This window comes from Bufo bufo, chromosome 2 (assembly GCF_905171765.1).
Source record: "Bufo bufo chromosome 2, aBufBuf1.1, whole genome shotgun sequence".
Lineage (NCBI taxonomy): Eukaryota > Metazoa > Chordata > Amphibia > Anura > Bufonidae > Bufo > Bufo bufo.
In genome coordinates this window covers 110321443-110393531 of record NC_053390.1, presented here as the reverse complement: position 1 = coordinate 110393531, position 72089 = coordinate 110321443, and the positions used below count along the sequence as shown (strand labels likewise).

Sequence of the window (72089 nt, the reverse complement as noted above, 5' to 3'; positions counted from 1 at the left end):
TTAGATTAAGTATCTCAGAAATCATAAGTTCTCACTTTCTCACTTTCTTAAATTCACTTTGACTTCTTACTTTTATTTAGAGTCACAGCAGGCACAGACTGGAGTGGCAGGACTGGAGACCAGTTGAGGAGGAGGCAGGAGCACCGAGCAGAGGACCGGTCCAGTACAGCGCAGGCAGGCACAGGCTGGCAGCAGTAGCAGTGCGAGACTGAGGTTCCTGTCTCTCACTCAATCTTAGTCAGAGAGCGCGAATCTGACTGGCGCCAGTGCGGCCGGTGGGACCACTCCCTCCCTAGTGCCTCCAGGCCTCCGGCTCCACAACAGGTACACCCCCGGCCCGGCCCCCTCCACAGCCTGAGTCCGCCTCCTCCCTCTAGTTACTAGGAGGAAATCTTTCCTTCCTGCGCTGGTGCCTGGCTCCGCCTCCGGGTGACATCACCACAGGTCCTCCACTCACTCACTCTTTAGTATCCCCTCCACACTAAACTCCGCTCCTATTGTAATTGATCACATGACTGTGACATCCTCGCAGGTCCTTCACACTACAGCAGACCTCACAGACTGGCCAACCCACAGGTACGCCCCCGTTCCGGCCTCCTCCACCGCCTACCTCACCTTCTGCTCGTGCGGCAGTGCGCCCCGGGCCCGCCTGCTCCAGTCCTGACCTGACTACTCCTTGGCTTCCCCCCAGCCAGGGCTGAGCCGCGGACCGCCCGCGCCCCGCCCACGCTCCGCCCACTACACTGGGCGGGCGGTCGGGCCTGGCTGCCTGTGTGTGTTAATTAAAAAAAATAATAAAAAAATAATAAAATAAATGAATGCGGTCCGGACGGGCCCCCAGTGGCGTAGGGCCTCATAGCCACTGCTATGGTTGCTATGGCGATCCCTACGCCACTGCTAAGAACTGTGTACATAACTGCCCCCTGCTGCCTGGCAGCACCCGATCTCTTACAGGGGGCTGTGATCTGCACAATTAACCCCTCAGGTACCGGTCTGGTGCTGCCAGGCAGCGGGGGCCAGACCCCCCTCCCTCCCCAGTATTAAAAGCATTGGTGGCAGTGGCCACAGGCTAACAACCCCCCCCCCCCCCATCATTGGTGGCAGCCTAGCGGCATTTCCGATCGGAGTCCCAGTTTAATCGCTGGGGCTACGATCGGTTACCATGGCAGCCAGGACGCTACTGCAGTCCTGGCTGCCATGGTTACTTAGCTTATACTTACATGCGCACTGGCCACCAATGCTTTTAATACTGGGGAGGGAGGGAGGGGGGGCTCACTGGCCACCAATGCTTTTAATACTGGGGAAGGAGGGGGGGTCTGGCCCCTGCTGCCTGGCAGCACCTGATCAGGGGGCTGAGATCCGCACAATTAACCCCTCAGGTGCGGCACCTGAGGGGTTAATTGTGCTGATCACAGCCCCCATGTAAGAGATCGGGTGCTGCCAGGCAGCAGGGGGCAGTTATGTACACAGTTCTTAGTGTATTCTAACTTGAAACGTCCCTATCACCATGGGAACGCCTCTGTGTTAGAATATACTGTCGGATCTGAGTTTTCACGATCGTGAAAACTTAGATCTGAAAAAGCTGTTATGCGGATCCACACTGAACGGATACCATCGTTTGCATTTATAGGTGCGGATCCGTCTGTGTAGATACCAGACGGATCCGCACATAGCGCAGGTGTGAAAGTAGCCTTGGAAGTTTAGAAGCAATTCTTAAAATTTTTAAGAAAATTGCCAAAACCCACTTTTTAAGGACCAGTTCAGGTCTGAAGTCACTTTGTAGGGCTTACATAGTGGATACCCCCATAAATGACCCCATTGTAGAAACTACACCCCTCAAGTTACTTAAAGAGGACCTTTCACTACTGTACAAACTAAAAACTAACTATATCAGTGGGCAGAGCGGCGCCCAGGGGTCCCCCTGCACTTAATAATATGTCTGGGCGCCGCTCCGTTCGCCCGGTATAGGCTCCGGTGTCTGTGCTCCCTCTGACTGATTTTTTGTATGAGGCGTGTCCCTTGCTGCAGCGCTGGCCAATCGCAGCGCACAGTTCATAGCCAGGCTATAGCTGTGCGCTGCGATTGGCCAGCGCTGCAGCAAGGGACACGCCTCATACAAAAAATCAGTCAGAGGGAGCGCAGACACCGGAGCCTATACCGGGCGAACGGAGCGGCGCCCAGACATACTAGTAAGTGCAGGGGGACCCCTGGGCGCCGCTCTGCCCACTGATATAGTTAGTTTTTAGTTTGTACAGTAGTGAAAGGTCCTCTTTAAGACTGATTTTATAAACTTTGTTAACCCTTTAGGCGTTCCACAAGAATTCAAGGAAAATGGAGATGAAATTTTAAAATTTCACTTTTATGGCAGATTTTTCATTTTAATCCATTTTTTTCTTTAACACATCGAGGGTTAATAGCCAAACAAAATTTTATATTTATTACCCAGATTCTGCGGTTTACAGAAACACCTCACATGTGGTCATAAACTGCTGTATGGGCACACGGCAGGGCGCAGAAGAAAAGTAGCGCCATATGGTTTTTGAAGGCAGATTTTGCTGAACTGGTTTTTAGATGCCATGTCCCATTTGAAGCCCCCCTGATGCACCCTTACAGTAGAAACTCCCAAAAAGTGACCCAATTTTGGGTACATATGATTTTTTGATCATTCATTATAACACGTTTTGGGGCAAGGTGACCAAAAAATTGGTTGTTTTAGCACAGTTTTTATTTATTTTTACAGTGTTCATCTGAGGGGTTAGGTCATGTGACATTTTTATAGAGCAGATGGTTACGGACGTGGCGATACCTAATATGTATACTTTTTCTTATTCTTTTTAAGTTTTACACAATAATAGCATTTTTGAAACATGTTTTAATGTTATGTTTTAATGTGTCCATGTTCTGAGAGCTATAGTTTTTTTTTTAAATTTTTTAAATGATTTTCTTATGTAGGGGCTCATTTTTTGCGCGATGAGGTGACAGTTTTATTGGTACCATTTTGTGGGACATACGCCTTTTTGATCTCTTGATGTTGCACTTTTTGTGATGTAAGGTGACAAAAATAGCTTTTTTTGACACAGTTTTTATTTATTTATTTTTTGTACGGTGTTCATCTGAGGGGTTAGGTCATGTGATATTTTTATAGGGCTGGTTGTTACGGACGCGGCGATACTTAATATGTATACTTTTTTTTATTTTATTTCACTTTAACACAATAATAGCATTTTCTAACCAAAAAATGATGTTTTAGTGTCTCCATGTTCTGAGAGCTATAGTTTTGTTTTGTTTTTTAGCGATTTTCTTACGTAGGGGCTAATTTTTTGCGGAATGAGTTGACGGTTTTATTGGTACCATTTTGTGGGACATACGCCTTTTTGATCACTTGGTGTTGCACATTTTGTGATGTAAGGTGACAAAAAGGGCTTTTTTTGCCACTTTTTTTTTATGGCGTTTATCGGACTGGGTGGATCATGTGATATATTTATAGAGCCGACCGTCACAGACGCAGCAATACCAAATATGTCTATTTTATTTATTTTTTAAAAACATTTTTTTAATTCCTTACTTACCTCTGGGGGACATTTAACTTCACTTTTTTTTTTTTTTTTCACTATTGATTTCTCCTGTAACTGGGGCTGACATAGTAGCCCCAGTTACAGGGGAAATACACCCCCCAGAGATGCTGTACATCGGTATACTGCGCTGTACAGCTTAAGTGCAGGGCTGATCGAGGTCTGTGAAAGACCCGACAGCTCCTGCACTCTCCAGCCCCCCCCCCCCCCCCCCTCGGTGAGCGCTGTGTATACAGAGATCTAGAAGGCAGGGACACCTGGGAACTGTCCCTGCCTTCTCTAAGGGTTGCCCTGCTGTCACTGACGTTTATAGTCACGTGCAGATGGGAGGTGGTTAAGCAGTTCAGTGTTTTATTCACACATAAGGAAAAACAAAAAGTAACATTTTGCAGTCTAGGGGCCAGATTTATCATTACTCTGACAGCTCACTCCACTTTCACATATGGCTAAAGTCAGTTTTAGCCAAGTCAGATTTATAATCGGCCCTTTAAGACTGTAATAAATGTGGTTTGACGGTAGCAGTTTATCCGTCAGTAAGCAGCTTTACAAAAGTCGCACATCTTTACGAAAAAGTCGCACGTTTTTATGAAAGAGTCGCATGTTCTATTAAAAAGTCTCATAAGATAAGCATGGTCCTCACTGGAGTGAAATTGCGACTTTTTTGCGACTTTTTAAATAGTCCCAATAGTAAATCTGTCTAGAGATTAATTTACATAAGAAAACACGCCCACTTTCAGAAAACTGGCGAGCATAGTGTAGAGCAGAAAAAAGTCGCAAATTTGTGCGCAGTTTTAGCGTTTGGGACTTTTTTTGGGACTTTTTCACTCCATTATTCTGACCTGAGCTAATGATAAATCTGGCCCTAGGTGTTTGTTCACACCATGAAAAGTCCACAGAACAAAAAACCTTCACCTGGTTTGCAGTTTCTCCACCTGTGGTCCACAGCAGGCTTTAGCAGTGCATGTGTCTACAATGGCGCACTATGAGGAGAATGTTTGAAGTCCGTTTTGCTTGAGTCTGTGTTTGAGTACTTAATTTCACATTTATCACATGTCACCGGTTGTTTGATAAATTTGTCTCGTTCTTAAACCCAACACTTCTGTCTAGAGAAGCTCCTTCAGTTTTCCTATTCCTCCCTCCCTTCTGGAGTGAGATTGCGAAAAAAGTCGCAATGATAAATCTGGAGTGAAACTCATTAACATAGCTAGCCACGCCCACCCATATTACAAAACTGGAGTGAGTGCTGTAACATAGTAACATAGTAACATAGTACATAAGGCCGAAAAAAGACATTTGTCCATCCAGTTCGGCCTGGCTTGCTGGCCTGGTAATGGTGGTAATGGCTGCGGGGCCCGGTGCACTCACTGTATTCTATTACACCGGGCCCCGCTCACTGTAATACTAATTTTCATATGTGAACAAGAACAAGAGAAATCCTCTGCGATCCTCTCCCTCTCTGTACACACAAACTCAGTAGCAGGCCGGGCGGCAGCGCAACTCACTGACGTCACGCGCCTGCTCCGCCTGCTTCATTCATAAAGTGGGAGGAGCAGGCGCGTGACATCAGTGAGATGCACTGCCGCCCGGCCTGCTACTGAGTTTGTGAGTACAGAGAGGGAGAGGATCGCAGAGGATTTCTCTTGTTCTTGTTCACATATGAAAATTAGTATTACAGTGAGCGGGGCCCGGTGCGATAGAATACAGTGACTGCACCGGGCCCCGCTGCCATTACAACACCAGATGCCGGCCCCCAGACCCTGTATTGGGGGTCATTTACTCGCAGGGACACTGTTATGGGGGGATCTGTGGATGACACATATATAGCATAAGGTGCTATATATGTGTCACCCACAGTGCCATCCACAGAGCCCCACAACAGTGCCATCCACAGAGCCCCCATAACAGTGCCATCCACAGAGCCCCCACAACAGTGCCATCCACAGACCACCATTAGTTCAAAACCCACCAAAAGCACACCTTTTGGTTCAAACTATTTTTTAATTTGGCTATTCCCCACCCCTCTTGTAATTGTTCCGCTACTTGTGGGCTGCGCAGGCATGAGTTCAGTCACTTCGGTGCGCAATCCCGTCCTGCAGCGCGTGATCCCGCGAGACCCGCCGCTGTAGGTCACGGGTCTCGCGGGATCACGCGCCGAAGTGACTGAACTCATGCCCACGTAGACCGCAAGTAGCAGATCAGTGGAACAAGTACAAGGTGGAGGGGACTGTTTCTAACAGAGGCTCACTAATGGACGCTGAGATTAGATCACCCCATATGAGAGCATTGAATCAATGCTTTCCTATGGGGAAAAATCTGACCCTGGAGGTCATCATGCAGAGTGTGAGGACGTCCAGCGTCAGATACCAGACCAAAGGTCTGTTTTACTCCAGGAAGCCCTCAGGTGGCTGCCAGCTACTAGAGGCCGACTTATTGCTGGGACGTAAACAATGCAGCTTCTCTAGAACATTGCAGCTCGATTTGCAAAAGGGACACTGTACCCAGACCACGTCAATGAGCTGAAGTGGTCTGGGTGCCTTTTGTGTCGCTTTAACTTTGAAATCTTATTAAAGATTGTGTAGGGTGTGGCTGGAGGCGGGGCAAGGGTGGGGCTTGCAGCAGAACATGGGTGGGGCCTGTAAGGGGGCCCTTGATTTATTTTGCCCGGGGGCCCTAAGGGTTCTCAGTCCGCCCCTGAGAGCCGGTATTTTCAAGTGTCAGCGGCAGCTAATGCTGGTTGACAATTTTTTTTAGCTAATGCTGGTTAACATGTTGCTATTTTAGTATGGCTGTAAGCTGATCCGGGCCGGCTCTTACTGGGAGTAGCCAAAGTGCTGGGTGGGAGGCTTCTCCCCACACTCCAGGCCGGGTCTTTACTGGCCTATATCAAACCCAGCCAGCAGTCTCAGCTGGGTGTGGATTACTCCTCTCTGACAGTGGAGCGCTGGCAGTCCCTGTGTGTTTTTGGATCTGAAAACTTGTGCCATGCAAAAGGGCTGAGAGCTGCATGCTGATAAACAGGCCCCTAAAGCCTGCTGTGGACCACAGGTGGAGAAACTGCAAACCAGGAGAAGGTTTTTTGTTCTGTGGACTTTTCATGGTGTGAACAAACACCTAGACTTCAAAATTTTACTTTTTGTTTTTCCTTATGTGTGAATAAAACACTGAACTGTTTAACCTCCTCCCATCCGCACGTTGACTATAAACGTCCGGGAGGTGGTTCTCTATCTCTGAATGAACGTTTCTGAACGTCCATTCAGAGATCGCAGCTGCACGCTAATCGTGCAGCTGCAGATCAGGTTGCCCACTGTCAGTGACAGCAGGGCAACCCTTAGAGAAGGCAGGGACAGTTCCCAGGTGTCCCTGCCTTCTAGATCTCTGTATACACAGCGCTCACCGAGGGGGGGGGGGGCTGGAGAGTGCAGGAGCTGTCGGGTCTTTCACAGACCTCGATCAGCCCTGCACTTAAGCTGTACAGTGTAGTATACCGATGTACAGCATCTCTGGGGGGTGTATTTCCCCTGTAACTGGGGCTACTATGTCAGCCCCAGTTACAGGAGAAATCAATAGTGAAAAAAAAAAAAAAAAGTGAAGTTAAATGTCCCCCAGAGGTAAGTTAAGGAATTAAAAAAATGTTTTTAAAAAATAAATAAAATAGACATATTTGGTATTGCTGCGTCTGTGACGGTCGGCTCTATAAATATATCACATGATCCACCCAGTCCGATAAACGCCATTAAAAAAAGTGTCAAAAAAAGCCATTTTTGTCACCTTACATCACAAAATGTGCAACACCAAGTGATCAAAAAGGCGTATGTCCCACAAAATGGTACCAATAAAACCGTCACCTCATTCCGCAAAAAATTAGCCCCTACGTAAGAAAATCGCTAAAAAACAAAACAAAACTATAGCTCTCAGAACATGGAGACACTAAAACATCATTTTTTGGTTTAAAAAATGCTATTATTGTGTTAAAGTGAAATAAAGAAAAAAAAGTATACATATTAAGTATCGCCGCGTCCGTAACAACCAGCCCTATAAAAATATCACATGACCTAACCCCTCAGATGAACACCGTACAAAAAATAAATAAATAAAAACTGTGTCAAAAAAAGCTATTTTTGTCACCTTACATCACAAAAAGTGCAACATCAAGAGATCAAAAAGGCGTATGTCCCACAAAATGGTACCAATAAAACTGTCACCTCATCGCGCAAAAAATGAGCCCCTACATAAGAAAATCATTTAAAAAAAATAAAAAAAACTATAGCTCTCAGAACATGGACACATTAAAACATAACATTAAAACATGTTTAAAAAATGCTATTATTGTGTAAAACTTTAAAAAATAAGAAAAAGTATACATATTAGGTATCGCCACGTCCGTAACCATCTGCTCTATAAAAATGTCACATGACCTAACCCCTCAGGTGAACACTGTAAAAATAAATAAAAACTGTGCTAAAACAACCAATTTTTTGGTCACCTTGCCCCAAAATTGTTATAATTAATGATCAAAAAATCATATGTACCCAAAATTGGGTCACTTTTTGGGAGTTTCTACTGTAAGGGTGCATCAGGGGGGCTTCAAATGGGACATGGCATCTAAAAACCAGTTCAGCAAAATCTGCCTTCAAAAACCATATGGCGCTACTTTTCTTCTGCGCCCTGCCGTGTGCCCATACAGCAGTTTATGACTACATGTGGGGTGTTTCTGTAAACGCAGAATCTGGGTAATAAATATAAAATTTTGTTTGGCTGTTAATCCAAAAATTGGATTAAAATTAAAAATCTGCCATAAAAGTGAAATTTTTAAATTTGTGGAACGCCTAAAGGGTTAACAAATTTTATAAAATCAGTCTTAAGTTAATTGAGGGGTGTAGTTTCTACAATGGGGTCATTTATGGGGGTATCCACTATGTAAGCCCTACAAAGTGACTTCAGACCTGAACTGGTCCTTAAAAAGTGGGTTTTGGCAATATTCTTAAAAATCTTAAGAATTGCTTCTAAACTTCTAAGGCTACTTTCACACCTGCGCTATGTGCGGATCCGTCTGGTATCTGCACAGACGGATCCGCACCTATAAATGCAAACAATGGTATACGTTCAGTGTGGATCCGCATAACAGCTTTTTCAGATCGACAGTATATTCTAACACAGAGGCGTTCCCATGGTGATAGGGACGTTTCAAGTTAGAATATACTAAGAACTGTGTACATAACTGCCCCCTGCTGCCTGGCAGCACCCGATCTCTTACAGGGGGCTGTGATCAGCACAATTAACCGCTCAGGTGCTGCACCTGAGGGGTTAATTGTGCGGATCTCAGCCCCCTGATCAGGTGCTGCCAGGCAGCAGGGGCCAGACCCCCCCTCCTTCCCCAGTATTAAAAGCATTGGTGGCCAGTGCGGCCCCCCCCCTCCCTCCCCAGTATTAAAAGCATTGGTGGCCAGTGCGCCCCCCCTCCCTCCCTCCCCAGTATTAAAAGTATTGGTGGCCAGTGCGGCCCCCACCTCCCTCTCCAGTATTAAAAGCATTGGTGGCCAGTGCGCCCCCCCTCCCTCCCTCCCCAGTATTAAAAGCCCCCAACTCGGGGGGCACACTGACACTCTAGTTCTGGGGTTTCTTTTCTTCCCTCCCCTGTCTGATGGTGGACACTACAGGGGTGTGTGCTGTAATTTGTGAGAGTCTGATGATCTGAAGTTAAAAAGAGATGCCAGCAGTAATAAGGAGGACGCCCCTTCCTTATTTTGGGGGGCACACTCTAGTTCTGGGGTTTCTTCCACCCCCCCCCCCCCCCCTTATATGACAGACTAAGGGTACTTTTACTGTTCAGCCTGTCGGATTCATCCTGCCGCTATTTCGCTGGACCGCTGCTCTGTCCTCATTGACTATAATGGGGATGGGCGCGGAGCTCCGGCGCAGCACGGCACTGCGCGGTGAGAGGCCACCGGACGAAACTGTCGGACTTGCAGTACTTTTCGGCCGCCAGCCTTTCACCGCACACTGCCGCGCTTCACCGGAGCTCTGTCCCCGTTCCCATTATAGTCAATGGGGATGGAGTGGCGACAAGGCGAAATAGCGGCAGGACGGATCCAAGTGTGAAACTACTTGCAAGTGTGAAACTGCTCATGGCGGTGGGAGATCTAGGATGGGTGTTTGGGTGGGAGCTCTGGAAGGGGTGGTGGGAGGCTTGATAGATATGTAGGGGCTGGGGGGGGCCCATAATTTTTTTTTGCTATGGGGCTACCACCCTGGTTCTTAGTATATTCTAAATTGAAGCGTCCCAACGCCAATGTGTTAGAATATACTGTTGGATCTGAGTTTTCACGATCTAACTCAAATCCGATGGTATATTCTAACATAGAGGCGTTCCCATGGTGATGGGGACGCTTCAAGTTAAAATATACCATCGGACTGGAGAAAACTCTGATCCAATGGTATATTAATAGGGACTCCTGACTTTACATTGAAAGTCAATGGGGGACTGATCCGTTTACAATTGCACCAATATTGTGTCAATGTAAACGGATCCGTCCCCATTGACTTAGGCTACTTTCACACTGGCGTTTCAGGGTCCGCCTGTGACATCCATTTCAAGGCTCTCACAAGCGGCCCCAAACGGATCAGTTTAGCCCCAATGCATTCTGAATGGATGCGGATCCATTCAGAATGCATCAGTTTGGCTCCGTTCCGCCTCCATTCCCCTCTGGAGGCGGACACCAAAACGCAGCTTGCAGCGTTTTGGTGTCCGCCTGGCGGTGCGGAGCCGAACGGATCCGTCCTGACTTACAATGTAGAGAACCAAGTGTCAGATGAGAGTAGCTTCTCTTCTGCAATTATTTTATTGCAGACACATTCATTAGAAATTTGTTTAATAAGTATGCTTAAAAACTTAATTGTAATGTTTTTTGGTCTGAGCGCTTTCAAGTTGCAATTTACAACTTCACCACTAGGCGTCACCACTATATAAGAAATAGTCAAGTATGTCTTCAAAAACCTTCCTTTAGAGCAGGCATGCTCAACCTGCGGCTCTCCAGTTGTTGCAAAACTACAACTCCCAGCGTGCCCAAACAGCCTACAGTTATCAGCCTACAGCAGGGCATTGTGGGAGTTGTAGTGTTACAACAGCTTGAGGGCCGCAGGTTGAGCATAACTGCTTTAGAGTATGGCTACACAGTGACATTTCACATAATGTTTGTCAATGGTGTCGCAGTGTGGCATGCAACATGCTGCGTGTCTGCATCCAGACATGCTGGATTTTGTGTCCATTGATTTTAATGATAGCCATTGGCTATTTGTTCTAAAATATGTCGCTGTGTAGCCGAATCCTTGTATTGTGTTTAGTGTTCCTGCCGTGCATTCCAGCAGGAGGGTATGGTTGGCAGTGGTTGGTAGGAACAGGGCTAACCACCCTGGTTCTATTTCCTGCCAGGAGGGAGAGTGTGGAGGAAGGAAGCATATGCTTGAGCTCCTTCAAGCCGATATCACACAGCAGACATCTATATCCTCTAGTGCCATTTAACTGCCACACAACCAGCCACCATACCTCCTTATCTGGTGCCAGAACCTGCACTTTATATTAAAGGGCATCTGTCAGCAGATTTGTACCTAAGGAACGGCTGAACTGTTGCAGCCATGATCATATGTGCCCACATTACTGAGAAAAATGTTTTAATATACACAAATAAGCCTCTATGAGCAATGGGGGCGTTTCCGTTACACCTAGAGGCCCTGCTCTCTCTGCAGCTGCCGTGCCCTCTCCACTTTGATTGACAGGGCCAGGCAATGAAAATGTCATCAGGCTCCGATGGACCAAGACTCTAATACCACAGTGAGCCCCAAAGGTCCAGGAGAAAGAAAAAACATTTGGAGCTGCATTCGAAGCTAATCATTTGCCACTAGGGTCTATTTCTTTGAATCAAAACATATTAGATGATATTGGCAGGGGCGGATTGGCCATAGACCCTACGGGGAAATTTCCCCGTGGGCCGATGCCTAGGAGGGCTACCCAAGCCCACCGGTAACTCACCGGCCAAGCCGTTATTTTAGTGGCCCTGCCGGTGCTGGTCATTTTTTCCGATAAGGACGGTAACTAATGAGCTATTCCATTATGGAGCGCTCATTAGTACAGCCTTTAATTTCCACCAACCCCACTTGTGTTAAGAAAAAAATAAAAAACTTACCTCATCCATTTGCTGCATCGCTGTGAACACTCGCTGCTCACTGGAAGCTCAGGACAGGACCTGCGAGAAGTCATCACTCTGAAGCGCTGTCCTGTCCCCAGCCAGTCAGCAGCGAGGGGCACTATTGGGGGCATTACTCTTCCTGGTGGGCACTAATGGAGAGCATTATTAATCTGCTAAACTAATACAAGGCACTGATTGGTACGTTTTTAGATGTATAAAATAAAGGTTATGTTTTAGTGGCGATGGTCTGTGACATTTGCTTTCTGAATCCCACTCTAAAGAATTATCCGACGGTACAATAAGCAGATGCTGCGAGAAGTTCCACACTGGTGGTTTCCAGAATTGTTCTTCGCTGTAAGATTTTGCTGAGCTATATGCTGTTTTAGGCGGGTGGGAGTCAAGATGTTCTTCATTGTGGGAGCTCTTCTATATGCGACAATTGGAAAGGAGGGTAGAATTTTGCTCAAATATGGATCATTAAGCAACAAGGGCCAATGTTTCTGTAGGATCTTCTTTACTCATGCATGGGAAGTAGATAAAAGGGGTAATAAAAGTCTTCTCTCAGGTGTGACTCTTTTATATTTGCCACTTTTATTTTCAGCTGTAGACACTGCGGTGGACTCAAGGTGGCCGCCTTCTTTAGAGAATCTTCTATTAAAGGGGTTGTCGGCTTTTTACTATTGATGACCTATCCTCAGTATAGGTCATCAATATCAGATCAGCGGTGGTCTGACTTCTATGGGAAGGCTCCTTCCTATGCGCTTGAACAGATAGAGCTCTTCCATAGAAGTGAATGGGGACGCCATACTTCTAATCACACTGCTCACCACTGCAATTTCTACGAAGAGCAGGTAAACAGAGCAGAGAAGGCAGCGTTGCTATCTCTTCAAACCGCTGACCTGTGGGAGTGCCAGGAATCGGACCCCCACCGATCTGATATTGATGACATATGCTGAGGATAGGTCATCAATAGTAAAAAGCAAACAACTCCTATGAGTTGTTAAATTAACTTCTAAGGTCTGCCTTAACAACTCCTTTGAGGTAGGCGTATATCATTTTTCAAGAAAACTCTTCTTCAGTAATTTTGCTTGTTTATCAAACTTTTCAGTGGTTTTTCATGTGCATTATTGCCTTTGTGCCACTTACACTTTGTGGTCCACAGGTGCCATTTAATTTACACCATGTTGGGCTCTCTCTCTCCCCTTTCAGATGGCACCTCACTCAGTCCATTGGTTCTGTACACAGGGGCTACTTTGGGCTTATTAGCGCTGCAGTGCTCACAGCAGGCCCCTCTATAGCATGCTCTCAATTCTGCACAGACTTTTTTTCCACTACATCTGGATGGTGTTTTTAGTTTTGCTCACATTGCATGCCAGGAAGGTATGTAGGTGACAACCATCATCCTCTTTACAGTAGGCACGCCGCACCAAACCTTTTAGTTAGTTTCGTTAGTGGTCAGCAGTAAGTTATTTTTACCTTGTGGTGTAGGCAGCAGTCTCCTCACTCTGTTGTATAGACAACATTAGAAGTTTCCTCTACATTTATTTACATCTGCAGTCAGTGTTGGACCAGGGGTGGACTGGGAACTTAAAGTGGCCCTGGAAAAAAAGCTAAAGTGGCCGTATGTTGTAGGCAAGTCCAAATTGACAGAAGGTGGGGCAAGACAAGTGGGCAGCACAAAATACTGCTGTCACGACCATGGTCATGACTCCTGGACCCGCATGCGGTTGCCTGCGGTTTGCTTTTCTTGTTCCACCACATGGTGAGGGCTGCTTGTATCTTGCCTCACGTGTGGTTGCCGCTGGCAACATGATTTTACTCGCAGTATAGCAGCCTGAGCTGTTGCTAGGCAGCTTGCTGTGAAGTGCATGTGGTTCCACCTGGCAACCTGTCTTTATAGGTGTGCCTTTTGTACGCATGGTGTGCACTTTCCCTGTTTGTTGTGCACGAGGTTTCTGTATGTGTGCACTTTCCCTTTAAGTGGCTTCACTACCCTGTCTGGTCTTGGAAGGGTTAATTCCCTTTCCAGTGTGTGTCTGTGTGGGTGTGGCCACTTGGGTTATTTAGCTCATGCTGGAAGCCAGAAGCTGAGGGGTACTCCAGGCATGTTGCTGGAGTCATCCTCCTGGTATCCTTATACCATTTCTCCAGTGAGGGCCTCCCTTGCGGTCATAAATACATGTGGTGATGTTATGCTTTATGTCGGTGTTTATTCTTACTGCAGCTATAGATCTGGGTTCCTGTGTGTTTAGGTGTGTGTGCTGTGTCCATTTATGTTTGTTGTGGACATCAGCTTGTGAGCACAGGATCCAGTCAGTGTGTCTGTGGCAGGTAGGTGTGGAAGTGCTTTCACTCACCTGCCATATCCGTAGGCTGTTTATGTTTCCCCATTACTTGCAGCTTAGCCTGTGAGACTCCTGTTCGTCCGTATCTAAGAGGAACAGGTCGTCTTACCCTGCTCCTAGTTCAGGGATCCATTGAGGGCTAGTAGGGACCTGAGGTTTCCTGAGTATGAGCCCTCCTACCATCAGGGTTTGTCTCATACAGCTAGGAGTTAGGGTCAGAGTTAGGGACGCTGTAGGAGGTGACCTGCTCCCTAATTCTGTTTTCCTGGCCGAGCAGCTTCCTTACGTTTAACATCGCACGGCTGAGGGTTTCCCCCACTCTCAGCCGTGACAACTGTCTTATCACCATTCTGAGAACCGCGATACAGTTGAATTCAAGAGGAAACCTGGGGCTGCTGACCAGGTGCATAAGTACGTGATGCTCCTTAAATTAAAAATTAATTAATGCTGAGAGCATCAGATCATTAGGTACCTGGCGGGAGGCAATGAGGAGGGCTCAGGAGGCCCCTTGTGCATTGGCCCACCAGCAAGTTTCCCTGTGGGGTCTATGGCCTGTCCACCCCTGCTTTTGACAGATGTGCCATGGGCCCACCAGATGAAATGTGTATATGAGGGCCCACCCTTTTATACACATTCCCTTTTCAGACATTTTCGTTATAATTTAATCGTCAGGACTTATTGTCTATAAGGTTTAACAGACTGCGTAGATCAAATGGCCAACCCCAACCGCATTTCTTCCTGCAAAGCCAATTAAATTAAATTAACTTCTAAGGTCTGCCTTATTGCTCCCCTCAAAGCGGCCCAACCTTAACCTATAAATAAAACACGAGGCAACTTGATTGTTGGAGTAAAGGTCGGTCACAGCTTTTATTTCTCTTTCGTTTTCACAAAACCACCAAAACATTTTCTCAGAACTGCAAGAACACTTCCAGGAGGGTAATAAGTGCTATACCAACCACTGTACTAACAGTGGGCAAGTCCTCCTTCCCCTTCCGCTCTTAGAATTTTATGACCACCGACCTCCAGCTGTGACTTATCAAAACAGCAACTGTAAAAGAAAGAAATGTCAGCAAACACAAACACGTACGATAAACAATGGGCGGAAGGGTGGTAGATTTCTGGTGAGGTGCTGGTGACAAAGAGGCAAAGCAATAGTAAGCCCTCCTTTTATTACCTCTAGGGGAGGGGCAGGAGCAACCACCATGGAATGGCTGCAGGAGAGGGAAAGGAGGGGCCAGCAGCCTCTGTAAGGCAGCATAATCCAACTACAGCCATGAAAACATCCCTGCGGGCTGGATTATTAGACTTCCCCGCAGAAAGCTATGCCTGGCTTAACCATTGGCCTACCAACCTGGACTCCGCAGTCAAGGACCCCTACCCTATACGCTGTGGCGTCCACTAGGATATCTGGTGGTCATTGATTTCAAGGTCCGTTCCAAATGATCTTCTGCTAGACCTCCGGTGCCCTTTATTTTAAGGAGCCCATTATTGTGTCAGAGCTTGGACCCAATGGAGGGTACTTTGGTGGGCCAGTCTGCTGCAGAAAGGAAATACGTACTAGCAGAATAAATTTGGGGGCTTAGCTCTCCCATTTACAACAATGTGTACAATGTCAGAGGTAATCCCTAGTACTGTCTCCATGACCTTCACATTTTATTGTTTATTTCATGAGTGAGAACATGGTGACAAGTTCTCTTTAAAGGAGTTGTCCAACCCTTTACAAGTGATGGCCTATCCTCAGAATAGACCATCACCCAGTGGCGTTGCGAGGGGGGTGTGGTGGGTGCAGGCCACACCGGGTGACACCAGTCTGATGGGGTGTCACCCGCCAGAGTTTTCCTTACTTACTTGCAAGCACGTCGGCCCGGCCGTCACGTGGTAAATTTTCTTTTTTTCCCATGACACTCTTTGGGTTTGGATAATTCATTTTTCACCTTCAAGGGAAACTTTCCTTTATCAGAAACTTATTTTGAAATGTTTGTCTGTTTAATGGATTTTGCATATTTTTTTTGTGGATAAGGTTGAGGAACATTGCATTCCAAATTTGAAAAATGTGTGGCACTATGTTCTTGGGACAATGACTGTTGAGAAACACTGAGGTTCAGAGGTTTATCTGTAAGTTCGGTAACATCATATACAATAGATGTAGATGGGCTTGAACCACTGGTTCTTATACTTTTTGGGGAAGTGCTATGTTGTTCCATTATGTTAGACATTTTAGAAACTTCCATATAAATTTCATTTAGTGCAACATTCAAATCAGATCTTATATTTTGCAGTGACATTGCTATGTCTCTTTGGGTTAGAATGAGATCATTATAAAACTTTTGGGTTGCATTCATATACCTATTTAGTAAATTTCTTGTGTTGTTTTCATCATGTAATGGTTCAGGATTGTGCTCTTCCTGTATAGTATCAAAATTGGTGTTCTCTACATTTTGAGGTGAATTTTCAGCAGCAACACAAATTTACGAATCTTCTTCCAAGTTATCCGTTAATTGGGCTTCTAAAAAAAAAATATATATATTTTTTTTATTTGTAATTTTCTCTGTAATCTTTTATTTTGCTGTTAACGTTTTTGCCAAATTTTCATAATTTTTTATTCTTTTTGTAAAATTATTAATATAAAAGATGTAATTCTTCCAAAAACATTCAACATTTACAGTTGGTAAAGTATAATTAGAATAATCATTTTATTAAAATCAACCTTGTCCCAGTTAATGAATAATATATATATATATATATATATATATTTATATATACAGTACAGACCAAAAGTTTGGACACACCTTCTCATTCAAAGAGTTTTCTTTATTTTCATGACTATGAAAACTGTAGATTCACACTGAAGGCATCAAAATGTATGAATTAACACATGTGGAATTATATACATAACAATCAAGTGTGAAACAACTGAAAATATGTCATATTCTAGGTTCTTCAAAGTAGCCACCTTTTGCTTTGATTACTGCTTTGCACACTCTTGGCATTCTCTTGATGAGCTTCGAGAGGTAGTCCCCTGAAATGGTTTTCACTTCACAGGTGTGCCCTGTCAGGTTTAATAAGTGGGATTTCTTGCCTTATAAATGGGGTTGGGACCATCAGTTGCGTTGAGGAGAAGTCAGGTGGATACACAGCTGATAGTCCTACTGAATAGACTGTTAGAATTGGTATTATGGCAAGAAAAAAACAGCTAAGTAAAGAAAAACGAGTGGCCATCATTACTTTAAGAAATTAAGGTCAGTCAGCCGAAAAATTGGGAAAACTTTGAAAGTAAGGGCTATTTGACCATGAAGGAGAGTGATGGGGTGCTGCGCCAGATGACCTGGCCTCCACAGTCACCGGACCTGAACCCAATCGAGATGGTTTGGGGTGAGCTGGACTGAAGGCAAAAGGGCCAACAAGTGCTAAGCATCTCTGGGAACTCCTTCAAGACTGTTGGAAGACCATTTCAGGGGACTACCTCTTGAAGCTCATCAAGAGAATGCCAAGAGTGTGCAAAGCAGTAATCAAAGCAAAAGGTGGCTACTTTGAAGAACCTAGAATATGACATATTTTCAGTTGTTTCACACTTGTTTGTTATGTATATAATTCCACATGTGTTAATTCATAGTTTTGATGCCTTCATAGTCATGAAAATAAAGAAAATTCTTTGAATGAGAAGGTGTGTCCAAACTTTTGGTCTGTACTGTATATATTATTATTTTTTTTTATATAATTTTTAATTTAAACCGATAGGTGTTAGCAATTAATTCCTCTATTTCATTCACACAAGTTGTATTGCATGGACCACCTCCAGTTTTCTTTTCCATTTTGTGGATTTTGGACAATTTTAATTTACATAGTCGACGACAATCATGCCATTTCTTCTTTAAATCTGAAATAGATCTCTTGTCAATTCCTAAACTGTTGATTTGCACCCTAATATTTGCCCATATTTTATTTGTTAGGGCTAAAGGAAGACGATTAGCGGTTTTTCCAAATAAAGATTCATAGTTTGATACCACCTGTATAAATTTAAAAAACATTTTTTTTTAAAAATGACATCATAAATGTTTAATGTATCCAGACCAGACACATCATTTATGCAATATTATATTGAAAAGGATTTTTTTTTAAATATTATCCAAACCTTTTTTTAAATTTATTAAGCTTAAGTTTGTCAAATGAGGAGGAAGAGTAATAAAGGATTGAAACGCTCTAGGACTAGAGGGGATAATTGGTAATAAGGACACATGCACACAGCCTTTGCCCAGTTGTGGCTGTATTACGGCGTGTAAGGGTCCATTCACACGTCTGCCATTTTGTTTAGTATTTTGCTGAATGGAATTGCGGACCCATTCATTTCTATGGTGCAGCACAATGTGCTGCCTGGACATGGAATTGCGCATTGGCACTTCCGGGTCCGCAATTCAGTTCCTGCAAGAAATAGAACATGTCCTATTCTTGTCCACAATTGTGGACAAGAAAAGGCATATTCTATTAGTGGCGGTAATCTGTGGTCCACAAAATGCGGAACAGACATTGCCGTTGTCTGTGTTTTGCGGATCTGTGGATCCACAAAACACGTTGCGGACATGTGAATGGACCCTAAATTGCAGATCAGCTGAAAGCAGGCACCATACATGTAAACCACTGTCCATCCATTGATATTAAACTCCTCAGAAATTAGACTTGTTCTAAATTTAAACGGGAAGGTTAGTAGGATCAGTATTGCTGACCACATTAATGTGCCCTATATCTGCCGGGGAATGACCCACAAACACAAGACATAATGAATGTTTAAAAGGAACACATTTACCCGTTATTACATATATTTTAATTTTAATATCTTCTCCTTTACACAACTCCTACACCTTACAATTGTAAATATGCCAAATTTTTTACCTTTTCAACTAATATTTTTTTTCTTCATCTGTGAATTTGTTTTTTTCCCTTCGCTTTTCTTCATTTTTCTCAGGCACCTGATTGTCTGACGAATCTCTATTTTCGGATTCATCCAAATCGGGTATTGTAGAAGAATTGTTTGTAGGGACAATATTGTGGTTTGCAGATGCTGTTACTTCTGGATTTGATTCATTAGTAACATGTCTGCTAATCTGTGGGCCATAATTTTGGAGAAATTTTACAAACAGATCATTCATCATCGATGGGTCCATGTTTGCCATGTTCTCTTACAACGTACCACAGGAATAGAAGTTATATGTGCGACTTTTACCTCATAAATATATGCCCGTGCGACTTTTTAGACACAAATAGAAGCCCGTGCGACTTTTTAACAGTGAATATGTAATGCCGTGTGATTTTTAACATGCGACCAATGTAAACCAACTTGCGACTTTCCAATGTATGACATGTGCGACTTTTTGGAAAACTGTGACTTTTCAAAACCATTTACAAAGGCATTAACCGACTATAGGCAAACCACATTTATCACAGTCTTAAAGGGCCGATCATAAATCTGACTTGGCTAAAACTGACTTTAGCCATATGTGAAAGTGGAGTGAGCTGTCAGAGTAATGATAAATCTGGCCCATTGTGTTTTGTGGGTGCAGGGCACAATTTTTTTCCCCTGCCCTGAGCCCATTGACTGAAAAAAAAAAAATATAACTTCAATAAGTTAATAAATCAGTTAGGTGGGCGGCAGCGGCCATTTTATGCAAGCTCAGTGTACCATCACTGCATCTGAGCTTTTGGGACATTGAAAATCCCATTTTTTTGGGCAATATGCAACATTTGGATTATTCAGTGTACAATTTAATCTAGAAGTATAGCCCACATTTTCTGGGGTTTTAAAAACACACTTTTTTGCCAAAAAACACTATTTTACTGATCTGCTTTCGTATTCTGTTACCAAAAAAACACTTTTTTGGCAATATACAACATCTGTATTAGTCAGTGTGCAATTTAAGCTAGAAGTACAGCCATCATTTTCTGGGGTTTTAAAAACACACTTTTTTTTGACAAAAAAACACTATTTTCAGGCCTTGCAGCATGTCTGAATTTACAGGCTTATATACTGCTGTCAAATTCAGTTGTTAAACAAACACTCGTTTGGGAAAAAAATTTTTAGTTGGCAGCCTTTGATGCAGATGTCATTGTGAGATACACCCTTAACCACCCCAGGACCACCGTATGCAGGATTGCGTCCTGGCGGCGGCCCTGTTATTCCTCCTGGACGCGCCATCTCGCAAGAGGCGAGATTTCCTGTGAACGTGCGCACACAGGAGCGCGCGTTCACAGGAACCGGAGGTAAACGAGTGGATCTGCAGCCTGCCAGCGGCGATCATTCGCTGGCAGGCTGTAGATGCGATTTTTTTAACCCCAAAAAGGTATATTAGATGCTGTTTTGATAACAGCGTCTAATATACCTGCTACCTGGTCCTCTGGTGGTCCCTTTTGCTTGGATCGACCACCAGAGGACACAGGCAGCTCTGTAAGTAGCACCAAACACCACTACACTACACCCCCCCGTCACTTATTAACCCCTTATCACCCCATATAGACTTCCTGATCACCCCCTGTCATTGATCACCCCCCTGTAAGGCTCCATTCAGACGTCCGTATGTGTTTTGCGGATCCGCAAAACACATACGGACGTCTGAATGGAGCCTTACAGGGGGGTGATCAATGACAGGGGGGTGATCACCCCATATAGACTCCCTGATCACCCCTCTGTCATTGATCACCCCCCTGAAAGGCTCCATTCAGACATCCGTATGTGTTTTACGTATCCACGGATCCGCAAAACACATACGGATGTCTGAATGGAGCCTTACAGGGGGGTGATCACCCCATATAGACTCCCTGATCACCCCCCTGTCATTGATCACCCCCCTGTATGGCTCCATTCAGACGTCCGTATGTGTTTTGCGGATCCGCGGATCCACGTATCCGCAAAACACATACGGATGTCTGAATGGAGCCTTACAGGGGGGTGATCACCCCATATAGACTTCCTGATCACCCCCCTGTCAGTGATCACCCCCCTGTAAGGCTCCATTCAGACGTCCGTATGTGTTTTACGGATCCGCAAAACACATACGGATGTCTGAATGGAGCCTTACAGGGGGGTGATCACCCCATATAGACTCCCTGATCACCCCCCTGTCATTGATCACCCCCCTGTAAGGCTCCATTCAGACGTCCGTATGTGTTTTGCGGATCCCAAAAAATGGGAAAAGTTGACTTTTAGAGAGATATTGTCAAGAGGGTGTCAAGAACCACGCCTGACTCCGTTATACCCGGGGTCAGGAAGTCGCAGCGGTTGGCTGCACGCTCTATGTAAGATAGGGCTGTTTCCTTATTGCAGCTTTCTGGGTTTGCTTTGCAAACCCTTTTGGCTCACTCAGGGATCCGTAGCTCCTTCTCCTCAGCTGTTCCTTGTCCAGCACTCCTAAACCTACTTATATTCCCCTCTCACACTTCTCTGGTTGCCAGATATAGAGCTTCCTGCCTGGACATCTATTCTGACCCTCTGGAGCTGTGTTGCTGCGTTCTCTGGTAGTTGGTCCAGAACGCTACCCTCCGGATCCCTGTTGGACCTTTGTGGTCTATTGTGGTCGCCCATGTGTTTGTCTGTTTTGTCTGTCCTCTCCCTGGTGTTTCCCTCTTAGTGACAGTGGTGCGGACTAGCGATCCCAACGGCCCATTCACTATCTAGGGCTCATTTTAGGGAAAGCCAGGGTTTAGGCACGTGATTGCCGCACGGGTGAGGAACCCGTCTAGGGACGTCAGGGCAGTCAGGTGCCAGCCGCAAGGTGAGTTAGGGGTCACCACCTTTCCCTCTCCCTTGGGCAGGGCTTTCCCTTTTTCCTCCCTGTGCGTGACGCCGGTCATTACAGATATTTCTCTCACCCAGCATGGGTATATGTAAAAATACACCCCAAAACACATTGCCTTACTTCTTCTGAGTACGGCGATACCACATGTGTGACACTTTTTTGCAGCCTAGGTGCCCAAAGGGGCCCAAATTCTAAAGAGCACCTTTAGGATTTAACAGGGCATTTTTTACGCATTTGGATTCCAAACTACTTCTCACGCTTTAGGTCCCCTAAAATGCCAGGGCAGTATAAATACCCCACAAGTGACCCCATTATGGAAAGAAGACACCCCAAGGTATATCGTGAAGGGCATAGTGAGTTCATGGAAGTTTTTATTTTTTGTTACAAGTTAGTGGAATACGAGACTTTGATGGCCGGGGCATCACAGTTTACCGTGCGCATGCGCCAGCCCCGGCCTAACTTACGTTCTTGCCGTGATCACAGCAAGAACGTAAGTTAGGCCTGGGCCGGCGCATGCGCACAGTAAACTGTGATGCCCCGGCCAGCTTTTTGTTGCCTCTGGGCAGCCTGGCACACATGAACGATTACATGCTGCAGTGTCTCCGCAACGACCCCCGAGTTGCCCACATTCTAAATTGTGCTGATTACTGGGTGGCCACGCTGCTGGATCCCCGTTACAAGGACAACGTACCGTCCTTAATTCCGTCACTGGAGCATGATCGTAAGATGCGCGAGTACAAGCGCACGCTGGTAGACGCGCTGCTGGTGGCATTCCCACCTGATAGCGGGGGCACAGTGGAAGCACAAGGCGAAGGCAGAGGACGAGGTCGCCAACGCAGCTGGGGCACCGCCAACACCTGAGAAGGCAGGGTTAGCATGGCCAAAATGTGGAAAAGCTTTGTCAGCACGCCACAACAACCAGCACCACCAGCTGATATGGAACGTCTTAGCAGGAGGCAGCATTTGACTAACATGGTGGAGCAGTATGTGTGCACAGGCCTACACGTACTGAATGACGGGTCTGCTCCCTTCAACTTCTGGGTCTCCAAATTGGGCACATGGCCTGAGCTTGCCGTTTACGCCTTGGAGCTGCTGGCCTGCCCTGCAGCCAGTGTATTATCTGAACGTGTGTTTAGCGCGACAGGGGGCGTCATCACAGACAAGCACAGCCGCCTGTCCACAGCCAACGTGGACCAGCTCACGTTCATTAAAATGAACCAGGCATGGATCCCTCAGGACATGTCCATACCTTGTCCAGAATAGACATGTATACCGGCACTAACCAGTCATTGTTATACTGCAGCGCAATTGCTCATGTTTGTATTTTGGATATTTCACACTCTTTTGGAGTGTATCTTAATTTTAAAAAATTAAATTAAAACCAAAAACCTGTGTTGGCTATCTCGTCCTCCTCCACCGCCGCTTCCACCTATTCCGCTACGTCCACTGCCTCCTCAAACTCCTACTCCATATGGAACTCCACCTCATAAATCAATTTTTTCTTTTTTTGTACATGTTTTATTTTATATCATTTCACTTATTTGTCATTTACATTTTTGCGAAATTCACAAATTTTTGGGTGTATAGTACCACTGCTATACCTAGTAGGCCGGTTAACAAAAAAAAAAAATTTGTCAGTTACATTTTCTGGTGTGATGTACCACTGCTATAACTATTAGACCGGTAAAAAAAAATAATAAAGAAAAATTGTCAGTTACATTTTATGGTCAAACTCACCAATTTTTGGTGTAATATACCCCTCCTCTACCAAGTTGACAGCTTAATAAATTTCAATAATTTTTATTTTACATTTTCGGGTGACAATAAACAATTGTTTTCTGTCATAGACCCCTGCTCTACCAAGTAGACAGGTTAATTAATTTCTGTAATTTTTCTGTTACATTCTTTGGTTGACATTATACAATTTTAGACGTGAACAAACCCCTGCTCTGCATAGGTGACAGGGAATACAATTTCTGAAATGCTTCTTTAATTGATGCACGCCACCTCCTTTGATTCAATGCTTAAACTTAAACAAGTTGTACCACATTTACGCTATACTCTTTTGGCCAACATTTGCGCCTCAATAGCTTTTCCCACGTTTCTGTTTGACTCTTTTGGCCCACTGTAATTTGTCCCACATTTGCGCCTCAATAGCTTTTCCCACATTTCTGCTCGATCCCAATTTTATTTTTTTATACATTTATCTCCCGTAAATTTGGTCTCTTTTTCTCACGCTCCCTCTCCGGCCTGGAACCCTGATTCCCCGCCACCCGTGATCACCATGGAAGGCGCATAAAAGAACATCGAAAGTTGATAGACCAGATATCAAATTGGATCGTGAACATCACGGGGATGTGAGACATGGTGGGGCAGTAAGTATGCACACTCCTATACGAACTAACTGACAGGGGTCAGCCCCTGCAATTTCTGGGTCTCCAAATTGGGCACATGGCCTGAGCTTGTTCTTTACACCTTGGAGGTGCTGGCCTGCCCTGCAGCCGGTGTATTGTCTGAACGTGTGTTTAGCACGACTGGAGGGGCTCATCACAGGTTATATTTCCCAATGTTTTGGGGTGTACCCTAATTTAAAAAAATATAAATAAACTTTAAACCAAAAAGCAGTGTAGGCTACCTCCTCCACCGCCGCCACTTCCACCTACACCGCCACATCCACCGCCTCCTCAACCTCCTACTCCATATGGACCTGGTCCTCCTAGATCACACACGTTCGCACCCCACGGTCACCCCCCCCACACACATTTTCCTGCAAAGTTCACATCCCACACACGTCCGCACCCCTCCACTCACACACATGTTCGCCCCCACATTTTCCCGCCATGTTAACCCCCCACATGTTTACCCCCCCACACACACACGCGGACAACCCCCCCCAGGGTTGGTCGATATCAAAAATATTTAGACGATAACGATATTAAGAAATGTATCGCGATACCGATATATATCGCAATAAATACCTGTTTAAAAGAAAAAAAACACAAGGAGACGTTATACTGTAAGGGGGGCCTCAAGGAGACCTTATACTGTGTGGGGGCGGGGGCCACAAGGAGATGTTATACTGTGGGGGGCGGGGGCCACAAGGAGACGTTATACTGTATGGGGGGCCTCAAGGAGACCTTATACTGTGTGGGGGCGGGGGCCACAAGGAGATGTTATACTGTGGGGGGCGGGGGCCACAAGGAGACGTTATACTGTATGGGGGGCCTCAAGGAGAGGTTATACTGTGTGGGGGCGGGGGCCTCAAGGAGACGTTATACTGTATGGGGGCGGGGGCCACAAGGAGCCGTTATACTGTGAGGGGGCGGGGGCCACAAGAAGATGTTATACTGTAGGGGGCGGGGGCCACAAGGAGATGTTATACTGTAGGGGGCGGGGGCCACAAGGAGATGTTATACTGTAGGGGGCGGGGGCCACAAGGAGACGTTATACTGTAGGGGGCGGGGGCCACAAGGAGATGTTATACTGTAGGGGGCGGGGGCCACAAGGAGATGTTATAATAAAGTCTTGTGGCCACAGGCCACCATACATACAGTAATGTCTTCTTGTTGCTCATGTTTGGGGGACTCATGTGACTCATTATTCCCTAATGCCTGCTAATATAGATCAATGTGCTGACACTATTCTATGCTTTTTAGGGTCTCTCACTCACTCCTGTTCCTCTGCCTGGACACTCCTCGCAGGCCAGGAGTCGGGCGAAGTGGCGAACTCTTCTGCGGAGGGAGTCTGGAGAGACTTTTCCCGCGGCTGCCTCGCTTGTGTGCTCTGATTCTGACATGAGATGTCGGTGGGCGGAGATTTGAATATGGGACCAAGGAGGAGGGAGAGCCGGGGGCGGCCCGCTGCGGGAAGTAGTACGTTTGTAATTTCGTCATCAGAGCACACGAGCGAGGCAGCCACAGGAAAAGTCTCTCCAGAGACACCAGTACTCACACAGAGTTCGCCACATACAATAGAACCGGCCCGTGTGTGTGACGGACGGTGATGTCAGATGGTGGGTGGAGTCTGGAGACCTGAATAAGGGAGGCGGAGCAAGAAGGAGCCAGGAGCGAGTGGCGGGAGGGGAAGTAATGTGTTTGTACTCAGCGCTATGCAAGGTGCAGGGGCGGACGCAGATTTAGAAGCGGTCAGCGCACATGACCGCTTCGATGACATCACAAAATACTGCGGTAATTAGGAAACAGCGATATCGCCATTTTTTAATACCGCGGTATATCGTGAACACCAGTATATCGGCCAACCCTACCCCCCCCACAGGTACGCTCACCCCCACACACACACGCGTACGTTCACACCCTCCCCCCACACACGCGTACGTTCACACCCCACACACACACGCGCGCACGTTCACACCCCCCTACATGAGCGCGCGTACGTTCACACCCCCCACGCGCCCGCACGTTCACACCCCCCTACATGAGCGCGCGTACGTTCACACCCCCCCCCCCACGCGCCCGCACGTTCACACACACACCCCTCACACTACCCCCCACTCACATTTTCCCACCGCCATGTGCACCCACTATAGTCCCTCCTGTTCCCCCAGTGTAAATACCTAAGTGATAAAATACATTTGATTGGTCCTCTCTTCTCCATCACTCTAAATGAGGGGTCACGTGATTTCAGTATGTCACGTGCCTCCTTGACGTCACAAGGTCCCTCCGAGTCATGGGATTTCCTTTACCATATCAAAAAGCGCGCTGCTCTCCTGTTTCCGATCCACGTGATCCAGGAGTGCCACGTGATGTTGTGTCGTCAGCAGGTCCTTACCGGATATAGTATTTAGCCACTACCGTTGTTTCTTTTTTAAAGACGTGAAGCCCGTACGCTGACAGACAGCTGCGACTCCTATGTGCACAGAGCGCCAGAGCCCGACGGATGGGGCAGTGCTAGAGACGGAGGGGTCGTTACAGATGAGCTCAGGAAGTTACTGTATGGCTGGTGTCCGGTTCCTGTGAGTCCTTAGACTGCTCCTGTCCCATAGCTCTGTAACGCCTGAGGACCATTGCGGTTTTCTGCTCCGGCATTGACCGCTTTAAAACTGCATCGAAAAGGAGGCAAATAAATGTAGAGAATAACAGGACGGCATCTTCTCTTAAAGGGATAGGCCACTTAAAGGGATGGTCACCTCATTTATTTTGACAACTTTGTTGTAAATAGTGTTATGTGACTCTTCCTATTATATTGTTAATAGTGTTGACCAAACTTGTGTTATCTATGGATTCATCCACCACGGACCATAAGTTCTGGTCCCGAACCTTGTACTCTGGACTTGAAAACACAAGTCCGCTCACCACTAGCTGTTAATAGATCAGCAGCGCTTTCTTATTCTGTAAAGCCCCCCCTTTGTCGTTACTGTCAGACTGCACAGCAGTGTCCTCCTAAACATGGCCACTGATGGAGAAGCACATGACCTGACCGCCGGCCTCCTCGCATTGTTTTTCAGTGGGCGCAGTGGATGGACGTGTCCGGTCACAGGCCCCTCCATCTGCGACCACGGTTAGCAGTCCGTTCAGATTATAGTGCGGAGAAGGCGGTGCAGCACAGAAGACGTCGCCGCTGATCTAATAATGATGCGCTATTTACAACACCTTTTATAACTATGAAATGGCCGATCCCTTTTAAGAGAAGCCGCTCTCCTGTCTTTCAGCCTCTGTACTAGTCTGCTTGGTCATCACGGAAACGTGCAGTCCTCCGCTGTTATCTCGGGGAGCAGTTGCACCCAACACGACATTTTGGAAAGCAAGTTGGGTAGGCCGTAGCAAGAGCCACTCTTTGGTGCGTTGAGGGGGCCCTAAGTGGTGTCTCGATGTCCTGCTCCCTGGTGGTCGGCTGATTGATACAGGCCTAGAAATTGGCACTCATCACTGGGCTGAAACACTTTGTGGTCACACACCTGGAGGGGCATGATGCCCATACAAATGGGGTGCCAAGTCCACCTGAGAGTGGGAATCTGCTCTGTCTGAGTTGTTGGAAAAAGGAGGGTTATAAAATAAGATGATGGGAGTATAGATTCCTGTTTGGCGGCACTGATTGATGTAGAGGCCGAAGCATGCACTGCCGCGCCACGAAAACCTTGCATAGCATATCTATGCCAGGCTTTAGCAGAGCGGGCACCGGCAGGAGCAGTGATGTGCTATGTGAGCTCCTCGCCTCCACTAAAGCCTTGTGCTATGGAAGGCTTAAGCAGAGCAAGCGGGCACCAGTAGAAGCCCACATAGCACATTACTGGGCACCCCATGGTTAATACCTAGCAGCAGCTCCTTTGGCAAGTATCACAGCTTGTAAGCGCTTTTTGTAGCTGAGTCTTTCAATTCTTGTTTGAAGGATTTTCATCCATTCTTCCTTGCAAAAGTCTTCCAGTTCTGAGATTCCTGGGCGTCTTGCATGCGCTTCTCTTGAGGTCTATCCACAGATTTGCAATGATCAGATCAGGAGACGGTGAGGGCCATGGTAAAACATTCAGCTGGCGCCTTCTGAGCGAGTCCAGGGATGGGCAAACTGCGGCTCTCCAGCTGTTGTAAAACTACAAATCCCATCATGCTGATAGCTGTAGGCAGACTGGGCATACTGGGATTTGTAGTTTTACAACAGCTGGAGGGCCGCAGTTTGTCCATCCCTGAGCTAGTCTAGTGTGGATTTTGAAATGTGTTTAGGATCAGGATCCATTTGTAGAAGCCACCCTCTTTTTAACTTCACCTTACATTTTTTGGTGACCCATTTCTGTTAACATTCACAGTAACAGTAATTTTGACCAGGGGTGCTCAAACTTTTGCATGCCACTGTAGACCTGGTCATGGTTTTCAGGGGCCTAACTATGCTGCTTTGTCTTTATCCCTTGCAGACTTTGGATTCAACTTTGAAGGGATGACTGTCTGTGCTGCGAAAGGCTGTAAAAATCGTTTGTCAAAGGGATGCGGTAAACATTTTTTCAGGTGTGTGAATTATTACTTAGCAAAATGTTCTAAATTTTTCTTGCCCAACCTCAGATGAATCACCGTTCAGATATGCAAGTCCAGCAAACCTCCTGGTTCATTGTAGAAGAGGGTCGTTAGTGTCCTGAACAGGTGACCCTTGTCATAGATGCCTTATATGCCCTATTAAAAGGGTTTTCCGACTTTTTTTTATTTTTAACACGTGACCCTTCCTCTGCATAGGTCATCAGTATCTGGCCGGTGGGAGTCTGACACTTGGGACTCCGCGATCAGCTGTTTGTAAAGGCACCGGCGCTCCATCACAGCTCACCAAGCACAGTGCCGCAAATTGTTCAGCGGCTTCTGAAAAAGCTAATTGGTGGGGGTCCTGGCTATCGGACCGCCAGTGGTCAGATAGTGATGGTGGGTCATCAGTTTAAGAATTCGGAAAATCCCTTTAAAGACGACCTGCCACCGCTAAAACATGCCTGTTTTAATTAGGTATGTCCCGATACCATTTTTTTAAGACTGAGTACGAGTACCGATACTTTTATTTAAGTACTCACCGATACCAATTACCGATACTAATTTTAACAATAAAATACACACACATGTATTTTCTGACCACTGACCAACCAAATGGCCCAAAAACAGAACTATAACATTCCAAGGAGACATTATACTGTATGGGGGCAGCCACAAGGAGACGTTATACTGTATGGGGGCGGCCACAAGGAGACATTATACTGTATGGGGCGGCCACAAGGAGACGTTATACTGTATGGGGCGGCCACAAGGAGACGTTATACTGTATGGGGCGGCCACAAGGAGACGTTATACTGTATGGGGGCGGCCACAAGGAGACGTTATACTGTATGGGGCAGCCACAAGGAGACGTTATACTGTATGGGGGCCACCACAAGGAGACGTTATACTGTATGGGGGCAGCCACAAGGAGACGTTATACTGTATGGGGCAGCCACAAGGAGACGTTATACTGTATGGGGGCAGCCACAAGGAGACGTTACACTGTATGGGGGCGGCCACAAGGAGACGTTATACTGTATGGGGCCGGCCACAAGGAGACGTTATACTGTATGGGGCCGGCCACAAGGAGACGTTATACTGTATGGGGCCGGCCACAAGGAGACGTTATACTGTATGGGGCCGGCCACAAGGAGACGTTATACTGTATGGGGCCGGCCACAAGGAGACGTTATACTGTATGGGGCCGGCCACAAGGAGACGTTATACTGTATGGGGCCGGCCACAAGGAGACGTTATACTGTATGGGGCCGGCCACAAGGAGACGTTATACTGTATGGGGCCGGCCACAAGGAGACGTTATACTGTATGGGGCCGGCCACAAGGAGACGTTATACTGTATGGGGCCGGCCACAAGGAGACGTTATACTGTATGGGGCCGGCCACAAGGAGACGTTATACTGTATGGGGCCGGCCACAAGGAGACGTTATACTGTATGGGGCCGGCCACAAGGAGACGTTATACTGTATGGGGCCGGCCACAAGGAGACGTTATACTGTATGGGGCCGGCCACAAGGAGACGTTATACTGTATGGGGCCGGCCACAAGGAGACGTTATACTGTATGGGGCCGGCCACAAGGAGACGTTATACTGTATGGGGCCGGCCACAAGGAGACGTTATACTGTATGGGGCCGGCCACAAGGAGACGTTATACTGTATGGGGCCGGCCACAAGGAGACGTTATACTGTATGGGGCCGGCCACAAGGAGACGTTATACTGTATGGGGCCGGCCACAAGGAGACGTTATACTGTAAGGAGTCAGGACAATTTTTGAAGCCCCCCCTCCTCAGTATAATAGTCTTGTGGCCATCATACAGTAATGTATATTTCTTCTTGCCCTAATGCCTGCTTTTAGAGATCAATGTGCAGCTTGCAGGCAGGAAGGGAAGGACCAGGGCCATAGAAGACAGACACTATCACCTTTAGAGGGACTCGCTCCTGGCAAACACAGCTCTGCTGCAGTGAATGCAGTGGAGCAGACTGTGATGTAATTATAGTTATTGCAGGGACTCAGAGAATCGTCTGAGAGTTTATTAGTTAAAACGAATGAATGAGTCAGAGACTGTGTCACCCCAGACTTCCTGCTCTGCTACATGCACCCTGTACACACCCAGCCCTACTACATGCTATGCTAATAATGCCCCCCCTTTCCCCCCCGGACGGACTTACAGGGAGCCGCAGAGCAGGAAGCCTGGCACGGACTCGGTGACTCATTGGATTCTTTTAACTAATAAACTGTCAGACGATTCTCTGAGTCCCTGCACTGTGAGTCAGTGCTGGTTGCCTCTGATTGGTTGGAGGGCGGGGCGGAGCTAGCTTCCACTCTAGGCTCCAATTACACTGCCTGCTGCTGCCTGTGAAGCTGTTAGCTGTGCGAGGTGCAGGGGCCGCGGACGGACACATAGAAGCGGTGCACAGGAATCGGCAGTGGTATCGGGGACATTTGCACGAGTACATGTACTCGTGCAAATGCCCGGTATCGGTCCCGATACCAATACTGGTATCGGGACATCCCTAGTTTTAATAGCTACATTGTAAACACTGCATGAAGACTAATGGGCACATATGTAGATATTTATATCGTTAATCCTGGTGACAGAATCCCTTTAAGGCACATCTACAGACCTTTTTTCATAAGGTAACCCCTTTGAAGGGAAGATAGGGGTTTAGAGCTCTGCATTAGAAAACGCAACTCCAACCACTAGAAATATATATATTAGGGAATGAACACTAGTAGATCACTTTTTATTTTAAAAATGTCGCCCGGGCGTCCCCCAGGCATACTTCTACTGAAATTTGCGGCACTACATTGTACTTGCAGTAAATTTATTACCATGCACTATTCTATTTAGTTATTTTTTTTCCCATAAATTTGTCGCGGGTGCACCAAACAACTTCAGTCTAAAAACTGACCTCACATACCCCTACAATGATAAATTCTCCCCATTAACACTAAACTGTGTGCATATGTGGATAATCGCCTTCTTATTCTCACCCTCTGACTTGAACTGGAAGGGGGCATTTATTGAATGCAGTTACACCCGTTACTTAGAAATTTTATAGGGTACTAGCAGAAGGACCCGGCTTCACATTGATATATTTCATCTATTTGATGTTTGTGTGTCGTTAAAAGATATCGACAGTGACCTCTACAATACCCCGCCCCCTTAAAGGGGTTGTCCAGGTTCAGAGCTGAACCTGGACACCCCTCCATTTTCACCCCGGCAGCCCCCCTGACTTGAGTATCAGAGCAGTTCATGCTCCGATGCTCTCCTTTGCCCTGCACTAAATCGCACAGGGCAAAGGCATTTTCAGGAGTTCCGGTGACAAACCGGGCTCTCCTTGGGGCTGCCAGGAAGCCCGGTGATGTCACCGACACTGATGGGCGGGCTTTAGCGCTGCCCTATCAGAGCCGGTGACGTCAACGAACACACTGCCGGGAAGAAACCTCCGCTCGGCAGTGTTATTGTAAACAAGAGCCTGTGCCCTGAGCAATCTAGCACAGGGCAAGGGAGCACGAGCATGAGATGCTCCGATGCTAACATCAGGGGGGCTGCCTGGGTGAAAATATGGTTATGTTCAGGTTTCAGCTCTGAACCCGGACAACCCCTTTAACAGTATACTCTACAGCCCCTCACCCCTTAACACTGAAATGAAAAATGGCTGGGTTGTTATGGAAACCTGGAGTAAAACTGTATGTGGAAACTAAGGACCTGTGAGCGTCTATTGGCTGATAGCGGACATGTGACCATGTGTATGGCAGTTGGGATTTAAAGAGAGACTTGCAGGCTTGTATTTGCTAATGCAGGTCATTCTTTGGGAATATCTCAGGAACGGTACTTCCTAGAGAGCCGAGACTCGGGCTAAAACCTTCCCGGACTCCTGATGTACCTGTGTGCCAAATTTAGTGATTGGTTCAGTCGTCTGGTCGCGCATAAAGAACAGACAGACGTCGGGACAGACAGAAACTAATTTTATATATATATATTATACAGATGTTCTAATATTCGGGAACTTAAATTCTTGTATATTCTAATGCTATTGCATCACAGGACCATATTCATGCCTTTTCCCTTTTTGTGGTCAATACTTTTGTTTAACCAGCAGATGGTGCTGAGGCAATACTGATGCCACATTCATGCTCTGTAATTGTACTCCCCTAGATTAGGCTTCGTTGACATCTCGGTTTCGAGATCCGGCAGGCTATTCCAGCACAGAGCAGCCTGCCGGATCCTCTACTTCACTGCTTGATTTCCCCCCCCTTGACTGCAATTGTCACGGTCCCTCAGGTGACTGATGTCAGGAAATCAAGGAGATTGGCTGAGCGTAGAGGAATCTAATAGCCTCCTTGATTTCTCTTCGGAAGTGGTCATTACCCCTAACACAATCTTTTCTCAGCTGTTGCTCAGTGGTCATCACTTCTACCATTTTATAGTCTGACCTAGGGGTGGGCGATATAAATTTGTGCCACGATATTGATTTTGTGCATATCGCGTATATCGCCGGACCGCGATATGACCACAGAGTGGTAGTAAATGATCGCGCTCTCGGCGCGCACCATGCTCTCCTGAGCCAGCACAGTGGAGGGAGTCCCTCCCTCCCCACTGTGCGCGGCTGCCACTGGCCACTAATAAGAACAGAGTAGGAGGAGGAGGGGAGGGACTGTGGCCACTGTGCCACCAATGAATGCCTGAATACCAACGTAGCGTTCATGTGCCGACCATATCCCGTCCCCTATGACTGCACGCTGCGATCCGCCGCAATTAACCCCTCAGAGGTCGGGTGCTGGGAATGTTATCTATGCAGTGGCCACAGGGTCCCCCCCCCCCCCCCCCCCCCCATCATTGTGGGCAGATCCGATCGGAGTCCCAGCATTGGTAATGCTGGGGCTCCGATCGGTTACCATGGCAGCCAGGAGTCAAGCTACTGAAGTCCTGGCTGCCATGGTATGTTAGTGAGCAGCATTATACTCATGTGCGCCGTGGCCGCCGGTCGCTCCTTCTGTCTGTGCGGCGCATTGCTAATACTTATAGCATTAGCAATGCGCCGCACAGACCTATGAGAAGGAGCGCCCGTCGGCCACGGCACACGTGAGTATAATGCCGCTCACTAACATACCATGGCAGCCAGGACTTCAGTAGCGTCCTGGCTCCATGGTAACCGATCGGAGCCCCAGCATTACACTGCTGGGACTCCGATCGGAACTGCCCACTGCCACCAATGATGGGGGGGGGGGGGGAGGAGGGGGACCCTGTGGCCACTGCCACCAATGATTAATACCGGGGAGGGGGTGGGTTTGAGTTACCAGAGGGGGGCTGATAAGAGGGAGTGGCTGGGGGGCTCATGAGAGGCTGGGGGGGGCTCATGAGAGGCTGGCTGCCATGGTCAGCTCCATGCTGTTTTGTGCACAAAGCACAGGGCAGCAGGGAGAGTGTAAAGTCCTATTCACCCCAATAGAGCTCTATTAGGGTGAATATGACAAGGGTTCTAGCCCTTAAGGAGGCTAATAGTTATTAAATAAAAAGTAAAAAAAAAAAAGTTTAAACAACCCCCCCCCCCAATATAGAAAACAATATATCACAATATATATATATTGCATATCGCACATGCTTAAAATTTATATTGCAATATAGATTTTAGGCCATACAGCCCACCCCTAGTCTGACCCCACCCTTCTGACTATGCGGTAGATAGCTTAATTTGGGTTTGGCTGAGCTGGTGTGAGTTTGTCTCTGGTGTTCCTGCCCATCTGTCGCTACAGAAGTTAAATGTCGTGTTTTTTTGTGTTTGTTATATTCCCTGTTTGTATTTGGGCGTGAGACAGAGACTTCGATTCATCCATCTGGGGAGGAATGGGTTGTCTCTGGTCCTAACCTTTTTCCAGGGCCTTATATGAATATAAAGGCCTAGGTATCCTGCATATGAATATTCCTACCTTAAGGATCTAATCATATTGATAGATAGTTAGGGCCCGGATTAGGGTTGGTTAGGAGGTGACCTGTTTCTTCCCTAGTTTCCAGTCAGTTACTGTTCCCCTTCCCTCCTGTGTTCAGTGTGGTCGTGCCCCCCCCCCCCCCCCCCCCCACACTAATCATGACCGCAATGGGCTATGCAGGTGATCTGGCCGATTTCCAGAATAGATGCTGGGTTTTAGTCGAAACCTGACATTTATGCTGGAAAACAGCCAGTTCACCGCCAGACCAGTGGTGAAGTAGAGGATCCGGCAGGCTGCTCTGTGCTCTAAACAGAGATGGGAATTGGGAACGAGTCCTTGCCTCCAGGAAGCACCCATACTGCCGCACCTCTTAATATAGCAAGAAACATTAAATTTTTGATTTCTGGCTCCAGCTCCTGGGAACCTCACCAATCATGAGAACAAAGGGTCCGTGAATGGAGCAGTAGTATGCATGTTGGTCCACTGCTACATCCACTTCTATGGGAACATTATAGTGAATGATCTGCTATGAGTACACCTCTTTTATGTCTCATTTGCAGGTTTCCAATGAAAAATCCAGAATATCTTGCCAAATGGCTCGCAGTCATCCGTCGTGACAAGTGGAAGCCTTCAATTTACAGCAGACTCTGCAGTGATCACTTCACAGAAGAAGACTACATGCTGCGGCCTGGCGCCTCATACCCTTACCTGCGACTGGACGCCGTGCCTTCTATTATCAATGGCGTCCGTATTAAAAAACCGCCCATTAAGAAATCTGCAAAAAACAAAGATGCTGCCACTCTGCCAACTAACGTGTCTCAGAAGCCGTCGTCCACCGCTGTATCCATGACGCTAGAAGCTGTTATGTCTGTTGAGCACTCCTACTCGGCTGTCCCCAGTAATAAGGAGAACATCCGGACCCCAAAAGTGGACCCCATCCTTGTTAACCTGAGAAAGAAAAAGAGCTCGCTCCAGAAACAAGTTCTGAGGCAGAAGGCCAGGATAAGCAGCATGAAGAGCATGATCATGCAGCTGAGGAGCAGCATGCTGGACAGTGACCCTATTCGTCTGGTATCCAAGCACTTTAGCGGCCTAACTCTAGATCTGTTCAGACACCAGGTGCAGAAGAACAAGAAACCCAAAGTCATCCAGTTCTCCAAAGAGGTCCGAGGATTTGCTGTAACTCTGTATTATTACTCTCCAGAGGCTTATGAACTCTGCAGACAGGTCCTATCCTTGCCCGATCTAGCCACTCTGAGAAAGTGGATGCCATCTGTGGTGGAGAAGGCACAGACTGAAATGTTGATGGACAAAGTGGCCACAGATTAAATGACACCTCACGATCGGGCACTGTATGAGGAACCCATATACTGGTTTGAATTCCTTCGCTGCAATACCATTTCTTGTATTCTCCAACCATTACATGCCTCTATGTGCATCACCTGCATATGGCAGAGTATTAAACCTACCCGATGTCAGTGGCATCACGATGACACGGCCTGACAAGACCAGGAGACCACAGCAGCCGATCGTAGTCGGCTAGATTTTTAGACTCCATGCCTACTGCATTTGTGCCTTTTTGTTGCAGGTATATGCTTCTGACAGATGCCCTAAATGGTATGTTCTGATGAATGACACTCTATAGCATTAGTGGCATATGTCGCCCAGTGACTGGCATTGTAAAAAAAAAAAGTTGGTATACTGGCCCAACAGAGACCAAAAGAATTTTCTTTGGGTGAAGCGAGCCTTATGAATTACGATTAACATGTACGCCATTAATTTTTCTTGGACTATACAGTATGTTAAAGAGTAATATAAACACAAGACCAACGCTGACCCTCATGACTAAACTAGTTGGTACATGCAATACATATTGCGGCAAATTTTGGGGGCCAACAACTTGAAAAAATGAGTACCAGCTCCTACAGCAAAACACAGACCTGCAAAAATTTAAGCTCACAGGTACCAATACAAAAGATATACTTTATTGAATTACACTTCACCGTCCCAGTGGGACACTGGCTACATGTTCTATTATAATAACCAACAATTTGTAAACGTCTATCCATGTGGCTGAGTCTCATACATTACAACAATATATGCATGAAGGACAACAAGTCTCCACAAATGTTCACAGCAGTCCAAAAGCGAATGTCACAATAAGATATACTGCCCATAAAATCTATAGACTGCCCACTACAGAAAAGTAATGGCCATGAACCAGGAGAGACTCTCCTATAGAGCTGCTGTACCCCAACGTGCGTTTCAGCGTGCCTTCGTCAGGTTTATTTTTTTTGGGCTTTTACAGTAGGTTTAAGTACACTTCAAGTGACTGAACAACATGAATATCAGATAAGAATAAAGACATAAGTACGATCAAAAAACATTAAAATAAAAGTGATAAAGCCAGCATTGAAATATACCAATGTATAAATCCATATCTGACTCTACACAAGGATTGCTATTGGAAGGTGAGGTACGTGGATCTGGTAAAGTGCCAATGGCAAGGGAGGAGTTATCAAAAAACTTGCTTGGGCCGTAAGGTAAAGGTTTTGACTTTGCATCCAAAAATTTTTATTTATTTTTTAATCTTTAGGAGGGTCTGCTGTGTGGGTTTTTTTTTTTTTTCATGCAAATTTTGCTTTTTGCAGGGTGATGTAGTCAAAGTGCTGAACAAGGGTCTTTCTGTCTTGAATGGAGAAACAGCACGCTTTCTATAAAGGCCAGTAATTCCTGAAGACATGGCAGGAACACTGTCGGTCTATTTTATTCGGGGACATTGGTTGAGGTCTGTGCCCCTCAGTCTCGCTTTCTATGTAGGCCAGTTTTGCAGGTGAAGCTGTATGGGAAGTTGGCATTTCTGACTTTCTTGGGGAAACTGGTTTTCCTTTGTAAGGATCAATGCTACTATGAAACATGTCATCTTGAAGCTTTTTAAGTTCATCTTCACGAGATGGAATGTACTTGAGAGCTGATGCAATTTCTTCTTGTACTGTGTAATCTCTTTTTAATGCAGAATTTTCTGACTGAAGTATGAGCATAGCCGTGCTATGCACAATGCCGCTTCCACCCCCGCATGTCAGAGGGCATTGAGAGGAACTGGAATTTTCTGAACGGACTGTAGTATCGATGTCTTTTTGTGTTTGCCTGAGCGGTTCTCTTAATTTCCATAAGCTCGCCTCTTTGTTGTAACTCTGAAGTCTCTTTTTCAAGAGATGGTCTTTTCCTGGATTCCACCTCGTATTGTTTACTCAGTTTTGTCAGAAATCGGCAAATTCTGTACAAACCGAATCATCAATCTCCGGTATTGGTGAAATGTCGGTTACCTTTGGTCGCTTGGCAAGGTCAGAAGTTAATGTAGAGCCAATTTCAAAGGGTGAAATTCCAGAAGCATGCAAGCTATTTTGGAGCTTTCCGGGTGCCCATGTCACCCTTCTTTTTCGATTAACCCTTTGGTCTTCGTGGGAGGGTTGGGAAGATGCAACAATTATGTTTGTTAAATTCCATATTCGTTCTTCCCTTTCTTTTCGTAGTTGCTTTATTTCTGCCAGAAAATGGGAATGTTCTTTTTTAGCCATTGCATGGGTGTTATCTCAGAAGAGGCCTCCAGCTCTTCGAGCTCTTTCTTCAAATCAAGGCTTTCCTTCCTATCTCTAGCAAAGCTTGGTCACCCAACACCTCATTAACATGTGGAGTATTTCTTACATGTTTGGCTGTACTTGCAAACTGCAGAGTGCTCAGGGTCTCGTGAAATGAAACTGGTGTAATAGCACAAATGATTACAGTCTTTGTATTTCCACCCAATGAATTCTGAATAATTCGTGTGAGCTTTTTCTCTGTAATTTATGGATCCACCAACTTTGACCATCACTCAGCTTTTTAATAACTTGTCTAAGAATAAACAAACTGCGGTTGATATGGCATCCTTCTTTAAATCGTACACCTTCTGCACCAGTATGGCTTGCCCTTTCACTTCCAGCCAAGTCAACAAGATTCAAATGAGACACCATTACTGGTCCCTCACAGTTCTCCTGGTTTCCTGGGTCATTTCTCTCACGGCTTTCAACAATCATTCTAAATATGGTATGAGGGCGGCTGCTGTGGTCATTTATTTTTGTCTCGCCATAGTGTTTTTTTTTTTTTTTTTTGTTCTCTCCCTTTTTGATCCATTGCAAAACATGCTCCGGTTCCATTACAAGCTCTTCTCTTCTGTTAGCTCAGCAACGTATACATTACGATTGATATCCTCTCGTATTTCCAAAGGTTTCTTTTTTATGTCATCGCAAAGAAGATCTGACTGTTTCATTATAAATTTCCATATAGGAAACACGTAATAATAAACTCTGCTTGGTATCTCCTGAATGATTTTGAAAACCTCTTTAATGGCTTGAGGGATTATTCCCAGATTATCTGGTGTACCCATCATGGTGTACGTATTTCCAGAAGATTGCTCCTACTACAACTACTTAGATTTACAAAGTGTACTTAAACCTAATGTAAAAGCCCTAAAAAAAAAAAAAAAAAAACCCTGACGAAGGCACTAGGGCTGCGCATCTTCACTCGTCTCACGATTCGATGCGATTACGATTATCAAGTCCACGATTCGATTCGATTCGGCGATGCATCACGATGCATCAAGATTATTACCCAAGTCCCCTTGTTTTTCAGAGGATTCCGGCAATCTGGACGCAAACGGATGCATTTGTCAGGCGGATCCGTCTGACAAATGCATTGAAATACCGGATCTGTCTCTCCGGTGTCATCTGGAAAAACGGATCCGGTGTTTATTTTTTTCACAGATTTAAAGGTCTGCGCAGATCGGAAGAACGGATCCGTCAATGCAGCTTTGATCACCACAGTCATTGATCACGCCCCTGTAAGGCTTCATTCAGACGTCCGGATGCGTTTTGCGGATCCGATCCATCTATCAGTGGATCCGTAAAAATCATGCGGACGTCTGAATGGAGCTTTACAGGGGGTTGATCAATGACAGGGGGGTAATCAATGACAGGGGGGTGATCAGGGAGTCTATATGGGGTGATCACCACAGTCATTGATCACGCCCCTGTAAGGCTTCATTCAGACGTCCGGATGCGTTTTGCGGATCCGATCCATCTATCAGTGGATCCGTAAAAATCATGCGGACGTCTGAATGGAGCTTTACAGGGGGTTGATCAATGACAGGGGGGTAATCAATGACAGGGGGGTGATCAGGGGGCCCCACCTGACACAGACACTGACCCCCACCTGACACAGACGCTGACCCCCACCTGACACAGACGCTGACCCCCACCTGACACAGACGCTGACCCCCACCTGACACAGATGCTGACCCCCACCTGACACAGACGCTGACCCCACCTGGCCACCTCACCTGACACAGACGCTGACCCCCACCTGACACAGACGCTGACCCCACCTGGCCACCTCACCTGACACAGACGCTGACCCCCACCTGACACAGTCGATGTTGCACGGTCTTCGGCTTCTTTTGGCAACTCGTGACGCACAGTATGCGACGGTCGGAAGCCTGTCAATCAAATAGGAACGCCCAGTCCCGCAGAAGACCTACCCGGAAGCGGCGGTAAAAAAAACAGCCGACAAGCTGGCCGGGACTTGATTCCGGGACTGAGCAGAGCAGAGGAGCGGGCGCGGGAGAGAGAAGAGAAGAGATACTCTTCCGCGCCCGAAACAGAGGAAATAGTCCCTACAGGCACAGCAAGCAGGCAGGTAGTACTGAGCGGCGATTTAAAAAAAAAAAAAACGTAGAAAGCGGGGGGGGGCCGGGCCCGGTACAACTGGGCCAGCTGTACCTATCAGCGGCCCTGTCAACATGCATCGATTATTTAAAGCAACCGCATCGATGCAGAATCGCCGGGGGTCGAATCGCGATGCATCGATGCATCGATTATATTCGACAGCCCTAGAAGGCACGCCGAAACGCGTGCTGGGGTAGCGCCATCCTGGTTTGGGTACACCAGCTCTATAGATGAGTCTCCTGGTTCATGGCTATTACTTTTTTGTAGTCAGCAGTCTATAGATTTTATGGGCAGTATATCTTATTGTGACATTAGCTTTTGGACTGCTGTGAACATTTGTGGAGACTTGTTGTCCCTTGTGCATATATTGTTGCAATGTATGAGACTCAGCTACATGGATAAATGTTTAGAAATTGTTGGTTATTATAATATAACATGTAGCCAGTGTCCCACTGGGATGGGGTTTTTCTTGCTGCTACCTTTTTTTTTATTTATTTTTTAATCACAACGTCTTTTATGTATGTACAAGTGTAATTCAATAAAGTATATCTTTTGTATTGGTACCTGTGAGCTTCAATTTTTGTATGTCTGTGGAGTATTGTAAAGGGGTTTTATCGGATATTGATGGGCTCAATATCAGATTGATGGAGATCTGACTTGGCTGTATGAATAGGCCGCAGCACTTTGTGAGCTCTTGGGCCTCTTCCTAGGCCTAGATGAAACTTATTCCGATTTCAATTGAATGGGGCTGAGCTGCAATGCCAAGAACAGGCGCTATACAGTGGACAACACTGTGCTTGATAAGCTGCGAGGAGGTTGTTTCCTTAAGCAGCTGATCAGTGGGGGTACCGTGAGTTACACCCCCCCCCCCGCCAGTATCTTATTCTGAGGATAGGCCATCAATTATGAAAATTCTGGTAACCCCTATTAAAGTAGTGCTCTGATGCAATGTACACCAAGCCGTGGAGAATGAACAGGGGATCTAATGGGTTGCTGCCTCTTGTCTTTGATTTATTAACTTTAATACATAAAGCCCAGTGTTCTCACAACTTCTAATAAGTGTTTTACAGCAAACCTTGGATTACAACAAAGAGTGCTACTGCGGTGTATGTATGTGTGTACACCCACTCCATCAGTGCATTGAATTAAACAGTTTGTCAGCCCATTTCACGTTACTGAACCACTAACCACGCAGGTGCACACATGCCTATGGATGTTACCAGTTGGGGGTATGTCCCTGCACTGTCTAGCATTGACCAATCTGTCTGCTAGTGACAGACTGTAAAGGGATGCGCCCCTAATTGGTAACACCCCTCTGTACCTTTTTTATACATAAACTTCTAGCAGGAATAAGAGAGCTATTCATAGAGCCATAAAAAAAAAAACTGTCCACGTGACTTGAAATGTGTAAGCGTCATGTGGACCTTTTCATTTTATGGATCCGTGCCTTTTTTATGTGTGAATTTAATAGTGTCTCATACCCTGCCCGCAAATGTCCATTGGGTATTGTCTTGCTTGGCTTTTTGCCTTCATCCCTCCCCACGCCCTCCTCTTCCAGCAGTGACATAAGGTGCTGGATCCTTCAGTCAAGTTGAGAGGAACTACTGATGAAAAGCCAGGACAAGGTTTTTTCTTTTTCTATGCCACCATTTGCACACACGTTATGTTGTGTAGCTAATGGTTAATGATTTAGTAATGTGAAGTGTCCTGACAGACTCCCTTTAAACAAACTGCCTCTTTGTATCAGGGATCTGCATTTGGGATTGGATTGCTGCAATTGGACCAAGACCCAGCTGCCAAGTGTCGTCACAGTGCAGCAGTTAGACGGTTGGTGTAGTAATCCACGCCAGGTATCCATGGTGGTTATATAGTACCTAACACCAGTCTCTCCTCTCTAAGACCTTCACTTGAAAACGTGATGCTCGTGTTTGGAAATATACTTGTCCTCTTAAAGGGACTTTTACACAAATCTGAAAAGCGATTGAATGCAAGAATACACATACTGGTTAAAAAAGAATCTATTCTCCCTGTTGCTCCTATTCTGAGGCTGCCTGGTCCTTTGCCAATTTCCGCTTGCGCACCTGCTGCATCGATGACATGCTAACACGTGACCGCACTGTCACAGCGATGGGCAAATATGGAACAGGAGTTGATATGTATATGGGTTATCACAAACCAAACTGTATTGCTTTATTTAATGGGTTATGACACTGGTGAACCTTCACTGATCCTGAGAGTGAAGGGTCACAGCCGGTGGTCGGTAACATCTCTTTAAATAGAAAGAGAAGTATGTGCAAGGCTTAGGCCTCTTTCACACGGGCGGCGCATGTGAGGGCCGGATAGGATGCGGGTGCGCTGCGGGAAAATGCACGATTTTTGCACGTGCGTGAGAAAAATCGGCATGTTTGGTACCCGGTTTTCTTCACAGAAGTTCGGGTTTGGGATCGGTGTTGTGTAAATTTTTATTATTTTCCCTTATAACATGGTTATAAGAAAAAATAATAGCATTCTTAATACAGAATGCTAAGTAAATTTAGGGATGGAGGGGTTAAAAAACTCTCCTCATCCACTTGTTCGCGCTGCCTGGCTTCTCTTTCTTCCTCTTTGATGACCTGGGAGGAAAAGGACCTTTGGTGATGTCACTGCACTCATCACATGGTCCATCACCATGGTGGATCATGTGATGTGCGCAGTGACGTCACCAAAGGTCCTTTTCCTCCTAGGTCATCAAAGAAGAAAGAGAAGCCGGGTAGCGCGAACAAGGGGATGAGGCGAGTTTAATTTTTATTTTTTAACCCCTCCATCGCTAATTTACTTAGCATTCTTAATACAGAATGCTATTCCTTTCCCTTTATAACCATGCTATAAGGGAAAATATTAAAGATTGGGTCCCTATCCCGATCGTCTCCTAGTAACCATGCGTGAAAATCGCACCACATCCGCACTTGCTTGCGGATGCTTGCGATTTTTACGCCGCCCCATTTACTTCTATGGGGCCTGCGTTGCGTGAAAAACTCACAATATAGAGCATGCTGTGATTTTCACGCAAACGCACAAGTGATGCGTGAAAATCACCGCTCATGTGTACAGCCCTATAGAGATGAATGGGTCTGTATTCAGTGCAGGTGCAATGCGTTTACCTCACGCATTGCACCCGCTCGGAAAACTCGCCTGTCTGAAACAGGCCTTAAAGGGGTTCTCCAGTTTCATTAAGACATGGGCAATGGAAGAAAAAGCCATATAATAGTAAAGGCAGTATTACTCGCCCATTAGATCAGCCCCACCACTCCGATTCTCCCTGCCAGGTTCTGTGTACTTGACTGCAGCAATGAGGTCACCTCGACCGTCCATGAACACTACAGCCAACCGCTACGGCTGAGGTCACATGCTGTCATCATGGCGGCATTGCTGCAGCTTTTCCCTCGGTTTTTGGCGGTGGTTGTCCTGTTAACACAATGATAAAGCATGTCCTAGCGCTTTACCTTCACAAAGTCTTTCATTTCTTAACATGATTTGTGCAGCTTTAAGTAAAGCATAAATGTTTTGCCGCTTCTACCTGATTTATGTATTGCTGTGCTCAGCGACTGCAGACGTTGTAAAGTCTTTAGTTTTGCAATAAACATGTAAAACAAGCTCTTCTCATTCTGGACATTTTATGTGATTGGTATGTTGATCACTAGATCCATATAATTTATACCAATGGTGCTTTATTGACTGGACCTATTCACTTCCACACAGCCATATTGTGCTTAAAACTAGGAATTCACAGTAATACCATCATTCTAAAATATAACTTTTAATATTTATGTATGAAAAGGTCAATACACCCTTATAATTTGTAGATAATTAATAATAAGAAAAAGAAAATCAAAATCTAGGGTCAGATTGGTGTTACCTTACACGATATTAGCAATCTGGTTAGTAGATGTTAATGAAACCTACTGGGGGCAGTAGCCCTAATTCTGGTCCTAATGTAGCAGCCCTGCCTAAATACGGAATAGCCGCCCCGATAGGGGCGATCCCGTTTCTCGTGCCTCCTTGTATCCCTGGTTTCCCCTATCACGGGGTAGATACCTATATAATGGGGGACCCTATAGGAATGCCTGGGCTAATCTACACAAGAAAAATAAATGTATATAAATACCCAGCGCCTGACGTCGGAAGTCATCCGGCACTGATATCACGTGGGATCCCCATGTGACCCGATACCTGGAAATAACAGTTTAAAAGGCAAGAACGCCGGCAATACCCGGCTGCCTGTCTGCCGGACGCCATCATATTTGTGTCATCACGATGCTACCACCGTTATTGGCATCCTGACTTTTGGACACCACCACCGGCCTACCTATCTAGCCATGAACGGGCACGCAAGTACTACCGGCGGAAACTATCTGATACCACTTAACATTGTATATTGATGAGTGATGTTATATCTTTGATGTGGATCGGTAGTTGTTATTGAGCTGATTAAGCAGGTAATACTGTTATGCCATAGATGTCAGATCTATCTGTATCCTATATCTGATATGCATTATAGGCATAATTTTTGGCTTGGTACAAACAAATGGGCATAGTCCTACTATAATAGACTGAGGGCTATATACCTAAATATATGATTTGGTATATCCCAGTCTGGCCATAGCCTGAAGCACGAGACGCGTGAATGATTCTAGGTTTCTTCTATCAGTACTTAGATCATTTCCATTCATTTAATATCTCCTGCTACAGTAACTGACTTGATCACCTTATCAAATTGATAAGTGTTCTTTAGCTATTGGCCTATTTTATCATATGTTCCAATATTTCTCTGATTATCTTCAAAGAGAAAAATAGAAAAACAAAATAAATTTATATATGTATAGTAATATTTGTATTTCTCTATGGTGATAGGTACTCCTTGTCAAATATGTCCCCTGATGAGCCTGACACCAACCAGGCGAAACGCGTAGGGACAGTATTGGACACTTGACTTTTCTAATTCTATATAATTTTTCTTATATATCACATTTTGTTATTAAGTTGTTGTCTGTCACTAATTTTGGGTATTTATATACATTTATTATTTTTCTTGTGTAGATTAGCCCAGGCATTCCTATAGGGTCCCCCATTATATAGGTATCTACCCTGTGATAGGGGAAACCAGGGACACTAGGAGGCACGAGAAACGGGATCGCCCCTATCGGGGCGGCTATTCCGTATTTAGGCAGGGCTGCTACATTAGGGCCAGAATTAGGGCTACTGCCCCCAGTAGGTTTCATTAACATCTACTAACCAGATTGCTAATATCGTGTAAGGTAACACCAATCTGACCCTAGATTTTGATTTTCTTTTTCTTATTAATTATCTACAAATTATAAGGGTGTATTGACCTTTTTATACATAAATATTAAAAGTAATATTTTAGAATGATGGTATTACTGTGAATTCTTATGTTTATGACCACATTCTACTATAGAATTCCCCGAACAGGACTATGTTCAGTCTGTGATTACAATATTGCTTAAAACTAGGAGCAAATTGCTTCAGAGGAAGATTTTGTGGAAAGTTTTTCCTGCTTTCGTAGGCTACTTTCACACTAGCGTTCGGGGCTCTGCTTGTGAGCTCCGTTTGAAGGTTCTCACAAGCGGCCCTGAACGCATCCGTACTGCCCTAATGCATTCTGAGTGGACGCGGATCCGCTCAGAATGCATCAGTCTGGCAGCGTTCAGCCTCCGCTCAGCAAGCGGACACCTGAACGCTGCTTGCATGGTTTGGGTGTCTGCCTGGCCGTGCGGAGGCAAACGGATCCGTCCAGACTTACAATGTAAGTCAATGGGGACGGATCCGTTTGAAAATTGAGCCATATAGTGTAAAATTCAAACGGATCCGTCCCCCATTGACTGACTTTCAATGTAAAGTCTGGACGGATCCGTCTGAAGCTACTTTCACACTTAGAATTTTTTCTACAATATAATGCAGACGGATCCGTTCTGAACGGATCCCAAGTCTGCATTATATGAGCGGATCTGCTCTGAACGCTAGTGTGAAAGTAGCCTTAATCTGACAGTTTTTGTGAAAGTAATATGCTGATTTAATACTAAAGAAAAATATGCCCATACTTAGGTTTAAAAAAATAAATAAAAAAGTTTGCATTATGGCTGTGCTTTATTGTAGAATCATAACTGTGAAGGAATGTTATGTTTGCTTCCGTAATGTTTCTTTTTGGCATGTTTCCTGTTTCACTTGCACAGCTAGATGCATTTCTCTCACAAGCACGGGTTGTCTCCCTTCTGTGCAGTCTGCCATTACTGTATGCAGTGACCTCGTGCCCCTTACTTCCCACTTTGTTTCCTTCTGGGGAGCTCAGAAAGCTGAGATAGGGAAGATCACACAGAAGTTCTCTGTTCTTCAGAAGCAGTGTAGAAGCAGTTCTTCTATCAGGTTCCGGAGCTCAGCTAGGTCTGACACACCTTAATTTTTCTCTGTTACTAAGGATTGATCTAGCCCTGTGATGGCAATCCAGCTGTGGTAAAACTACGACTCCCAAGATGCCGCCTTGCTTGGCTGTTTTCAGAACTCCATAGAAACGAATGGGTCATGCTGGGACTCATAGTTTCAACACGGTTGGAGTGCCGGAGGTTAGCCATGATTGATCTAGATTGATCTAGCGGACTGCATATTAGGTGTAGACAGATTTTTGTTTTATTTTTGGTAATGAAATCACAACATTCTCAATTAAATTTTGTAAATGCACAGCGACTATGTTCACATGACCGAAATACATGTCAGAAAAATTTGACTTGTATTTTATTTTTTTGCCTACTTGTGTTTTCACTTTGCTGTTTTTTTCCTGTGTAGAGAAGATTTTTTGAAGAGAAGCGAGAAAGATGAGAAAAAAAAGCCACCTAATTATCAAAAACGCCGGTTGGGCGGGGAGGTGGAAGGAAAAAAAAAAAAAGCTTACCTGCCTTGTTTTTCATATGTGTCATAGCTTTTCAGTTTAAAAGGGTTGTCTGGGTTCAGAGCTGAACCCGGACATACTCTTATTTTAACCCAGGCAGCCATCTCGTGCTCCTTTGCCCTGCGCTAAATCGCGCAGGGCACGGGCTCTTTTGTTTATCATAACACACGGTCGGGCAGAAGCTTCCGCCCAGCATTGTGTTCAGTGACGTCGCCGACTCTGATGGGCGGGCTTTAGCGCTGCCCTAGCAGTTTCACTGGCAGCTCTAGGGAGAGCCCGGTATGTCACCGACACTCTTGAAAATTCAGGGCAAAGGAGAGCATTGGAGCACGAACTGCTCCGATGCGCAAATCAGGCGGACTGCCTGGGTGAAAATTAAGGAATGTCTGGGTTCAACTTTGAACCCGGCCACCCCCTTTAACTTCTGGAGGTGATGCTATTACTGCCATAAATACACCAAAAAAAAAATTCCAGCTGCACACTACACACCTTGCCAACTTTCACACTAGCGTTGTTGGATTCCAGCAGGCATTTCCGTTGCTGGAACTGCAAACCGTATGCAAACAGAGATCAGTTGTATCCGGATCCGTCTGACAAATGCATTGAAATACCGGATCCGTCTGACAAATGCATTGAAATACCGGATCCGTCTGACAAATGCATTGAAATACCGGATCCGTCTGACAAATGCATTGAAATACCGGATCCGTCTGACAAATGCATTGAAATACCGGATCCGTCTGACAAATGCATTGAAATACCGGCTCCGTCTGACAAATGCATTGAAATACCGGATCCGTCTCTTTGGTGTCTACAAAAAACGGATTCGGTATTTATTTTCAAATTTTTTAAAGGTCTGTGCATGCACAGACTGGAAAACTGGATCCGGACTTTTGCTGCGGTATTTTCTCTGACCAAATACCGTAAAAGGGACAGAACTGAAGACATCCTGAACGGAATGCTTTCCATTCAGAATGCATTAGGACAAAACTGATGCTGCTTTTTCCGTTATTGAGCCCCTAGGACGGAACTCAATACCGGAAAACTTTAACGCTAGTGTGAAAGTACCCTAAGTTCTCTAAATTGAAAGACCTCTGAAGTCCACAGATTTGTACCTATGACACTGGCTGACCTGTTCCATGTGCGCTTGGCAGCTGAAGTAATCTGTGTTGGTCCCATGTTCATATGTGCCCGCGTTGCTGAGAAAAATGTTTTAATATATGCGAATGAGTCTCTAGGAGCAGCGTTGCCTTTACACTTAGAGCCTCTGTGCCGCTTTGCCCTTTACACTGCCTGGTTTTAGACAAAAGGTGGTCACGCTGCCAGGTATACGTCTCCGTTCACAAGCTCTAGAGAAGCGGCAATCTTCTTTGACACAACCAGCACACCTGAGTCCCGCCGGATAGTAGCCTTTTCTCAAAGCAACCTTCCTACGGAATCAAAGTTTCGGGTACATAGTGAAGGGCCGCAAAGTTAAGTTAATGACAGGGCTGTAGAGTCTGAGTCAATTTTGGGTACCTGGAGTCGGAGTCGGCAAAAATGAACAGACTCCGACTAAATTTAAATTGGGATAAAAAAGCAAGTTAAAATGTCCCAATTCACAAAAAAGTTATAATTAATTACTTCTCTACTGTAAGAATAAAGGCCAATGCATGCAGTGCGTCACGTTACCGCAAAACGAACAAGTGACCATGAAGAAGCATGCTTTTCATATGCTTCACTATATGGCACGCAACGCACAGTTAAGGAGCGGCAATACCTATACTTTCCATTGTGTTGTGTTCTGCTGTTACAGGGAACGCAATGCCCATGGTTAACCTAGCCTCTCACTGATAACTGATTAAGTAAATAGGTTTTTTTTTGCAGGACTAGAGACACTTGTATAAGTGGAGGGAATGGATGGTTTACAGCTTCAGTCTTGAACTATTAACTATTTGAAAAACTGCTGTCATTCAGCTAAGGCTATAAAAACTTGTAAACTCCGATTGTTAGCTTAAACTTTACACATGACTATGGGATTCTACTAGGGAAATCAGGTTTTACAATAAATGCCCCTTCCTGGATCCTCCCACCGCCCTATCTTCAGCAGAAGATCAGCACACAAAGGAGAAGGAAGCAGCTTCCTGGCCAGTAGTTCTGTGGTAATGACATGTATGTTGCCTTTCTTTCCTTCAAGGAATGTATAAAATACATTCGCATATTAAATACAGAGGAGTCGGAAGTACCAAAAACTGAGGAGTTGGAGCATTTATCTACTGACTTCATAGCCCTGGTTAATGAAACTCTTTTATTATACGCCTTATAAAAGCAGGTCCATCAAATCCAAAGCCCGACCTAGGTTTCGCCGATAAGGCTTCCTCGGGGCGATCATGCCACTCTTCTCTGCACACTGCATTATATAGGGTTAATCTTCATCCCCTCCCCTTCCTTTGCAGGCAACACCCACCCTATAAATTATATTCTTTAAAACATTTGATACAGATATCATTGCACATGTTACATATTCTTCCTTAGGACCATAAATAATCATAAAACATACATAAATACTCAATATAGAAGAACATCAGAACAGATCATATCCAATATCCCTCCTATATTCCTAATTCATAACTATTTCCCTAGTCACATGATGTCATCCCACCAATAGCTAACGACTACACCCACTTCACACCTACTTTTTAATTGACCAATAAGCAGAGATCCCACACTATTCCACCAGACAGGGCTTTAAATCAGAATCAATGTTTAAGCCACAGGGATGTAATGTCTTCATTTTGAATATCCAGATTATTTATGGTCCTAAGGAAGAATATGTAACATGTGCAATGATATCTGTATCAAATGTTTTAAAGAATATAATGTATAGGGTGGGTGTTGCCTGCAAAGGAAGGGGAGGGGATGAAGATTAACCCTATATAATGCAGTGTGCAGAGAAGGGTGGCATGATCGCCCCTGAGAAAGCCTTATCGGCGAAACCTAGGTCGGGCATTGGATTTGATGGACCTGATTTTATAAGGCGTGTTATTCACGATTTTATTGTGCGTATAATAAAAGAGTTTCATTAACTCAACTTTGCGGCCCTTCACTATGTACCTGAAACTTTGATTCCGTAGGAAGGTTGCGTTGAGAAAAGGCTACTATCCGGCGGGACTCAGGTGTGCTGGTTGTGTCAAAGAAGATTGCCGCTTCTCTAGAGCTTGTGAACGGAGACGTATACCTGGCAGCGCGACCACCTTTTGTATAAAGACTTATTCATTGTGATTTTACCTGCATCGCGCGGAGGTCAGCAAAGCCGATTTGACATCAAGAAACGCAGTGGTGAACTTTTTTATTTTTGTTTATTTTATTTTATTTCTTTAATAATTTTTGAAAGACTTTACACTGCCTGGCCCTGCCAATCGAACATCATGTCTGACCTTATCATTTAAAATGGAGAGGGAGCAGCAGTTGCAGAGAGAGCAGAGCCTGTAGGTGTAAAGGCAAAGCCCCCGTTGCTCCTAGAGGCTTATTTCATATATTAAAACATCATTTTCAGCAATGCGGGCACATATGAACCTGGGACCAACACAGATGCCTTCAGCTGCCAAGCGCACATGTAATAGGGCATAGCTTCAAATCTGCTGACAGATGCACTTTAATCCTAAAAGCATCTAGTTTAATAAAGTAACGATATAGCAGAATTGTATGCACTGTGTTCTCTGAATGGTACAGCAGATGGCGCTGTCTCACTAGACCTGTATAGATGGGCAACCCAGCGTTTAGACTCGGCAATGAATCTATAAGGAAGAAATCAAACCTTACGACATCATGTGCAATAAACCCTTATAGTATAGGAGTCTGATGAGCAAAATTTGATGTGCATGTATAATTACGAAATTGCGTAAACTGAATCTTCTCTGCTTTTCTCACTGCAGACATGATGCTGTTTTTGGAACTAGAAATAAAGGTATATTAAGAAGCAGATTTGCTGCAGAAAATTTGCAACAGAAAATAAGTTCCATGTTTCAGAATAGGGTTGTTACTGCAGCATGGGTTAGAATTCTGTAAACCCCCTTCAAATGAATGGGACAGTTAAAGAAATCATGTATGAACGTGACCATAACCTAAGGCTCTCTAACCACGAGCTATGGTCATAAAACCAAAAAAGGTGAATGTCCACCTTTTAATGTCATAGTAGGGCTGACATTATTTTTTTAACCCCTTAGTGACCACCAATATGCCTTTTTAAGATAGTCACTTCTTACAATGGCCCGGTCTAAGCACTGCATGGGTCCCCTGTGCAGCGGAGAGATCAGAATGAATGCTGTAAAAAAAAAAAAAAAAAATGCCAGAATTGCTAATTTATTCTTGGCACCAAAAACACTATTTATTATTGTAACAAGCGATCACAAAGTGTTATGTACCCCGAAATGATACCAATGAAAACTAAAAGTCGTCCCACAAAAATCAAGCCCTTGCGCAACTCCATAGGAAAAAGAATAAAAAAGTTATGGGTCTTGGGAAGGGGCGATGCAAAAAGATTTTCTTCTTTTTAAAAAAAAAAAAAAAAAGGGGTTTCATTGCACAATTAGTAAAACATAAAAAAAAAAAAAATATATGTATTTGGTATTGCTGTAAACGTTCTGACCCAGAGATTAGATATCTTGTTACTTATGCCAAAAAATTCATAATGTAAAAACTCAGTGGCAGTATTGCTGTTTTTTCCCCAGTTAATAAAAGTTAATCAAAAAGTTGTGTACCCAGAAATGGCAACATTAAAAACTACAACTTGTCTGGCAAAAAACAAGCCCTCATACAGCTACAAAGATGGAAAAACAAAAAAGTTATAGCTCTTGGAAGGCGACGATGAAAAAAGGAAGAAAAATGCTTGGTCAGAAAGGCCCAAAACAGGCTGGCCATTAAGAGGTTAATTTTATAATACAGCTTTATAAGAGTTGAAGCTCATGACTAAAGGAGGCTTTAGAGTTCACTGCAGACAGTTGTATTATTTAGTTTGATGTATGCGATAAGCTCCTGAACGCCCTCTAGTGGTGGCTGCAGACAACTGTAGGCTTATTATTTAACCTTGTCAATGCATTTGGTATTTGGAACTCTAAATGCTAAAAAAAAAAAATGCAGCTAAGACCATTTTCAAGATATTATAAGATTATGGTGTTCAGCAGTAGACATTCACTTTAAACCCACCATAGAACCTCTATAGAGGCAAGGCTCTTGTAACTTCAGACCTTCTCACTAATATCTGGACTTTGGAAGCTGTGATGTTGTGAAGAACTCTGGCTACTCCACTGCAGCAAAGAAGAGCATGGGCTTTACTCCAACTTTTATGATTCTTTGATATATGGATCTCAAGGGGTTAAAAAAAAAAATATATAATTACTCAACCTCACCAGTCCTCTTCCACTGCTCCGTTCCCACTGCTCTCCAAGTTCTGGTCTTGGCTGGACAATCTAGAAATGCCAGGAAAGACTGGCTCAGCCAATCACTGGCTGTGTCCCACCTTGGTAAGTGACTGGCTTTAAAGGCTTGTTATGGCATTTCTTGCACGTCAGCTCAGTACAAGGAACTGAAGGACACTGTCAGACCAGCAGCAGTGGGGATCAGTGTGGGTATGGCTTTTTATTTTATTTTAAAGATTGGATATGTACTTTACCTACCGGATCCCACGCCGTCACTCTAGTTCTCCAGGCTGGGCTCTATTTACCTGGCTGTAGCGGTGACATTAACAAATTGTGACTGCTGCAGCCAATCACTGGCCTCAGTGGTGCATCCACAGAGGGCAGTGATTGGCTGCAGCAGTCACTTGTTGATATGATGTCACCTCTGCAGCTGGGTAAATAAAGCCTGGCTGGGAGAACTGGAGTGCTGGTATGGGATCCTGCAGGTAAGTACTTACCTGTTCTTTATTGCAGGTTGATCCGGAGGGTTCTCTGGTTTCATCCTGAAACCAGACAACCACTTTAAAGAGGTTGTCTCATCTGTGGCGTATCTCTAGGATATGCCACCAGTGTCAGATAGATGCGAGTTCCAGAGGTGGGACATACACCTATCACCAGAACATGAGCCCAAAAGTGACTGGAGAGCAGCCATGCATGCACAGCCGCCCTTCATTCATTTCTATGAGACTGCCGAAAATAGCCGAGCGGTGGCACAGCTATCCGCAGAAGTCCCATAAAAGTGAATGAAACAGTGGCTGTGCTTGCATGGTGCGTTCTCCGTTCATTTCTGTGGGACTGCTGCAGATAGTGGAGCCAGTGCTCAAATCCTATTGAAATAAATGGAGAGCACGCTGTGCATGTGTTTTGGAGGCCTAGTCCAGAGATAGGTGCGCATCCCAGAAGTGAGACCCGCACTTTTCTGACTTTGGTGGTGTATCCTAGTGATATACCACCAATGTCTCAGATCGGACAACCCCTTTAAACCACCTGTGAGTCATATGTAATAATTAAATCGCTAGACAACCCCTTTAACGGATTAGAAGTGTATATTCGCACATGGCAGATTCGTTGAAGAAATTTCTGAATGAAAATCTGTTCACATAGATGGATTTTTGTAATCCAGTTCAGATGAGTGGGACAGTCGTGGAAATCTCAGCAACTGAATCTCAATATACTCTAAAGAGAAAAAAAAACTTGTAGTAAACAACAATTCTGGACGTGTCCTTGCTATGACAATGTGGAGACAAATCTGTATCTCAATAACAACAGCACGAAATCTTCACCGCCAAAAACCTCGGGGACTCCTTAGTGGGGAGCGTGCAGTGTTCTCCCACAAACAATTACAAAGACAGGCATCTGGGAAACAAATGGATGAAATCTGGTTAGCAATATTACTAGATGAAATGTACAGCAGCTCACGTTCTGCTCACAGGAGGACATCTGTCATTACTCTGTTCTATAAAATGCTGCCCTGAAATGGCTGAACGGAAAAAAAAAAGGGCAGAAAATAAACAGCACACAATGTATTAATTCATGAAAGAGCGGAAGAGAAGGAACAGAGGTGGCACATGCTTGACCTAGGTAGGTGTTTTAGGAGGGCAGCAGATGTAGATTCTGAAGGACCAGAAGTGTAATGATCATGGTTGCTGGGGGTGCAACCGCCACCGGGCTTGGAGGGGTAGGGGAGCCCACGCCAACCCTATCACATCAGCAGAACTCTTGTGGCCCTGTAGTCCTGTGCAGCGTCATGCGGGCGAGCCCTGTGGCTCTTCAGGTAGCTGAAGGTTCCTCAACAAGACATTGCTCTCTATGCCTCAGCGACGGCATCATCAGATCTTTGATGCTGAAATGCTGCGTCAACTGAATTTCACAGTGGGCGTATGTTCGAGTGTGTTGGGCAACTCAAAAGATAAATTTTTCCTCCCCACCTTCTATTAGCCATAACTTTTTTTTATTTTTCCCCGGTGCCTCCACAACGGCACTCACAGGAGGGTGTCCCCGCCCCTAGGACAGGAAACAAAGTAGAAGCGGAAGATTTAAATGGCCCCCTCCCCCTTATCTATTCAGTCGTTGTTTCCTGTCCTCGGGATACGAGTGAAAGCCTTTCCTGGAGTGCCGGGAAAACTTTTTGTAATGTCGCCCAGCCTTGCCTCCTTCTTGGGGGTCCTTCCCCAGGTTCATTTGGGAGGGCAGGAGCAGGGAACAGGTCCCCCGGGAACGCATGGCCTCCCTTACCCGTTCCTGGGAGTAAGCCCTGCTTGCAGGCTTCCCCGGGCGTGCGTGGCAGTTCTCTGAGCAGGAACTATCGCGGGATCCGGCGCCTTACGTCATCAGGCGAGATTCTCATTGGGAAAGAGAATCTCTTGAGCATCGGAGCAGTTCATGCTCCGATGCTCTCCTTTGCCCTGCGTTAAATCGCGCAGGGCAAAGGCTTTTTCAAGAGTTCCGGTGACAAACCAGACTCTTCATGGGGCTGCCCAGGAAGCCCGGTGACATCACCGGCACTGATGGGCGGGCTTTAGCGCTGCACTAGCCAGTAAAATGGCTAGGGCAGCCCTAAAGCACGCCCATCAGAGCCGTTGATGTCATGGAACACACTGCCGGGTGGAAGCCTCCGCCCGGCAGTGTGTTATTGTAAACAAAAGAGCCCTTGCTCTGCACGATCTAGCGCAGGGCAAAGGAGAGCATCGGAGCATGAACTGCTCCAATGCTCAAGTCAGGGGGGCTGCCTGGGTGAAATTCCGGGTATGTCCGGGTTCAGCTCTGAACCCGGAAAACTCCTTTAGGTTTTAATATTAGTGTTGTGTTTTTTTTTTTTTTTTTTTTTTAACTTAACTTTTTATTTATTAACTATTAGCATTCCTTAGGGGGTTAAAACCTGGGATCGTCTGATTCCTTGTCCTATTCACCCTAATAGAGATCTATTAAGGTGAATAGGATTTTTTCACTGTGCCTGCTGTGTCGTGCCTCGTGCACAGCAGCAGGGAACTTATCAAGGCAGTTATGGAAGACTTCAGCAGCATCCAGGCTGCCATGGTAACCAATTGGAACCCCGCGATTTCACTGTAGGGGCTCCGATGGGAAGACAGAGGGAGCTGCATCCCTCTGCCTAACTCCACAGATGCCACGAACAATGTTTATCACGGCATCTGAACCGTTAAATGACGGGGTTCGGTGTGATCTCTGTTCCCTGTCATTGCAGCACCGCAGCAGCCTGCTCCATACAAATGCGAGTGCATAATACTGTACATGTATGGCATTATGTGTTAAGGGGTTAAAGAGGTATTCAGTTTTTAATGACTACATTCATTTATTTAGAGAATAAGATATTGACCGATTTTCTAATATACATCAATTTAAAATTTTGCTTGCAGAAATTTATTATATCCATACAGTAGTGTCTAAAGAAAAAAATGGTAGGACCCATTTTAGTCATGTAAAATGCATCCATCGGAGAGCTGGATTGGACTAAACAAGGTGTCAGTCGTGTGAACCATCATGTGACCCTTACAAATATCATGTGTATTGAGGAGCAGAACATATCTGATCAGATCACAAAACTTTATTAACAACTTGACAACATCACCTAGAGACAGGCAGCCATTTTACAACATCACATAGAGGCAGGTGGCCATATAAATGCACACATTAATGTAGGTAGTGTAATAATCTCAATAAAATTATGATTCCACATAGAGATTGCTATAACGCCTGTACAAGCATCATAGATGCTTGTTCAGGCCATTGTACTCTCTGAAAAAAGTCTGAGGCGTACCAATACATCTTAGACTTTTCCCTGACATTCAGGCACGCTGTGAACAGCACTGGCAATGCAGTGATGCTGCTGGTACCTGAAATAACCAATAACAGGGCACACTTTGAGGAGCTTTGTTATTGGTTGGTTTGGGTGGGCTGCCGGAGCAATGTCGTATCTTGCAGCTGGTGGGAGTAAGGCCCTTTTCAAAAGGGGCGAGATTTCCAGGCGGGTGCAATGCGTGAGGTGAACGCATTGCACCCGCACTGAATCCGGACCCATTCATTTCTATGGGGCTGTGCACATGAGCGGTGATTTTCACGCATCACTTGTGCGTTGCGTGAAAATCGCAGCATGCTCCTCTTTGTGCGTTTTTCACGTAACGCAGGCCCCATAGAAATGAATGGGGTTTGCGTGAAAATCGCAAGCAAGTGCGGATGCGGTGCGATTTTCACGCACGGTTGCTAGGAGACGATCGGGATGGGGACCGATCATTATTATTTCCCCTTATAACATGGTTATAAGGGAAAATAATAGCATTCTGAATACAGAATGCATAGTACAATAGGGCTGGAGGGGTTAAAAAATAAAAATTAAAAATGTAACTCACCTTAATCCACTTGTTCGCGCAGCCGGCATCTCTTCTGTCTTCATCTGTGAGGAAAAAGACCTTTGATGATGTCACTGCGATCATCACATGGTCCGTCACATCATCCACAACCTTGAACCCAAACCTGAACTTCTGTGAAGAAGTTCGGGTCTGGGTACCACATTCAGTTTTTTATCACGCAAAACACATTGCACCCACGCGATAAAAACTGAACAACGGAACGCAATCGCAGTCAAAACTGACTGCAATTGCGTACCTACTTGCGCGGGTTTGCCGCAATGCACCGGGACGCATCCGGACCTAATCCGGACACGCTCGTGTGAAAGAGGCCTAATAGTTGTAATTGATAGGGAAGGAGAGGCTAGCCCCCGGACAGTTGCTGTAACAGAAGAGTAAGGGGGAGCAGCACGCTCTGCCCAAGGACAACGGCGAACATGACTCCAGTGGAGATGAAGAGGATTCCGGAGTGGTGGAATGCTATAGCCCAGCCCGGATATACAGTTTCATATGTATTACAAGGTGACAGCGCAGTGTGTGATGTATGTGGTGCAGTGTGTGATGTATAGATGTGTGTAATATTATGTGGTGCAGTGTGATGTATAGATGTATGTAATATTATGTGGTGCAGTGTGTGATGTATAGATGCGTGTAATATTATGTGGTGCAGTGTGTAGTTAATGCACAGCAGGCTATTATAGCCAAGTGATAAAGTACAGGAAAGATACGGTACATTAGACTGCACTTTATCACTTGGCTATAATGGTTTGCGATGCCTTCACTCCAGATCCCCCCCAGGAGATCAATAACCCTATGCTAGAGGGAGGTGAGCAATGTTATTTACATGGGACTATACAGTATCTCGCAAAAGTAAATACACCCCTCACACTTTTATAAAAATATTATATCTTTTCATGGGACATCACTGAAGATATGACACTTTGATACAATGTAAAGTAGTCAGTGTACAGCTTGTATAACAGTGTATATTTGGTGGGCCCTCAAAATAACTCAACACTTTGAGGAGCTTTGTTATTGGTTGGTTTGGGTGGGCTGCCGGAGCTCCTCAGCCATTAATGTCTAAACCGCAGGCAACAAAAGTGAATACACGCCTAATTGAGCCCAATTAGCCATTTTCCCTCTCTGGTGTCATAGAAACATAGAAAAATAGAATGTGTCGGCAGATAAGAACCATTTGGCCCATCTAGTCTGCCCAATATATCTGAATCCTATTAATAGCCCCTGGCCCTATCTTATATGAAGGATGGCCTTATGCCTATCCCATGCATGCTTAAACTCCTTCACTGTATTTGCAGCTACCACTTCTGCAGGAAGGCTATTCCATGCATCCACTACTCTCTCAGTAAAGTAATACTTCCTTATATTACTTTTAAACCTTTGCCCCTCTAATTTAAAACTGTGTCCTCTTGTGGTAGTTTTTCTTCTTTTAAATATGCTCTCCTCCTTTACCGAGTTGATTCCCTTTATGTATTTAAAAGTTTCTATCATATCCCCTCTGTCTCTTCTTTCTTCCAAGCTATACATGTTAAGGTCCTTTAACCTTTCCTGGTAAGTTTTATCCTGCAATCCATGTACTAGTTTAGTAGCTCTTCTCTGAACTCTCTCTAGAGTATCAATATCCTTCTGGAGATATGTCACTCATTAGTGTTACAAGGTCTCAGGTGTGAATGGGGAGCAGTGTGGTAAATTTGGTGTTATCGCTCTCACACTCTCTTATACAGGGAGTGCAGAATTATTAGGCAAATGAGTATTTTGACCACATCATCCTCTTTATGCATGTTGTCTTACTCCAAGCTGTATAGGCTCGAAGGCCTACTACCAATTAAGCATATTAGGTGATGTGCATCTCTGTAATGAGAAGGGGTGTGGTCTAATGACATCAACACCCTATATCAGGTGTGCATAATTATTAGGCAACTTCCTTTCCTTTGGCAAAATGGGTCAAAAGAAGGACTTGACAGGCTCAGAAAAGTCAAAAATAGTGAGATATCTTGCAGAGGGATGCAGCACTCTTAAAATTGCAAAGCTTCTGAAGCGTGATCATCGAACAATCAAGCGTTTCATTCAAAATAGTCAACAGGGTCGCAAGAAGCGTGTGGAAAAACCAAGGCGCAAAATAACTGCCCCTGAACTGAGAAAAGTCAAGCGTGCAGCTGCCAAGATGCCACTTGCCACCAGTTTGGCCATATTTCAGAGCTGCAACATCACTGGAGTGCCCAAAAGCACAAGGTGTGCAATACTCAGAGACATGGCCAAGGTAAGAAAGGCTGAAAGACGACCACCACTGAACAAGACACACAAGCTGAAACGTCAAGACTGGGCCAAGAAATATCTCAAGACTGATTTTTCTAAGGTTTTATGGACTGATGAAATGAGAGTGAGTCTTGATGGGCCAGATGGATGGGCCCGTGGCTGGATTGGTAAAGGGCAGAGAGCTCCAGTCCGACTCAGACGCCAGCAAGGTGGAGGTGGAGTACTGGTTTGGGCTGATATCATCAAAGATGAGCTTGTGGGGCCTTTTCGGGTTGAGGATGGAGTCAAGCTCAACTCCCAGTCCTACTGCCAGTTTCTGGAAGACACCTTCTTCAAGCAGTGGTACAAGAAGAAGTCTGCATCCTTCAAGAAAAACATGATTTTCATGCAGGACAATGCTCCATCACACGCGTCCAAGTACTCCACAGCGTGGCTGGCAAGAAAGGGTATAAAAGAAGAAAATCTAATGACATGGCCTCCTTGTTCACCTGATCTGAACCCCATTGATAACCTGTGGTCCATCATCAAATGTGAGATTTACAAGGAGGGAAAACAGTACACCTCTCTGAACAGTGTCTGGGAGGCTGTGGTTGCTGCTGCACGCAATGTTGATGGTGAACAGATCAAAACACTGACAGAATCCATGGATGGCAGGCTTTTGAGTGTCCTTGCAAAGAAAGGTGGCTATATTAGTCACTGATTTGTTTTTGTTTTGTTTTTGAATGTCAGAAATGTATATTTGTGAATGTTGAGATGTTATATTGGTTTCACTGGTAAAAATAAATAATTGAAATGGGTATATATTAGTTTTTTGTTAAGTTGCCTAATAATTATGCACAGTAATAGTCACTTGCACACACAGATATCCCGCTAAAACTAAAAACAAATAAAAAACTACTTCCAAAAATATTCAGCTTTGATATTAATGAGTTTTTTGGGTTCATTGAGAACATGGTTGTTGTTCAATAATAAAATTAATCCTCAAAAATACAACTTGCCTAATAATTCTGCACTCCCTGTACTGGTCACTGGAAGTTCAACATGGCACCTCATGGCAAAGAACTCTCTGAGGATCGGAAAAAAAGAATTGTTACTCTACATAAAGATGGCCGAGGCTATAAGAAGATTGCTACACCCTGAAACTGAGCTGCCGCATGGTGGCCAAGACCATACAGCGGTTTAACAAGACAGGTTCCACTCAGAACAGGCCTCGCCATGGTCGACCAAAGAAGTTGAGTGCACGTGCTCAGCGTCATATCCAGAGGTTGTCTGTTCAAAATAGAGGTATAAGTGCCGCCAGCATTGCTGCAGAGGTTAAAGGAGTGGGGGGGTCAGTCTGTCAGTGTTCCGACCATACGCCGTATGCATGGTTTGTCGTCTCAGAAGGAAGCCTCTTCTAAAGATGATGCATGAGAAAGCCAGCACACAGTTTGCTGAAGACTAAGGACATGGATTACTGGAACCATGTCCTGTGGTCTGATGAGACCAATATAAACTTATTTGGTTCAGTAGGTGTCAAGAGTGTGTGGTGGCAACCAGGTGAGGAGTACAAAGACAAGTGTGTCCTGCCTACAGTCAAGCATGGTGGAGGGAGTGTCATGGTTTGGGGCTACATGAGAAATGCCTGCTGTGGGGAGCTACAGTTCATTGAGGGAACCATGAATGCCAACATGTACTGTGACATACTGAATCAGAGCATGATCCCCTCCCTTCGGAAACTGGGCCGCAGGGCAGTATTCCAACATGATAACGTCCTCAAACACACCTCCAAGATGACCACTGCCTTGCTAAAGAAACTGACGGTAAAGGTGCTGGACTGGCCAAGCATGTCTCCAAACCTAAACCCTATTGAGCATCTGTGGGGCATCCTCAAACGGAAGGTAGAGGAACACAAGGTCTCTAACATCCATCAGCTCTGTGATGTCCTCATGGAGGAGTGGAAGAGGATTCCAGTGGCAACCTGTGAAGCTCTAGTGAACTCCATGCCCAAAAGAGTTAAGGGCTCTTTCACACCTGCGTTATTGTCTTCCGGCATAGAGTTCCGTCGTCGGGGCTCTATGCCGGAAGAATCCTGATCAGGATTATCCTAATGCATTCTGAATGGAGAGTAATCCGTTCAGGATGCATCAGGATGTCTTCAGTTCCGGTACGGAACGTTTGTTGGCCGGAGAAAATACCGCAGCATGCTGCGCTTTTTGCTCCGGCCAAAAATCCCGAACACTTGCCGCAAGGCCGGATCCGGAATTAATGCCCATTGGAAGGCATTGATCCGGATCCGGCCTTAAGCTAAACGTCGTTTCGGCGCATTGCCGGAGCCGACATTTAGCTTTTTCAGAGTGGTTACCATGGCTGCCGGGACGCTAAAGTCCTGACAGCCATGGTAAGTGTAGCGGGGAGCGGGGGAGCAGTGTACTTACCGTCCGTGCGGCTCCCCGGGCGCTCCAGAGTGACGTCAGGGCGCCCCAAGCGCATGGATCACGTGATCGCATGGATCACGTCATCCATGCGCATGGGGCGCTCTGACGTCATTCTGGAGCGCCCCGGGAGCCGCACGGACTGTAAGTATACCGCTCCCCCGCTCCCCGCTCCTACTATGGCAACCAGGACTTTAATAGCGTCCTGGGTGCCATAGTAACACTGAAAGCATTTGGAAGACGGTTCCGTCTTCAAATGCTTTCAGTACACTTGCGTTTTTCCGGATCCGGAGTGTAATTCCGGCAAGTGGAGTACACGCCGGATCCGGACAACGCAAGTGTGAAAGAGGCCTTAGGCAGTGCTGGAAAATAATGGTGGCCACACAAAATATTGACACTTTGGCCATTTTTTAATTAGGGGTGTACTCACTTTTGTTGCCAGCGGTTTAGACATTAATAGCTGCGTGTGTCGGTTTCAAGCCTTCAATGGGAAGCTAAAATAGTCATGCATATTCGCTATCCCATAAAGACCGTATTTTATTTCCAGGGCTTGACGTTCAAAATTTTTGTTATTTATTATATCTTCTCTTATGATTGTTCGTTATGATTGCGATAAGGAAAAAAGACCCTTACGGTCTTCATTTAGCACCATTTATTTAGCAGGGTCACCAACATGTTTGCTAAAATATAATCTGGTTTACGAGCTTGGGTGTATGGGCTAAACCAATCCCATCTCACTCTTACACTCCCCCCCACCTTATCTTCCAGCGACTTGGAAGAAATCAGTTACTATACTAGTAGTAAGCTACTGTTATATTGCTTATTAATAGTTTTTTTTGTTGTTTTTCCCCCTGCTACATACCTCTGTCTCTTTTCTCTCTGTCTTTGATTCCTCCCTCCACCCCCCCCCTCTCTTACTCTCCCTATTAAACAGCTCAAAAACTTTCTGCTCTAGTGGACAAGTATAAAATACCTATATACATCAGGACATGGCGGAGATTAAGGTGACAACCTACAATGTTAAGGGCCTCAATTCACCTCAAAAGAGAGGTCAGGTAATGCTTGCCCTGAGAAAAATGGGCTCACATATTGTCTTTTTACAAGAGACACATCTGCGCCAGAAAAAGATACCAAAGCTGCCTTCTAGACCAGTTAATCAGTGGTTTCACAGCGCTCACCCTGCCTCAGCCTCCAAGGGTGTCTCCATAGCTATACACCAGTCCATACCTTTCTCACTCTCTCAACAGCTCACAGATGCGGAAGGGAGACTCCTGATCTTGAAAGGAGAGATTGCCTCAAGAAAATACACCCTAGCGAATCTGTATGCACCGAATACAGCCACCATACAATGGCTTCTTAAGACACTAGACACCGTAAAGCATTTTGCAGAGGGTCAGGTAATCCTGGGGGCAGACCTTAACCTGGTACTAAACCCAATCCTTGACTCCTCAACATCTAGGTCACACATAGCGCAAAAACATATCAGTAGTCTGCATAGAAAGTTGCAGGATCTCCAGCTGATAGACGTCTGGAGAAATAACAATCCGACAACTAGGGACTACTCCTTCTTCTCTAATCCACATAGATCATATCAGAGACTTGACCACATCTTAACATCTTCTTCTCTTTTGCCTGTCTCCAGCGATGCAGAGATTGGGAATATCACTATTTCTGACCATGCACCATGTCACCTGACTCTCACCCTGGCCTCACTACCAAGGAGGGAATGGAATTGGAAACTCAACGAATCCTTGCTGAACTACAGAACTCGCCTCGATCAGGTCAGATCTCAACTAGAGATGTATTTTGAGATCAACACCTCCGCACACAGCACCTCACCCATTGAATGGGAAGCGCATAAGGCATATGTGAGAGGGTGTCTCATCTCTATTGGTACCAGGGTAAAAAAAGGAATATCAGAAAAAGGTAGACTCCATACTATCCCAGATAATGTTGTTAGAGAAATTAGACAAACTATCCGCATGTAAACAAAAACAAGGGGAATTAGCAGAACCTAGACTCCAACTCAAAAATCTCTTAGCTCAGAAAATAAAGAAACAGATATTAAATTTTCAACATAAAGTATACGCGCATGGAGACAAGGGGGGCAAGTTGATGACCTCTTTGTTAAAAAAGACAAAAAATTTAACATATATACCCAAGATAAAACTACCCGACGATAGGGTTACTCAAGATACGCCGGAGATAGCAAGAGCCTTTCAACAATTTTATGAGGGTCTATATAACCTTAACAAATCAATGTCCCCAAATCAATCTGATACCAGACAGACACATATTAGAGAATTTCTAAGCTACCTCAAACTTCCAACAGTTCACCAAACAGATATAGATCTATTATCCGCACCAATCACTCAGGAAGAAGTGTCCACTATTATAAGAAATTTCCCCCCTGGTAAGAGCCCAGGACCAGACGGTCTGCCCTTACTTTACTATAGAAGCTTTCAGGACATCCTAATTCCACGACTTACAGATGTTTGTAACGCACTGCTACAGGGAGGCTCATTGCCTAGACAGACACAGGAATCGTACGTAACTCTTATCCATAAAGATGGCAAGGACCCCCAGAACTGTGGAAGTTATAGGCCAATTTCCCTCTTGAACTTAGATTTGAAAATCTGGGCCAAAATACTTGCAACAAAATAAATAAAATACTCCCTTATCTGATAGGACCGGAACAATCAGGGTTTATTAAGGGCAGAGAGGGGAAAGATAACACACACAGGATCTTCCATGCTATTCAAGCAGCCAAAACAAAGAGGTTCCCGTTGGCCCTGTTGAGCATAGATGCCGAGAAGGCGTTTGACAGGGTCAACTGGAACTTCATGAAGCTAACTAGAAAAATTTGCCTTTCCTGAGCCCTTCATACACTCAATTCTCACACTATACCAACAGCCGCATGCCAGACTAAAAGTCAACGGAACACTATCCCCAGTCTTCGAAATATCAAATGGAACAAGACAAGGGTGTCCATTGTCACCCTCTTTATTCATACTAGTGATAGAGACATTAATCCAGCTGATCAGACAGACCCAAGAAATTGAAGGAGTCAAACATAACAAGGGAGAACTAAAATGCACTGCTTTTGCAGACGATCTTTTATTCCTGGTGACTAACCCGGATAAAGGACTAGATCAACTGGTCAAAAAGATTGAGCTATTTAGCCAGATATCAGACTTCAAGGTCAATCACTCTAAGTCCGAAATATTAAATATCTCACTTCCCGACTCCAGAGCAACCTCTCTACAGAATAACCTCCCTTTTCACTGGACCAAGGGAACAATAAAATACCTAGGAATAAAGATCACTAAGAAACTGGATGACCTATTTAAATGTAACTACATTCCCCTTAAAAAGGACATCACACAACTTCTACTGAAGTACAACTTACCTTATCTGTCTTGGATGGGCAGAAAAAATGTGATAAAAACATACGTCTTCCCCAAGATTCTATATGTTATACAACTGGTCCAGATACACCTACCAAAAACATTCTTCCTGGAGATTAGGAGACTTTTTCTGAGATTCCTATGGAATGGGAAGAAACCCAGGTTAGCTCATGATCTTCTGACAAGGAGTAGAAAAGACGGTGGTCTGGGACTCCCAGACGTCTCGAGGTATTATCAAGCAACACAACTAAATAGATGGCTGGAGCTAGTAGACCCTCAAAGACAACCAGACGTATTAGAACTAATGCGACATAGTGTAGGGCCCACACTACAACAACTTCTCTGGTTAACTGACAAAAGTCAAACTAAGAATAAAGATATAGACCCCTTATTGAAAGGGATAAGAGAGACATGGAAAGAACTAAGCAAAAAGTTAGCACCCGACCCGTCGCCCTTATTACCGGCAAACCTCATACCTGACCTTCTAGGAAATAATAGAGATATCCACCAGGAAGTTTGGTCGTCATTAAAGCAAGTCAGACTGGGGGAGCTAACCCCTGACATAGAATCATCTATAATAAGCAAGTTACCAGAACGAATAAAAAACTCCGCTAGTTTTTTTCTCACTAGAGCATATATAGGAGCTGTGTGCGGAGGGTTGAGGGAGAGATCTGACTCAGTGAGACAACTGACAGAATTTGAAAAAACTCTTTTGTCCCCACTTCGCAAGCAGAGGAAAATTACAGCATTATACGCTTTATTAGGAACAGAGATTGAAAAAAAAAAACATTATATATTAGAGACTGGGAGAGAGAGCTTGACATCAATTTCTCAGACCAGGAACTCAAAAAGCTTCTAGCTTTCTCGCATGGTTCATCGCCATGTATACGACTACAAGAAAATCATTTCAAGCTTCTTACCAGATGGTACAGAACTCCAGAGTTCTTACACAAATGTGGTTTGTCAGGTGACCGGATTTGCTGGAGATGCGGCATTGGAGAGGGATCTTTATCCCATATATGGTGGTCATGCCCTCTAATCACCCCATTCTGGGAAGGCGTTAATAAGATAATAAATACAGTCTCGGCTATAGAACTAAAGATCACACTTAAAATGGTGTTCTTCTCACTTCCAACTGACCTTTACAGACCATCCAGACGCAATTTAGTAACCCACCTTACAGCGGCTGCCAAATCTATCATACCTCTCCACTGGAGAGACGCAAACGCCCCCTCAATAAAGGAATGGATTACCAAGGTAAATCAAATTTGTAGTTTCGAAGAAATGACAAGTTGGATCAACAGAAACCACGAGAAATTTCTGAAAACCTGGCACCCTTGGAGGTCATTGAATGATGGGCAGTGATGTGAAATTAGCTGATAACCCCATATCACAACAAACCACTGATGAGCTAGAGTCATCTAACTGACACCCTGATCTAGATCTTGAGCTTAGTTCCTCAACTCATACACAGTTCTACTGAGCACTGAAATAGCTTAAACCTCGCTTACTATCTATCCCACCCCCCCCTCCTCTTCTTCATCTTTCTTCTCCTTCTATCTCCTCTCTCCCCTTTTCTTTCTTTTTCAATATCTTTTTCTATCTTATCTTTTTTATGTATAAATGGCATATGGTCCAGACAACCATGGTCCCCCTTGATACTTTGATATACTTTGCTATGCAATTATTAGATCTTTACTTAACACCTCTAGGAGTCATATAGGGGACTGAGATCATTGCTATACCGCATGATATTACTTATGGATCTATAAAGATACGTCAAATAGTTAATATATGTAAGTATATGACCTGTGATATCAACTTTGTATACTACTATATATGGCCAAATGGTCATTGTTTGTTTTGAAAAACTCTGAAAATAAAGAATTTACAAAAAAAATAAAAATAGCTGCGTGTGGAGTTATTTTGAGGTCACACCAAATGTACACTGTTATACAAGCTGTACACTGACTACTTTACTTTGTATCAATGTGTCATATCTTCAGTGTTGTCCCATGAAAAGATATAATAAAACATTTACAAAAATGTGAGGGGTGTACTCACTTTGTGAGATACTGTATGTTGTAGGGGCTGGAGAGAGTGTGGGATGTTATTTACATGGGACTGTATGTTGGAGAGGCTGGAGAGAGTGGGATGTTATTTACATGGGACTGTATGTTGGAGAGGCTGGAGAGATTGTGGGATGTTATTTACATGGAACTGTATGTTGGAGGGACTGGAGAGAGTGTGGGATGTTATTTACATGGGGCTGTATGTTGGAGAAGCTTACGGGAGGGGAGATATGTTATTTGGACTAGTAATGGTTCTCCTGCATAAATATTCACCTCTCAGTCTACGTTCACACCACTGCTATTTATTTCTGTTGTTCTGTTCCATTAGATGAGCAGAATAACGGAAGCTCCGGATTCGGCACATAACTGACAGGAACGGATCATTGACTATGATGGAGTCCTTTCAGTTTTCGTTCAGGATCCTGTCTTTTTACCAGACAAGCTCCTGCATACAAGGCTTTTTTGTCCAGTCCTTTTATAGAATCAGCAACAGAACCCCCGAACGAAGCCTCCGACGCAGATGTGAACAAGCCCTTAGCATTATGTAGGCCTACGTATTATGTATTTGAATTACTGCAACTTTCGTACTACTCCTCGGCTAAAAATACTCCTCAACAATGGTAAGAGGAGTATTTTTACTGTTCCAAAAAAATGTAGTGCGACCTCTGGTTCCACCACTTATCCTACTTATTTATTACATGGATGTGTCCTGTGTGCTGACCCAGTACATGTATGTCATGTAACATGGCTGCTTACTGAATATTAGAAATTACATGATGTCCATTACATAGGACTGATACATGAGCTATACCATTCTACTGCATATAGGGGTCAACTGCCTCATACAGGGTGCCCCTCGAAAAAGTAGCCCGCCTCCAGCAATAGTATGACAAGATGAACGAGCAAGTGGATTATTATTTTTTTTTAATTACCCACAAGTCACAAAAGATGCTGAAAGTGGTCCCCGTTCAGGTCTCTCCATCTTTAGGCACATTGGATTGCGTTGGCTGGTACTGCTTGTGATGTTGCGGATATGCTGTGATAGATGGTTTCCTTGAGTTCATCCAGGGGATGTGGATTGTTTAATTGACTGAAAAAATACTGACGTGGATTGTTAGCTTAAAAAAATTGCATCTGGACAAGTTTGGGGAACATGGTGGCCATAACCCTTTGCTCACAGTTCGCTCCCCAGTAAACAGTTCATGAACCCATGCCAGTGAGTCCCGTGAGGTGTGGCATGTTACCCATCTTGTTGGAAAAAGCAGGATCACTGCTGAAGAGCTGAAAGCAGTATCAGCCTACGGTACATAATTCGACCTGCCCAAAGATGCATAGACGTAAACGGGGGCCACTTTCAGCATCTTTTTTGACTTGTGGGTAATCAATCCACTTGTTCGTTCATCTTGTCAAACTATCGCTGGAGACGGGCTTCTTTTTCATGGGATACCCTGTATGCAGAATTTTAAATTCATGTATAGTTTATTAGAAAATTGTATGATTTCCTGTTATATAAACAACCAAAAACTGGAATATCCCTTTAAAGGGTTTCTGTCACCAGATTTAACCCTATTAAGCTAGCTGACATTAGCGATGTGCTGATATTAGTGATGTGCTAATGTCAGCTGAACCTAACTAGCCTATTCCTACTTTTATCTCTGCCCCCGTTACACCAGAAATCGAACTTGTATAATATGCTAATAAGCCTCTAGGAGCAGGGGGGGGGGGGGGGGGGGGGGGAAGGGTTGTTCCTGCTCCTAGAGGCTCCGTTCTCCCACCTTTGTCGCCTCCCTCCAAGTCCTGATTGACAGGGCCAGGCAGCACTCGCATCCGTCTGCCAGCCCTGTGCTCTGGTGAAATCTTGCGCCGTTCAGTATTCGGCGCAGGCACGATGAGGAAGCTGGCAGCCTGCGAGCGTCTTTACCTCACCGCGCCTGCGCCAAATGCTGAACGGCATGAGATTTCACCAGAGCACAGGGCTGGCAGACGGATGCGAGCGCTGCCTGGCCCTGTCAATCAGGACTTGGAGGGAGGCGACAAAGGTAGGAGAACGGAGCCTCTAGGAAACATAGAATGTGCCGGCAGATAAGAACCATTTGGCCCATCTAGTCTGCCCAATATACTGAATACTATGAATAGTCCCTGGCCCTATCTTATATGAAGGATGGCCTTATGCCTATCCCATGCATGCTTAAACTCCCTCACTAGGAGCTGGAACATCGCCGCCCCCCCCCTGCTCCTAGAGGCTAATTAGCATATTATAAAAGTTAGATTTCTGGTGTAATGGGGACATAGATAAAAGTAGGAATAGGCTAGTTAGGTTTAGCTGACATTAGCACATCGCTTATTAGGGTTAAATCTGGTGACAGAATCCCTTTAGGGCCTGATTCACACATCAGTGTTTTCGTCAGTGATTTCCATCAGTGATTGTGAGCCAAAACCAGGTTTGGAGCCTCTACAGACTTAAGGCCCCTTGCAGACGAGCGTGTCCGGATGTGCATTCCGCATTTTGTGGAACAGCACACCTACCCATTGATTTAAATGTGTCTGTTCACATTTCAGTATTTTTTTTACTGACCGTTGGTCAGTAAAAAAATCACGGAGACTTGCACTACTTTGATCCGTGATCTGGACCAAACACGCCCATGGAAATCTATGGGTCCGTGAAAATCACTGACACTTCCGTGTTGTGTCCGTTTTTCACTGAAGACCAATAGGAGATTCTTTGGAAATTAATTTTCAGCTGAGCAACGTCAGTGAATTACAGATGACACACGGATGGTAAAAACGGGCACACGGACCAACCAGGGATCCTTCATGGACATCTTCACGGATGAAACACGTACGCTATTTTCATGGACATGACACTGACACGGAAGTGTGAACAAGGCCTAAACCAGCTGTGGATTTAAACACAGGACAGGTGCAGATCTTTCCCTTATACCTTATCTCTGTGGAGGCTCCAATCCGGGTTTGGCTCACAATCACTGATGGGAATCACTGACGTGTGAATGAGGCTTTATTTGGGGGCCAAAACCAGGAGCAGGTCAAAAACACAGAACAGGTGCAGATCTTTCCATGGTTTACATTCGCAGAAATTTCTGCTGCAAAATGTGACGCGTGTGAAGGCAACCTAACCACACATTACACGTGAAAACCAAATTTTCAAATGAGGGCTACAACTGCCTTTTCAATGAGTGAAGGAAGTGATTTCCTATTTAAATCCGAACAATAAGATGTACATAAAAAACCCAAGCTGGTCAAACAAGTCAAACAATGCAAAAGTTAAATGCAAACTACTCACCATTCTATCTATATACCAGCAGCGGAGAATTACTGAGATTTGCATGTGTTTTTCCTCCACTATGGACAAGAACATACTTTGTCCTGTACTTGTAGCTTATGTCACATTTATTCTACCTTTCTATTAAACAAATTAGTGAAAAACCAGAACGCTGTTTTGACAGCCCGTTCTCCCAGTGCTTCTGTCCAGGTAAAGTCCTGATAGGGTTAGAGGACGGTTCATTTACAAAGACCGGCTTTTTATGCCGGTCTTTTACTACCGCTTTGTGCAGGCTTTGCTGGTGGAAGATGCTCCTAATTTATGACGCAACATGCTCTTCGTCATACATTAGATGAACCTTCAGCAGTCCTGGTGAAAAAACGATACCAGCCCATGGCTGGAGTCATTTTTCACCAACACTTAGGCTGGGTTCACACGAGCGTGTCCGGATTAGGTCCGGATGCGTCCCGGTGTGTTGCGGCAAAACCGTGCGAGTAGGAATGCAATTGCAGTCAGTTTTGACTGCAATTGCGTTCCGATGTTCAGTTTTTATCGTGCGGGTGCAATGTTTTTTGCACGCGCGTGATAAAAAACCGACACTGGTACCCAGACCCGAACTTCTTCACAGAAGTTCAGGTTTGGGTTAGTTGTAGTGTAGATTGTATTACTTTCCCTTATAACATGGTTATAAGGGAAAATAATAGCATTCTGAATACAGAATGCATAGTACAATAGGGATGGAGGGGTTAAAAAAATAAACTCATTAACTCACCTTCTCCTCTTGATCTCGAAGTTCCCGGTCTCTTCTTTACTTGAGTTGTGGGCTAAAGGACCTTTGAGTTGAGTTTACTGATGAGTTGTGGGCTAAAGGACCTTTGGTGACGTCAGATCTCATGCTCCAATCACATGGTCCATCACCGTGGGCGTTTCTGCTCTTATAGTGGCCCAGATTTACTAATGTGACTCTGCGACAACTATCTGTCTAAAAAGCGCCACTGTTTTCCGCATTTAGGGTTTCTACATTTTTTTTCCAACATGCTTAACAAGGAGATGGAGCATCATAGAAAAGGGGCAGGTCTAAGATGTACCATTTAGCAGAAGAGTCCGAGAAATCGTCATAAATTAGGCGCATCTGTGGCAGTTTATTTGCCTGGCGTAAAAACTACGCCAGCCCCTGGCGTTAACATTTGCGACATTTACTAAATGTTAGTAAATTTACTGGGCCAGGAGTCCTGGCACAGCCCCCAACACGCCTCGCCCCCATCACACCCAACTGGCAGACATGGCGTAAAACCGGCTTTGCGACAAAATATTGTCATACATCCGGTTACAAAAGGTGACTTGCGA

The 72089-nt window shown here is 45.1% G+C and overlaps 1 protein-coding gene across 1 annotated transcript; it reads left to right on the top strand.

Moving 5' to 3' along the window:
* Positions 1-26669: 26669 nt before the first annotated feature.
* On the top strand, positions 26670-36968 carry LOC120992432 (THAP domain-containing protein 1-like). The gene is made up of 3 exons (XM_040421412.1): positions 26670-26856; positions 28747-28837; positions 35361-36968. The coding sequence occupies exons 2-3, from the start codon at positions 28770-28772 to the stop codon at positions 36127-36129; spliced, it is 837 nt and encodes a 278-aa protein (XP_040277346.1). The 5' UTR covers positions 26670-26856; positions 28747-28769; the 3' UTR covers positions 36130-36968.
* Positions 36969-72089: the final 35121 nt, after the last annotated feature.

What these genes read in the sequence shown, in the direction of transcription:
- LOC120992432 (XM_040421412.1), top strand. Translation starts at nt 28,770, where the DNA reads ATGACTGTCTGTGCTGCGAAAGGCTGTAAAAATCGTTTGTCAAAGGGA. An exon ending in TGCGGTAAACATTTTTTCAG is followed by an intron (nt 28,838 to 35,360) that starts GTGTGTGAATTA and finishes TCTCATTTGCAG; the next exon opens with GTTTCCAATGAAAAATCCAG.